The 68,620-nt window shown below is 41.9% G+C and overlaps 1 protein-coding gene and 1 long non-coding RNA gene across 2 annotated transcripts in view; one reads left to right on the forward strand and one right to left on the reverse strand.

Annotated features, from left to right (window-relative positions):
- Window positions 1–14,091: 14,091 nt before the first annotated feature.
- LOC112477888 lies at window positions 14,092–38,180 on the reverse strand. The gene is made up of 5 exons (XR_003045615.1): window positions 37,945–38,180; window positions 23,772–23,989; window positions 19,803–19,920; window positions 16,123–16,254; window positions 14,092–14,598 (listed from the first exon to the last, which is right to left on the reverse strand). It is a non-coding gene; the product is annotated as an uncharacterized LOC112477888 (long non-coding RNA).
- A 3,399-nt stretch (window positions 38,181–41,579) lies between these two features.
- Window positions 41,580–68,620, forward strand: part of SPRED2 (sprouty related EVH1 domain containing 2) — a 105,820-nt gene continuing 78,779 nt past the window's right edge. Inside the window, exons 1-2 of the mRNA XM_025045122.1 lie at window positions 41,580–41,783; window positions 42,239–42,361. Coding sequence (XP_024900890.1) covers window positions 42,336–42,361 — 26 coding nt within the window. The 5' untranslated portion in view covers window positions 41,580–41,783; window positions 42,239–42,335. The remainder of the gene's footprint in view (window positions 41,784–42,238; window positions 42,362–68,620) is intronic.

Consider the following 68,620-nt stretch of genomic DNA (forward strand, 5'->3'; position numbering starts at 1 on the left):
TATGTGGAATATAAACCTAAAAGCAACAAATGAACAGAACAAACAGAGACTCAGGGACATGGACAATGGACTAATGGTTACCAGAGGGTAGGGGGTGGGGAGGAAGGGAGAGGTAGACGGGGTAAAGGGAGTCAGATATTGGGGGGTAGAGGGAGAGTGAAGTGGGTAAAGGGGATCAAATATATGGTAGCTGAAGGAAACTGGACTTTGGGTGGTAATCACACAATAGAATATAGAGATGTCAAATTATAATGTACACCTGAAAATTATATAACTGTATTAACCAGTTACCTCAATAAACTTAACTTAAAATTTTTTTAAAAATGAAAAGTAAAAAATAAAAATAAATAAAAAAGAACACACACACACACACACACAAAGATTTCAGGGCTTTGGTTTCCTCATCTGTACACGAGGGTGTAATAGTTTCCACTTCACAGGATGGTTATGAGAATTCAGTGAGTAATGCTGAGTGATGCACACTCAGCATCAGATCTCATTACGACCACCTAGCCAGGAATCACAGCATGAAGTCCCTCCCCAAGTGGTCTCGATATCTGTCTGCCTTGCACTCTCACACCCCAGGCCTCCTGCCACCTGCCCTCTACCCAGCCTGGATTTCTCTGGAAAAATTTATGCCATCCCCTGAGAACTCTAGGAAGCAGTCTGGGCTGGATTAGACTCGGTGTCCCTGAAACCTGGCTTTGGATCCCAACAAATAAGCTATTGTTTCTGGGTTGTTGTTTTTTTTTTAATTATTAAAGTAAAATTGGCATACGACATTATATTAGATTCAGGTATTCAACATTTTATATACCTTGCAATGTGATCATGATAAATCTAGTAACCATCTGGGGGTTTTTTAATCTCTCCCGCAGCCACCAGCTGTGTCCCTCCGTGGAGCCAGGAAGCTCATAAATGTCATGACAGGTGAAAGAACATGATTGCTCACTCTCTCCTGCTCCTGTAGGGCTGATTTATTCATTATTTCCTGGCATATATTAGATGTGAGATAAATGAATAGGATATACCATCCCACGGCAACAAGCTTCTAGGCATTTCTATTGCTAAACATTGTTTGAATGCAGGTTTTAATACTTTTCTTTCTTTAGTTGCGTGTTTCTCCTAGCTCTTTCTCTTGCACACGAATGAAAACCTACTGCGCAACTAAACTGTCTTAAAGGTCCCAAGCGGACTTTTCTATAGTTAAGAAGTATTGTGAAACATTCCATTCATTATATTAAGTAACAAGATGAACCCCCTCCTAACAGATTTTTATTGATTAAGATGAAGTTCAGGGCACAAACCATATGTGCACTGTGGGCAGGATTTTACTGCTCATTTGTTCATCAACAGAGGCACTCATGCAATGAGCGTTTACAGAGAACCTTCTTAGTGCTAGGGTCTGTGCCAGGGATGCTGGGGTTCTAGGGACAGTCACACTGCCCCTTCCCAGTTTCTGCACCTCTATGTGCACACTGTCAACATACAGACACCTAGCTTCTTGGAGTCTTGGTTTTCTCAACTGGAATCGTTAAGACCATTCCAGACCCATTCCAGAACCATACTGCAATCTGTGGTGAATAGGGGACCTTTTTTTAATCAGAAATGGTGATGATGGTGCTAGCGAAGATGACGACATCCGAAGAAGTTAAAGGAATGTTTTTATGGTAGTAGCAAATTTACAAATCTCCCTGGCTCTTGCTGCTTCGAAGCTACTTATGATAGACTGGAAAGATACACAGCCCCTCTGATGGGTAGGGAAGTGGGGAGAGAGCATGAGAGAGATCTTAATACTATTTATGATGCTTTATTCCTTAAATTCAACAAAAAAAGGATTTCAATAGGGCTAAATGTTAAATCTGGATGTTAGGAGTTCACACCCTCGTCAGTGAGTTCAAATAATGTATGCGGCACTTTTTTGCGTTAGAAATACTTCTTGACGATTTCTTTAAAGACACATTTCTTTTTTAAGCAACAAAAACTGTGGTGGGAGCATTTTTCAACATAGGAAAATTACTTCTGTGTTTACCTGAGTAATCCGTATTTCCTTGGACTAACGCTTTGCTGCCAGTCCTCCCTCTTTCTCCCCTCTCCTCTCTCAATGTTCTACGGAATCCTGCCCATGCTGCTTGAACAAATGGACCTCGGAGTTAAATCATGAGAGCCAGAAGCACCGGCACTTCAGTTCCTCTAAACCCTTCCTACTGGCAGGTCAGCGGCAACTGCGGGACCGTGGCCCCGATGTCTTAAGGATGGAGCACCTCTGAGCTCGCTTTGCTCCAGGACGTAGGAGAGAACTCGGCTCCCTAGCCCGGCTGGGAAAAGGACTCCGCATTTCAAAGGAAGGGGTGAGGGGAGGGGCGCATCAGCCTCGCCTCAAGGCTAAAAATAATCCTGCTTTGTAGACTTCTTCCTCCAACTAGTCCGGCCGGAAAAGGGGAGGGGGAGGAGAGGGAGTGATCCTTGCATTGGTCCTGACTGTAAGGTTTGTGCTGGTCAGAAAAGAGTTAAACTGGGAGCCACCATCCCAGGCTTTCTCTCGAGTCAACTTCTTATAACTAGAATTCATCACTCATCTCTTTGATAATAACTGTGATTGGAACCAGGTGGGGTTCTGCCCGCTCTGTCCCACTGTTTAGAGGAAAGCGGTGGTTGTCTGGGATGCAAGGCGGCCTCCCTGAGCCGGTATCCTCAGCGCACCCGAGTGTGAGCGCTTGGCCTCTCCGGGTAGAGGCCCATCTCTGTAAAGTCTTCCCCGGCTGACTGCTGACAGAAAAACCTCCCTCTTCCCCTAGATGGTTTTATAACAAAGGAGAAAATGAAAAGGAAGTGCTTTTAGCCTCTTTGAGGAAACCCAAGTTATGTTCCAGACGCCTCGTGGTCAGATGCAAGCTGACCCCTACTTCAGAGATGGATTTTTTTCTTCACTGGGTTTTCTTTACTCCTGGCCTGCCAATTCTCAGTAAGACAAGGACTCCTTATTGCACAGGATGCTCCTCTTCCCCTACCCAAATCCGGGTGTTCGTAAACCTGTCCTAAGTTTTTTCCAGACCAATGACTTCCTTTGCAGACAAAGACTAGAGGCATCCAGGAAGCCCATCAGCTGGCCAGCACTGGGGAATGTCAGAGCTACGGCCTTGACAAAGATTCTTTGCTTGAGCAAACTTTAGTCAGTTTAGTCAGTTTTCTGAACCTTTTCCTAGGCCAGTCTGTGTACTTCCTTGTAAAATCCACTTTTAACCAGAACCCTGACCCTTGATATCTGCTCGCCCTGGATATCTGATTGGGTTCCTCATCCTCCACTGTTGTTTCTCCAGGTGATGTCTCTGCTCACTCTGGCCTGCCTTCAGCAAGAACTCTGTTAGGTTGGTTTGGCCAGACCCGCCTCTGGCTCACTGCTGATGTTTCTTCTTAGTAATATTCCATCCACTGACCCCCACCCTGTTTCTTGCCCACTGTGTTTGGAATTCAGCCCGGTCTCTCTCCACCACTGTGACATCCCACTGTAGTGGCCCCTATACCTATCACACTGGTCCTGAATAACGGCTGCCTTACCATCTTTAACAACCCTCCTTTTTTTCTCTTTAACAACCTCCTCCCAGGTCCCTGGGCTGGGCATCCTTTCCAAGAGCGGTAAGCAAGGATCGAGGTTCTGCTCCTTTAAATCCACCAAGTAAAACCTTTTTCCTATAAACTAATTCTTCGGTGCGTGACCTGCGTGTGGAATCTTACACCAGCATTGGCTCCAGTAATTCACCCTTTAAGGTGGAAATCTCACTCAGCAGGGCACAAAGCCAATTGCCAAATTGCCACACAGCCAAGTTCCCTTTTCTTGCTGAATATGCCACCTCCACTGGTTTTAAAGGGATATCAAGGACTCCAGTTTCCTCAGCCCAGGTATTATTGCTAAGCATTCACCAGGACCTCTTATGCTGCAGAAACGCTTCCACTTTATTTTACACAGGGATAGTTCTGAATAAGGATGGTTCTGTGCAGCTTCCCATCGAGGCAAGAAGGCCATCACTGCCTGGATGTGGACCTGAAAAATGGTCAGTTTCCACCCCCTTAAATCCTCAAACGCACTTCTTAGAATTACTTTTAAGAAAGAATATGAATAGCTAACATCTTCTGAGGTCTTACTCTCTACCAGGCCTTGTGCTCGGTCTTTGAAGCTTTAACGAGGTCATGAAATGTTCCAGTCACACAATCAGTAAGAGGTAGAGCTGGGATTTGAACTCTGATCTGTTTAGCTCTACATCCAGAGTTCCCAGTTATGATTTCCAGAAGGGCCCTTGTTGAGATGCAAGTGGTCTAATATGGCGAGTATACAAGAAGAGATATTGAAAGATGTGTGTTTGAACCTCCAGGTCACACCCTAACTTTCTGTATGATTGTGAGGGATGGCAGAGACTCTGGGCCTCAGAATTGCAAAAGGAAATAATGGTATTAGGTCCATCTCCTTCACAAGAGGGGTCAGATGGGCTTTACTGCAAATCTCTATACAGAGACAGAAAGTAGATAAGCAAACACAGAAGAGGAAGTTACTAACATTCCTCAGTCTGGTCACTCTTATAAAGTATCCCTCACACCGATGGTATCTAAAAGACAGACCCTCCCCCACAGCTTTCTCCAGTTTCAGTAGATACAAGGGAGTGGCGGAGGAGGGGGGAACAAACTTGAAATGGGGCCACTTTGGGTGCCTAATTCTCAAAGGCTTCATTTACATTTCAAGAGAAGTCACACTGGCCCCTTTTCCGAGTGCTAGAGGCTTTTAACAGACAGGAAAAGACTTTAGAGCCTGGTAATTTAGCCATTTGCATCAAAATCTTCTCCCCAAATAGGAGAAAGATAGATGTCTCTTCAGTATGCCTTGAAGAGGCCACAAAACAGGCATCAAATTTCTTTGAAGTTTGATGTATACCTTTTAAAATATATGCAAAGTTTTCAATCTAGTCATATCCATGCCCATCTATTTTAATAACAGAATACTTTTGATTACTTAGGCAAATTACTTATCTTTCCCCCTAAATCTTTGAGTAATCAATTATGGTTACGCGTTGAGCACAGTGCTAAAAGCTTTGCAGGCCTTATATTGCTTACTCTTCACAATATCCCTATAGGGTAGGTGCTATCCTCCTCCTTATAGATAGGGAAGCTATTCTCCATTCCACTGCTGCAGACAACATGGAGATATTTAGGGTGGCTTCTCCCCCTTTGGACACTATGGGTGAGTGTCCTCCCTTAATTAAGGTTGTATAACAAGTCTTTACTGTTGTCCTTTAAGATATAAAAGACATAACAAATATTATGGTAAACATAATTTCCTCATATTACATGCTTTTCTAAGACTGAGAAGCCCCTCCCACCATTCCGAGAATGCCTGAACCAGGAGTTTATTTGCTTTGGATGTTGCATTATTTCAGGTAAAGACCCATTTTAAGTGGTGATTAAGCAGCTTGGACTCAAAGCCTGGGCTCCGCAGTTACATATCTCCATAAGCCACTTCCCCCTTGTGTGATCCCGGGCTGATCATTTGCTCTCTCAGCCTCAGTTACTCACCCGTAAATTGGGGATAATACAGGCATACCTCGTTTTATTGTGCTTTGCTTTATTGCACTTCACAGATGTCGCATTTTTTACAAATTGAAGGCAAGACCCTCTACCAGCAATAAGATTACAGCTTGCTTTATTGCGGTGGTCTGGAACCGAACCCACAGTATTTCCTTGGTATGCCTGTAAGAAGACCTACGCATTGAGTTGTTGGGAGCAGTAAATGAGCTAATGCATATACAGCACCTGTCGAAAGTGATCAATAAATGTCAACTGTTTTTCTTCTTAAAGAGATTTTGGTTGGAGATTGTTTTAAACAAGACCGTTTAGGCAACAATGCCTAAAACCACACTTCCACGGTTGGAAAAAATATTGCCATTGATTTCAAATTCATCTTCAGATATCAGACCAGGTATATTGATATTTGGCTGTGAATATGTGAACCCTGAAGTGGTGTCTTGGATTCTGAGCATGGGATGGGTATGAGATAAAGTCTATTGATTCCTGCAATACAGCTGAATGTAGGAAATTGACAGCCATTTGCAGGGAAGAATGAATTCATAAAGGGACCAGTTCACTACTAGAGGTGATCCCTCTGAGACCATGTCAGCACTGAGCCTTGCTGGCTGCGGATATAATGAGATCACAGCTGCCCAGCTCCAGGAGGCAGCCCTAATCATCTCCAACCTCTACTGAGCTAACCCTGGGCTCCCCCTCCCTTCCAGTCCCCACATGCTCATCTCTCTGCTGGACTGAGAACTTACAGAGGTGGAGCCATGCAAGCTTCCTATCTGTACACTCACCGCTGGAATACAGTACATGTCCTGTAAACCTTTCCAGAATGAATTCAGGGGAGGCTGTAAAATTCTGTCCTCTCTTTCTAGAGTGTATCTATGTATCCAGTGCCAGGCCTGTGGCCTGCATATATGGGTCAAAACAAGTGCCTTCCAGCCCTTGCAACCCTCTTTTCCCAGACCTGGTGCATATGGCTGCCCTTTAGCTAAGTGTCACCTCAAAGAGCCAGGTCATTCATTTCAGGCACAATCTTTATGCTCTTTAAACTTAATTGCATATGTACCTTGGTCTTTCTGGCATCATCTTTACAAATATTTCTTAAGCTGGACTACTTAAGTTTTTAATACATGTGCATGGGGAATTCATATAAGTATGAAAGAGCTAATTTATTTTATGTTGATTCCATTAGGTTTAATGTCTTGACCTAGTTTCTAAATGGGAAGAAAGATGGTGAAGGAGGCATCTTTCCATAGCCTCCTAGACCCTGCCTAAGGACAGAACCTGGGGCTGTGACTCCTCTTGCACACTCTCATTTGAGTGTGTCTTTGTCTACTCACTCCAATCCTGTAGATGACTGAAGAGAATCAAAGTTTTGCCACCTTGAAGCTGCTTTTGGGGATATTGATTTTAAACTGTTTATTGAGAAACAAGACTCAGAAAGAACATTTGACCCTCCCCCTCTTTCCTGCCCAAGAGACTCAGAAAACCTTGCTTTAGGAAGGGAGCCGGGGCTTAATCACCTTAAGAACCTTCACCTGGCATTAGTCAGGGAGACTCCAAGCCTGTTAGCTAGATTCCCCCCGCTTCCCTCGCCCGCCCATGCCATTGTTTCTGAGTTGCCCAGCGAGACTTTGCCTGCGTGTGTATTTTGTTCTTCCTCAACTACCTATACATCATCCATTCTCAATTCTGAAATCTAATACCCCTTCCCTGTCCTCTTTTGTCCAAAAATGTCATTTATATCCAATGGTGCCTCACTTTTCTGGAATTTTCATACTTATATGAATTCCCCATGCACATGTATTAAAAACTTGATTTTCTCCTGTTAATCTGTCTGTTAATTTGATCATTAGCCCAATTAGTAGAACTTAGAAGGTAGGAGGAAAAGTATTAATTTTTTTTAGCCCCTACATTACGATAGAGAAGTAACATACTTGGATAAACTTTATAAAACCTTCTCTCCATAGACCTCATGGAGCCTAGATCTCCTATCCATAAATATATTCTCCTGGTATTCTGCCGAGGACCCTGGATTGGTAATCTTTAGCCCTGTCTCTTTCTGACTGTGATATTTTGGATAACCACTTAACCTCTCTTGACCTCAATTCTTCATTTATAAAAACAGGAGCGACCTAGGACTTTGTAATATTCTCTGTAACACTGAAGACTACACGGCACTGTACAAACATGAGGAATGATTACTTTCCCTGGAAAAATGCCTCCCTTTCCCCCAACATGAGCTGGTCCCTAGGGAAAGTGAAAAGGTTCCAGCAGATCACAGGTCACATTCAGAACAAAAGAGAGGCAGCAGAACTCCTCAGACATATCTGATTTAAGCAGAATATTCCCCAGAATCTTTGTAGAGACATAAGAATCTCTGAAAGTTACCTTCCTGTGGGAATAAATATAAGCATCAATTGTCTTGTGGTCATATCAATGGAAACCTTTGGCTTGAACTAGAAGTTCCTAATATATTAACTGACGTAATTATTGGCCCTTTTAGAGGTCAGAATATGTCGGGGTTGCCTAAAGAACTAATAATGTGATCTGTGCTCTATTGTCTAAGGCTTTTTTGGGTCTCATAAACCATAAGTGCAATTAAAAAAAAAAATCAATGCTTTCAATAACTGAAAGTCAATTGAGTTACTTAAGCTTTCCCCCAACATGTATAGCCATTGCCTTTTCGGGAGTCTGGCTATAGCGTTTGGGCCTTGTGCAGATACCAAACTACGTAGCCAGAAAAGAAAAATTATAGGGAAGTCCAAACATCCAATCAAGAAACTATTAAAATATGAGTCATAAATCTCTGGTTTTGTCATAGTTCACCATAGTTCGGCAACCTTCCAGGCTTGCCGAGCGGCAACTCCATAGAGTTGGGATGGCTGAGGGGCCCGTTTGCTCCTCCTCTTTCTCTTAGTTGTATCCTTGATTGTGGTGCATAAGTATGGTCTGGGATTTTTTGTTTTGTTTACCAGAGAGTCTGTTTTCTCCAACAGTGACTGAGAGGTTTTTACCAGTTTAGTGCTTCAGCCTCGGCCTTAATCCTGAGAACTTTCCATCTCCAGGCGCTCTCTGAGGTCACCCCCAGAGTCCTATCCCTGCCCTCCAGAGCTGAGTATCAGAAGCTGGAAGAGCAGTGTCTGCCCCTGGATCTGAGATCACTGAAGGTCTGTCCGGTGGCCAGGGCACCGTGGGGGGAAACTGATGGGGTTAGGGGTGGGGGTGAGGGGATTCTTCAGGAAGAGACTGAAAGGTGCTCCAGGTACCTCAGGCCCCACCCTGGCACCGCTAGTGCTGATGGGACAGATAACTCAGTGCATATAACACATTCCAGTACACCAACTAGGGAGCTCTGCTGTATATCCTCTGCCCTCTAAGCCATGGTGTCCTCATCTGCAAAACGAGAAAATAATACCATTTGTACTGGACAGTTGACTCCAGGAGATGATTATGATGACAAAGTGCCCAGTACGATGCCTGGCACATAGCAGATGCTTTTTCCTTTCCTCCACCTCCATTCTGAAGTCCAACTGCTGAGGCTCATAAGAGCCAACTGATTTTCCAACTCTAGAGTGATATAATCTATCAAATTCACCCTGGATAGAGAGCTATGATGAAGAGTTCCTTTCTGCCCTTAGAGCTATGATGAAGAGTTCCTTTCTGCCCTTCTTCTGTTATAAAATATTATCCAATGCCCTTCCAACATTGGACAAGAACTTTTCTAATGTGTCCACCTGAGGGTTATCTGATGCTCTACAAGAGAGGTTCTCAAAGTGTGGCACCAGCAACATCTGCACTTGTTAGACATGCAAATTCTCAGGCCCCACCTCAGACCTATTGGATCAGAAACTCTGGAGTTGGGGCCCTGCAATCTGTTTTAAAAGCTGTCCGAGACTGATACATCACTCAAAGGAAACACAACTTTGTGCTTACAAAAGTGCCTGACACTGAATAAACACTATACAAGTGCTAACGGTTGCCATAAATTAGCATATGTAAATATAAGATTATGATGATATACATATCACATACATGTGCCTTGGAGTAAAAGGCACACGCAGAGGACTAGAGACCTCAGTGGAAGCCTCAGGGCTGACCAATAACAGGAGCTGTCACCAAGCAAGCAGGCAGAGACCAGGAAGGCAGAAGGCAGCACTGGCCATGTGTGGTTGATGAGCATGGGGAAATTAGAGGCAGCGTCAGATGCCACTGAGATGAGTTCTTTTTTTTTTTCTCCCCCTCTTTAATCCCCACCCCCCACTTCCACCCCTGACCTATGGATGTTGCCAGCTCTCCTTAAGAATTGGATCTCTGAAGGCGGGGTGTCTCCTCCCATGCGCTCACGGTGCACACCCGGGGGGCCGGCACACCCGGGGCCCAGGGCACCCAGGGTATGGTCTGTGGCTCCACCTGGGGCGTGAACCCAGGACCTTCTGCATATAAAGTAGATGTGCTAACCACTACACTATGAAGCCACACAGTTGGGATTCTTGTTGAACATAAAGATATGGGTATATATGACCATTTGTAGAAGGATTTCAGAGTCCTTCATAGTTTTCCAAATACTTTTATATAACATTCAAGGAATGTTTGCTATGTGTGAGGTGTTAGGTCTCCAAGGAAGATAGAGGAAGGCCCTCAAGCAGCTCACATTCTAGTTATTAGTAGGTAACATCACCCTTATCTGTCCTATGGAATGAAATGTTTGCTGTGGTCAGTATGATAACATGTTGTAGGTATATTTGTAGTGGAGAAGATTGGAAGATCAGTTTAATTTACCCTTTATAGAGGGAATAACAGGGAGATGTGATTGAAAGCACAAGGTCTGGAATCAAATTACCTGGGTCCAAATTTCAGTTGTATTGCTTGCTAGCTGTATGGTCCTGGGAAAGTAACCTAACCTCTCTGAGCCTCAGTTTCCTCATCTGTAAAATGGGCATAGTAATAGTACCCACCTGAGTGGGCAATTGTAAGGATTAAATGAGTTAGTAATATGTGTAAAGCACTTTGACGAGATCATGGCACATAGTAAGCACTACTTATGTTTCCTATTACTATTTTTAGTTTATTGAAATTTGGAGATCAACTTGAGAGGATATTTCATTCATCCCTAGTTAATGGGACCACAACGTGGTGAGAAAAAGGAGATGGGAAAGAGATAGATTTGCAAGGTTATTTGGGTAATTCATTGCCCTAGAAAAACACAATGGCTTCTTAAGGGATCCTGGGGCACCATTTCTTGCTGAGTCAGAAACTGATCTTGGCTGGCAATATTCACAAGTGTATGTTCTGGCAGGGTGCCCACGTCTTTACCCCTCCATGATGCAACACCCAAGAGAGCAGTGGATGAATGTAATTATTCAGGCCAACCAAACCAGTTAGGAGCCATGTTAGGAAAAATTTTTTAAAAAGAAAGAAAAGAAAAAGAAAAAGAAAAAAAAACCTTGAAGGAGGAGACCTGCAAATGGAACTTTGAACCTTGACAGCCATCCAGTGAGTTCCATGGCTGGGAGCCATCACTCCGCCTGTCTGGCAAGTCATTCAAAAAGGTTTACCATTTTCAGGTCTTTAAAGGTGAATGCCTACCAGCCCTAATGGCCCCAGCTTTGTGCAGAAGCCCCTCATTCCTGACTTTCCTTCTTGGTTCAGATGCCTCTTCTCAAAAGTAATTCAAATCCAAGGAAGTCACTTAGCTACTCAGTTTCCTTATCTATGAAAAAGAGAAACCTTTCAGTGCCTTTTTTTCTACTTATCTCCCTAAAGACTTTATGGTATCTGTGTAACTAAGAATCCTATTTAAATTGTCCAATGTTACAGAGACTAGCAAAATGCCTGATTTGTTCTCTTAGGATTCGCTGATGTTTCAGGAATTTGAATAACCAGATGATGTGAAGGTGGGCATTAGGCCTGGCCCTGTCTTTTGTGTCTCTGGGAATCTGGTGGTTTAAACAAGAAAGATAATAGTGAAATACCCTTTCTAAAAGACATTCTTTTCAAGTATTACTACTGTCTTCTTGTTCATGGATCTATGTATGGCGTATCCTTGCTCACTCATATATTGAAATAATTTCTTTCATCTGCTCTACCCATTATGCACAGTAAGGAATAAGTGATACTGCCACTGAAAGTAGAAACTGGCTTATTGTAAACCAAGTCTTCCAAGTTTTGAAGTCACAAAATGTGTTAAGAGGCACCCGCCCTTGCCTTCTTTACCACTTCAGTTGGAGGAGCTTAGCCAGACTTAGGGAATATAAAGTAATCAAAGAAAGTTAAAGCCAAAGAAGGACACAAATGAGATTATTTCAGTGGTCTGCTTTTTGGCTGTATCTTTTTACTTCCCGTTTTGATCAAATGATGGTCAGGTTGACAGTGATTCTGACTTTGTCAGCCATCAGAGTCACCTGGAGAGCTTGTTAAAACATGGATTGCTGGGCTCACCCTCACCTCCATAATTTTAGATTCAGTAGGACCAAGGAGCAGCCTGAAAATCTGCCTGTTTCCTACAGATGTTTCCCAGGAGATGCTGATGCTAGTGGTCTGGGGATCACACTTTGAGAACTGCTAGGTTGAAAGGAACATTGTTACAGGTGAAAATTGTATGTTCTGTATCTAATTAGGATAACCAGTTGTCTTGATCTTCTCCAGATTAACGGGGTTCCTTGGAGGCAAGAATTTTCAGTGCTAAACCCAGGACAGTCCTGAGCCAGCCATGATGGTTGATCACTCTAAGAGTAGAAGAAATGATGACATCCGTGGTCTTTATAAAATTTGGACTAATTCAACAAGCTACCTAGTTAAGAATTTACTAAATTCCAGAGGCCACATAAAGGAATATTAGACAAATAGAGACAAATTAAAGAGTTCTAGTTCTTATCCTTAAAGAATTTTCAATCTGAGTTAGTCATTTATTCATTTATTGACTCAGCACATTTTTAGTGACTGCCTACTTACACTAGGCATTGGGATGGGGGTATGTCTGTGAATAAGATGGACATGGAAACTGCCCTCACAAGCTCACTGTTATTGGGGAATATATTGAACTTGGGTGAACAAAGGTGAAATGGGAATAATTCTCACCCTGAAGTAGAGTTGTGAGATAATTAATTGAGTTAATGTCTGGAGAGTCTACAAAAGGGAACAGTATGTTACAATTATTATAATCCCATGACCAAAATCTTCTGAAAAGTCTTGATTTATGAGATCACATTTCCCAGTTTTTACATGAGGGGGAAAAAGGCCATGAAGCTGTAGAAGTCAGGAGGAACTGAGGCTTAGTTCTGGTTTGGCTACTAACTTCTGTTTGATCTCGAAGGAGTCATTAATGTATGTCTTTGTTCCTCAGTTTCCTCACAATATCACTGTGAGGGTCTAATGAGATATTATTATGGAAACACTTTCAGGACCAGCAAACCAATTTATTTGGAAGGCAATTTATCTGGGGAGATATCATACGATTCTAACATCACAAATCCCCTACTGCAACCAAAGTGTTCAAATCAGAACAATTTCTGTGACCCGTGCTCCTTTCATGACATTTTTTTAAAAATAAAGAGCCTATGTGAGTACAAGATTTTCATGTTAAAGAAAGGAGCTTCCATAATTTAGGGCGAGAGATTTCTGAGGACAAATGGAAAATTCTTTGAAGACTTGAAATTTAAATTGGCACCATGCTATTTGAATTAGAATTTCTAATGCCAGAGATTCTCACGAATACTTAAGTAGCATTAGGGGAAAAAATGCACATCCATTGTTGCCTCTATCTTGTCATCTTTTTTAAAAAAAAGTCATTTTTGTAAAGTCGAAAGCTATTTAAATACTTTTTTTTTAAGGCTTCCTTTTTGCTTCACTGGATGTGTGTATGTGCAGGCATCCTAGGAACACAAGATGTGTATCCGAATGTGACTTCCCTGCTATCAACAATTGAGTAGTTTCCTATAGCCCTTAGATTAAGGATCAAACAACCTAGGCTAAAGATTCCCAACCTTGGTGCTGCTTTACCTGGGGCTCTTTTAAAAAATACATATGTCTAGTCCTTCTTCCTCCAACTGAATCAGAATCTTTGTGGGTGGACCTGGGTTATAATTTTGTAAAAGCCACGTGGTCTGGCACTGGCCTCTCCAGTCTTGTCACTGCCATCCCCTGCCTGGCTTTGCTAAGCTTCACTGGCCAAGTCCTTGGTACTGAAAACAGTCCAGGGCATTTGCGCATACTGTGCCCACTCTTGGCTTATGCATTCCTTCCCTGACCCCCCTCCCCCAGGCTATTTCAAATTGCTTCAATGCCCACTCTCCTAGCACCAGACCCTGGCCTCTTTAGCACATCTCACAGCTGCATGAATTTGTGAGATCCTTGGATTATCATCCATCTCTCCTCTGGGCCCTGAGTTCCTTGAGATCAGAGGCCAGTTGGTATCTGCTCACTGATGGGTGTTCCCAGCTCCAGAAAAGAGCCTGACAAAAAAGAGGCACTCGATACTTATATCAAATGTGGGAAATGAATGACAAGATGGAAGAAGATCCAGTATTTTGTGTCATGGGTTTTCAAAAACTGTATATTTTTAAAAAGTCATGAGTAAATCTAAGGCAGTCTTGTCACAAAACATTGAACCCCAGTTTATCTTAGTTATAGCTCCCCCAGCCAAGCTTTGAAGACAAGCATCATTTAGAAAATAAAATTACAGAACTAATATAATGAGCCATATCCTGTTGAGAGTTATTTTGGGAGATGCCTACAAAAGGAGGGTTTTATGTTGCCTTTTCAGTGCCTGGATGGGGACCCACTATTGAAGCCTCCCTTCCAGAGAGAGATTTTCTGAAAGAAGAGTTAGGCCAAGGGGTAACTGCACTGAAAAGCCTGGTTTACTCTCATCCTGCTTCCACTGGGGTCCTTCTGTCAGTCAGGCAGTTAGTTTGTAAATAATATCTGTTTTTAAATCCAGAAGTGCAAATCGACCGTGACTTCAGTTCACATATTTGTAGCTTGAAACATCAGAGAGCTTGAGTCTGCCAGAGTCACCTCTTCTTTACGCCTCTGAAAAAAAATCGAAGCTGGTAATCTCAAGCAAAGACATTTCCAGACTAAATTGAAATGCACGGTAGATAAAATTAATTCACAAAGCAAAGAATAGTCTATATAGGGTGTGGTGGGCCTTAGATTTCAGATTCCAGATGCATATAAACTAATGCATTCGGGACATGAGTATTTGAAAGACTGGAGGCAAATAACAAAAGCAATGACAAATTTTAAAGTTATAAATTAGCTCCAGTCCTCTTTTCTCTGTCCTCCATCACTAGAATGTCCTTGCTGGGTGGGTAGAGGATTCAGGTAGCCTGTGCCACTAACTTGAGATTACAAAGCACATTGCCTTATCCTTGTCTTCTATACTGTGGCACAAAAGCCCTTATAGGTGGGGAGGTACTGGCTTGTCCCAATTGTTGTTGCTGAATAAATCCAGCTGTGTTTTCTAGGCCCAGAGCTACACAGAACTAGGATGTTTGACTTTAGTACCCTGCTTCTCCCTTCCAGAAAGCCCTTCTGTCTTAGCCAGCCACAGGTGTCCCAGGGCCTTGTGCAGCCACTGGCAATGCCCAGCGACCAGACTCAACTCCAACCTCTGAGATCCCCATTTCCCTTCATACATAAAAGGAGGATAATTCTTATCCTGCAGGGACATTCGGAGGTTTCTATAAATAACATGTGTCAAATGCCGGCCGAGCTCAGTAAATGTTAAATCCACGTGCAAAATGCTTCCTTCTCAATGTCAAACTGATTTGTGTCTCAAGGATCTGCTCTCAAGTGGACAGGAAATCATCTAAGAATCTGAGTTACATGGCAGTGTGAATGATTGAAAATGGATTTCCAGCTTCTCAGTGGAGGTGGCTGCATTTAAGGAGAAAGAGAAGGAAAAAGAGGAGAAGGAAAAGAGGAAGAAGAAGTAGTGGTAGTAGTAGTAGAAGATGTTTGGAGAATTAAACCTCTGTAGAAGTGTTTAATTACCACGAACACTGTAGTGTCGTCAACCCTGGCCCTGGGCCCTGAGGCTGGCCTGTCTGGGTTCAGATCCTGCTTCTGCCCCTTAGTATCTGTGCGAGACCTTAGACAATTTACCTCACCTTTCTGTACCTAGTTTTCCTATCTCTAAAAAGGGGTTCGATTTTAATAAAACCATATCTCGTAGAGTGATTAGCAGTCTATGAATTAATACATGTGTTCTAATAATACTTAGAACAGTGCCTGGCACAGAGTAAGCACTCAGTAAACATTAGTTATTTCATCGACGATGGCATTTCAAGCACAGGTATAGATAAGGTGGGATTCCTGGGGGGTTACTTGCTTTCCCAAGTCTAAGCCAAGTGCCTACTCACCAGGTGGCCTCATGCTTACAGAGAGGGAGAACAAGCTGCCTTGTTTGTAGTGACAGGAGCCTGGTTCCAAATTGAATTAGAAGGCCCCCTTCCCTTTTAACAAGGAGAAAGTATATACCAAAAGAAAAACATTTTCACTTGTATTATTGCCACCAGAAAAAAAGGAATGGAGGGGGATTACATGACTTACAGATGCCCTTATCTTTCAGTCAAGGCAAATTTGAAAGGTAACGAGGAAGTCATTTCCTGCAGATCAAGCAACACTGATACGTAGCATTTGTATCCCACTTTATACAGAGCAGAGGTCTTCTATATTCTTTACCTGTTTGTTAAGTTAGAGCAGAGGAGAAGCAGTATCACATAAAGGAAAGATCTCTAAAAGGAAATTAGAGGCTGGGGTTCTAGCCCTATTATATTAGCCTTCTCTGGGTTTCATTCCCCTCACCTGTAAAGTGTGGAAGATGGACTAAATACTCCCCAAGATCCCTTCTAAGAACGATAACAATGAAAAATACTCAAAGACGTGAGAAATTTTCAGAAAGGGAAATTAAGGCATAGAGCAATTGAGTGGCTTGTATAGTGTTAAATGACAGAGCCATCACAAACTCAGCCTGTCCAAGACTGAGTACCTTATTGTCCCCCAACCCAAACCTGCTCCAGCCTCAGATTTCCATGTTTCAATCTCTTGCAAATCTATCTTTCTGGTCACTCAGCTTAAAAACCCTGGAGTCATCCCTAATGCCTTTATTTCTCTCATACGTTACATACTATGCATCAGCAAATCCTGTGACTGCCTTCAAAATACTTCTGGAATCTGAACACTTCTCGCCACCTCCACCACTGCCACCATCATTCTACTCCTGTCTGCTAAATCGAGGGGAAGCAGGAACATTGATGCTTCAAACTCTTGGAGCCCCGTTTCCCTCACATATAGAATAAACATAATTATGACCTTGTTTTCTTGTTGGAGTAGCTGTCTTTCCCTCACTGATTTTGCAGGAGTTCATTGTATATTCTAGATATTAATCTCTGGGTTTTTTTAGACATTGCAAAAAGTATCTCCTTCCCTTCTGTTAGCTGTCTGTCAATTTTATCCACGGTGCCCTTCATTGAACAGAAATTCTCTATGTTAAGGTGGTATCATTTATTGGATGTTTTTGTCTTAGATTTGTACTTTTTATGATTTGTTTAATAAGTCTTTCCTTAACTGTAGTTCACAAAATATTCTACTATGCTTTTTTCTATTAACTTTCAAATATTATCATTCAGACTACGGATTTTAATCTCTCTAGAATCCAGTTTGTATATGGGATTAGATAGACATTTAGCTTAATTTTCTTCCATAGGTGAGCCAACCCATCTAGTAAATAATTCGTCCTTTGTCCATTGATTTATGAATCATATTATACAACTAAATTCTCATACGTACATGGGATTATCTCTAAACTGTTTCATTGACCTATTTGCCTGTTCTTGCACCAAAACCACATGTTTTTGTTACTACAGTTTTACTTCCAGCTTTATTGAGGAAAAATTGGCCACAAAGTTCTATTTATCGAAGTGTACAACGTGATTTGTTGTACACAACATTGTGAAATGATTACCATAATCAAGCTAATCAACACATGCATCACTTCATATAGTTAACTTTTTTCTTGTGGTGAAAAGGCTTATGATCTACTCTCAGTAAATTTCAAGTATAAAATACAGTATTATTTATTAACTATTGTTACCATGCTGTACATTAGATCCTTCGAACTTACTCATATAACTGAATGTTTGTCTTTTGACCAACATCTCCCCATCTTCCCACCAGCCCCTGGTGACCACCATTCTACTTATACTGTGTCTTTTTAGTATGGTTTAATATCTAGTAGGGCAAACCCTATCCTTTATTTTTTAAAGGTTTCATATTGTACAATATACAATATAAAATATATTGATTTCAATATAAAGTTGATGTAGATATTCACAGAATTTTATTTCTCCATGTAAATTTTAGAGTTTGTTTGTTTGTTTTAGTTTTTTAGTTTTTCAAAAGATCTAAATGAAATTTTGAATGAGATGGCATAAGATTAAAGATTAATTTGGGGAGAATTGGTATTTCTATAATATTGAGCCATCCAATCTAACAGAGCATGGATATGTATATAGATCATCTTCTGTCCTGTATTAAAGCTTTTCTTTTCCTCTTATAAATTTTGAAATAACCACAAACTTACAAGAAAATGTGAATATAAGAATAAAAAAGGTTTTTTTTTCTGAGTCATTTGAGAGTAAATTTCTGACCTGATTCCCTATCATCATGCCTTGATACGTTAGTGTGTATTTCTTACAAACAAGGACATTCTTCCATATAACCCTACACACCATCAAAATCAGGAAATTTATACTGATATATCTTTATCTTCTAATCCTGGGACTCCAAGTTTCATCAGCCATCCTAATACCATTTTATATAGCAAAAGAATCCCATGCAGAATCGAACATTACATTTAGTTGTCATGTCTCATTCATCTTCTTCAGTCTAGAACAGTTCTTCTGTCTTTCCTTTATTTTTTCTGACCTTAGTTTTTATGACCTTATTTTGTGGAGTGTCCCTCAACTGCCTTTGATATTTTCTTGGGATTAGATTCAGGTTATGAATCAGGCTGTCTAAGGTACAGTAAGCTAGTCTTCTGGGAAGTTACTGCTTCCCGTTTTGGAATCAATGAGAATTTGGGGGGTATTTTTAAACTATATAAATATCCTATTCCTCATCAAATGTTCAATTTATTAACTTATTCACTGATATCTGTATTGAAATATTTTCTGTTTTAGTCAAAGGGTTATAATCCATCATCATCATTATGATGATGATGTTTAAACTGTCCCCACAGCGTCCAGTGGGGATCCATTTGGTGAGAGTCCTCTTGACATGTCCCCAGCATTCTGTGAGCACTTCCTTAATTTCTGGCATGATGAAATATACCAGCACACCTCTCTGGGCAGATATTTTCCTCTTCCCATCTCAGCTGAAATCTGACTGCCATGTTAGCTCACCACCCTTCTTCCCCTACACACACACACACACCCCTTAACCTATATCAGCTCTGACACCTAACACTGTCACTGCCTCCCATGCACCAACCACAGCTCACCTTGCTCTGTCCCACCTAATGGCTAAGCACCAAATTGTGCAGGAAGGGAGGGAAGAGAAGGAAAAAAGGAAAACCTTGCTTAGAGTTTAAAAAATTTTTATCAGCAGAAATTTTGTGTATTCTTGCTGTATTAGTTTGCTAGGGTTGCCATAATAAAGTACCACAGGCTGGGTGGCTTAAACAACAGGGATTCATTTTCTTACAATTGTAGAGTCTAGAAGTCTGAGATCAAGGTGTCTGTAGGATCAGTTTCATTCTGGAGCCTCTCTCCTTGGCTTGTAAATGGCTGCCTTCTCCCTGTGTCTTCACATGTGCATGCCTTGTGTCCTAATTTCCTCTTCTTATAAGGACACCAGTCATATTGGATTAGGGCCCTCCCTAACAACCTCATTTTAACTTAATAACCTCTTTAAAGACTCTATCTCCATCTATAGTCACATTCTGAGGTATTGGGGTTTAGGACTGCGACATATGAATTTTTCGAGGGAATGCAATTCATCCTGAAACATTCGATTAAGCTAATTCCTAGATACTTTATGGTTTTGATGACTACATTGAATGCTCTCTTATATTCTAATTACATTTTAGATAATTATTGCTAGTATAGACAAATGCTATATTTTTATACATTAACTAGGAAACTTCCTGAGTCCACTTATTAAATATAATTCTTTGTTGATTGTTTCCTTCACCATCAATTATACATTTACCTCATTATGTATTCATTTACCTCATTATGTAACATCCTCTTTCTCAAGCAGCTTTATTTCCCAAGGGCCACCATTTCATGTAGGAGTCCTCTCACCTTCTCTAGTTAGATTCTTGTGGACAAATCTGTATGGCAGAATCTAGAGGGAAATAGAAGGTCAAAAATAGGATTTTATTTTAAGATGGAAGAGACTTAAATAGCCACAGGGAAAAAAGCACTTGGTGAGAAAGAAATTGAAGATAGAAGAGAGAAAGGGAATGATTTGGTCCATTGGAAATCTTAAATGGGATTTTAGCAGAGATGGCAGGATTAGCCTTGTACAGAAAAAGAGAAGAAAGCAAAGGTGGGTGGTGATGTGAAAAATGTGGCTGGTAAGGGATGCAGAGATAGGTTACAAGATCTCTTGGATGGCTTCACGCATAAAGTCATCTGTTTTAAGACATGAGGGTGTTGGACGGCATGAGGGAGTTAGGGGTTTGGATGGAGGGCTGAAAGAGAACTGTAAAGGTTTGCTGTAATCACAAGAGTTTTTCTTCATCCTACCATGATGTTATACTATGCAATTTAAGGAATATACCACTCCCTGCTCTTACCCCCATGAAAACTGAGAACAAGTCCCTTCCAGAGAAAGTTCAAGAGGTAAGAGAATGTTCATTAAGAGGTGCATAACTCCTTTCTTATTCCTTGTAGCTTGTGTTGCTTCTGAAAATTTACATTTGTATTTAAGAAAGGAATGTGAGATGTGTGTATATGTGAGATGTGAATGTGAGATGTTTGTATCTAGCAGATCCAAAAATCACCCATTGAAATTGTCAGGAGAGTGACTATACTATAGCTATAGTTTTGAGAAAACCTAAAAGCCAACTCAGCTTAGAGAACCCATGCCTATACCAACACTCATACCCTACACCTTGGGCCCTAGAATGAGACACAGGGAATAGATCACCTGCCCCGGTGTTGAGAAAACCTAAAAGCCAACTCAGCTTAGAGAGCCCATGCCTATACCAACATTCATATCCTACACCTTGGGCCTAGAATGAGACACAGGGAATAGATCACCTGCCCCAAGTAACCACTGGTCCAAGGAGGATGAGAGGCACATGAAACACAATTGAATCCAACCTGCAGTTTGGAGCCCAGAACCCAGGGCTGGCCCAGATCAGACAAGCCAATCTGTAGGTCTATGAGCATGAAAATAAAGGATTGCTGTTTCAAGCAACTGAATAATTTGTTAGATAACATAACTGTAGCAGTAGCTGACTGATACATCACTTTATGTCAGAAGAAGCCAACTCTAGAATAGGGGGAGAAGAGTAGAGGCTGACACTTTTGAGTTAAGCAGAAGGTATCTCTATTTCATCTGGTAAGTTGTATTTATTCACTCATTTTTTTATTCATTCATTCAAGAGATATCTAATGTGCACCTACTATGTTTTAGACACCAGAGACAAAATAGTAAATAAAACATATGGAAATCCCTGATCTATGGAAGTTACATGCCAGTATGTGACAGGCATTTGCTACAGGCTTACAAGAGCAGGGGAAATAGTTTTAGAATGTCTTAACCTTGACGCAGTTCACTCGCTTACGTTTGCCTAGCTCCTACAAACAGGCTGTTAACCATTCATGTAACCCAACTTAGTTCCCTTCTCTACTTCCCTTATGAAAGGGGTGACTTGCCCTGAGTGTCTATATACGACAAGCACTAAAACTACATTTTTAAAAAATCATTACAAAATCTTTAGAGTGGTTAACAGTATTCCCATTGTACATATGAGGAAACAGGTGAGAAAGGTGAATTTGTCCATAGTCACACAGCTGTGACAGACCTGGCCTTTGAACCCAGGTGTACAATTACAAAGCCCAGTTTTGATGAACCATATTGCCTTTCATAAGCTTGGCACTGCTTAACACAAAATATTCTCTAATGTCAGCTGACTTCATGGTGCAATAAAAATGGTATTTTGGCACCCGAAAATTATACAATTGTAGTAACCGATGTTACCCCAATAAACTTAATTTTAAAAAAATGGCGTTTTGGGGGGATAACTGAGGCTTCATCTTTTCATCTTTTCCTACTAAATAAATTAGTTTCTTCTTTTTTTCTAATTCACATCCTGTGAAAACATGTGTTTTAAGCCCACTAGAAATTCTTAAAATGGCTATACTTCTCAGAACATATCAGTTAGCTCTTCCAGTTTCTCGTTCGAAATCTAATTTCAAACCCTATTCAAAACAAAGGGCAGCAGAAAGCAACTGTTTGCCCTGGAATAGTAATCTTAGAAGTAAAATAAATAATCAAAAGATAAAGACATTGGCTCTCCTGGCCAAATTTGGAACGATTTGAGCATTAAAAATAATAATGATAATAAAAGATTACAACATTGAACAAAACAATGAAAAGGATTCTAAGATTTAGAGTTAAACTTTTGAAAAGGTGGGATAGGGCACTTTTTTAATGAATAAATGACAGTTAATAGATGTAGAAGGAGTGATATAATCAGAAAATCACCATGTTGCAAGCATTGATATAATAAAAATCATCAAAAATTATAAAATCATTTAGTATAAGATTGCTGGGTAACACATATTTCCCAGTCTCAAAGTATTACCCCTTTTATTTCTTATTAATTACAAAGGATAAAAAGTATCTTTACAAGAGAGAAATCTGATGGACACCACCTGAACCAAGCAGTCAAACTGAGCTTCACCAATAATGGGACAAATTAACATTATATACCTTCTGATGACTTGCAATGGGAAATACACAAAATGTAATATTCTTGCCCAAAAAATGTTTATTCAGAGTCTGATCACAAGGAAACAATCTGACAAGTCTAGATTGAAGCCATTCTACAGGAAAACAGGCCTGGACTCTTTCAAAATGTCAATGTTGTGAGAGACAAAACAAGATTTAAAAAAAAAAAAAAAAAAACACAGGTGAGGGAATTGTCCTAAATTAAAGGAAACCAAAGGAACATGGCAACCAAATATAAAAATGCAACACTTGATCTTTGATTTCATTAGGGGTGGGGTGGGGGCGGATATTTAAAAGACATTTTTGGAAAACTGGAAAAATTTGGACCATATTTTAGGTTATTTTGTTAATGTTAAATTTTATGGGTGTGATAATGAGATGATGTGTAGGAGAATATCCTTATTCTTAGGAAATGCATAATGAAGTATTTAGAGTGAAGTGTCAAGTTGTTTGCAATTTACTTTCAAAAGGCTCATTGTGTGTGTGTATGTGTGTATATACAGACAGACAGACAAACGGACAGATGGATAGATAGAAAAACTAATCTCGAAAGTGTAAGAGAAAAATAGAGAGATGCAGACAGAAAGCAAATGTTAACAACTGTTAATCTAGTTGAAGAATCCATGGATTTCATTGCTTTTACTTACAACTTTATTGTAAGTTTGAAATATTTCAGAATAAAAATTGAGGGAAGAAAAATAAAGGTGTTGGAATAAATAGTGCCTCAGTTTCTTACCCTGCTGGCATTTGAGAAAAACCAAGATTTGAAAATAGATCATCCTTGGAAGATGCAGTCCTGTATGAAGCCTGGGTCAGGTTAACTGTCCTCACTGCAAACCCACACTGAGTGTCCAGCCTTTAAGTTCAGTACACTCAGGAGCTGACCAAACAGGGCTCCTCCCCTGTCTCTTCCCCCAGCCTGGGACATTAGGGTAATTGTTTGGAGCTGGCTTTGATAGGCAAGAGGATATTAGTGCATTGCTGGGAGAGACTGGGAAGGGTGAGTCAGGAAAAGACTGGGAAGGAGATGAGGGGGCAGAGAGATGGGATGTTTGCAGCCAGAAAACAACTCAGGGAATGTGTAGGAAATGTGGAGGAGGGGAGTCTGGGAAAGGGTGAAAGAGCAGTGGCTTATCTAAAAACACTTTAATACAAAAATAACAGAGGAAGTCTTGTTTGGTCTTATTTACCTACCACAAATTCCTACTGTGAGGCAGGTAGACAGCACTTACCTGTATTTCCTCATCCTGTAAGTGAGCAGGACCTTTCTTTCAAACTCTTTCATCCAATCCCCCTCTCCTTGCAAACAGCTGGTCTTCTTCAAGTTAAGGTGCCCAAGGTAGCAATAAAAATTTTAGAGTTGAATATGTTTGGAGACAGATTGTAGAGGGCAAGGGTACTGATCAGTTTGGAAGCTTTTACAGTCATCACGGTGACCAATAATGGTGGCCTAGACCAGAGAGTTACAGGGGAGAAGCAGTCAGATTGTGGGTGCATTTGAAAGCGGAAGTTAAGAATGTTACATTGCTGCCTTATCTGCATGATTGGTTTCTCAGATTTCTCTTCGGCATTATTAAAAAAAAACATTCCCTATCTCTGTGGTTTATATTCTTCTTTAACTGGAGGCCTCAGTTCCTTAGAGCCACGAGGCAAGTTGGAGCATGGACTGATGAAGGCAAATCCATCCCTGATCCTGGAAACACTATGCAAAGTGCATGCCCTCCTGATAAAGATCAGTCAGCAGTGTCAAAGGAAGTTGGGTCCAGCTCAACATTCCACTTTTCTAGGAAGGCTTACTTCGCACAGTGTGATGTCTGCCTCCTGTGAACTCAAGGACAGTCTCCTCTCTAGTAATAATATCCCACCTGACATGAGTAGAGTACTTCACAATTGTTTGATACCATTTGGAGAGGTCTTTCCTGACCACCAGACTAGATTATGTCCTCTTCTGTATTCTCATGGTAACTTGTTCTTCTCCAATCATAATTCTCACTATATTTTATTATAGATAATTATTTAATTATCTGTCTTTCTGGCTAGTTGGGAAGTTTTATAAAGAAAAAAACAACGTTATACCTCTGGAACCTAATACAGCTCCTGGTTCATAAAGGGTACTCAGTACATTCCTACAGTTAAATTAATATATGATCGAGAACTCTTTTAATTTTCAAAACTATTATTCTAAGGCGCTGTTATTATCTGTACTTCACTGATGAGGGGAAGGGACTGCTGAGAAGAGTGTGGCCACAGTTATTTAGTGGAAGAACAAACTGAAACAGTACCCAGGTCTCAGCTCTTTTTGCTATACTCCGCCTGGAACTTAGATATCATCCGTATATTTGATCAGTCAACAGACACTTATTGATTCTTCCCCACATGTTAGGTTCTACTACACACTCATGGGAAACATTAAAAAAAAAGTAAGATTTGCCTTCAGATGCTGGAAACCAAATACAAATACATAATTGCATTATAGCATGAGTACCACGGGAGCTCCTAGGAGGAATGCCTAACTTTGCCTGGGTGGGAGAAGGATTAAATGGGTCCTTTTGATCTGGGTTTTGGGAAGAAAAAAGTATTTTGCTAAGAACAGAACAGGGAAGGTTGTTAAAAGACAAGGCTGATAGCTGATGCCTACAAAGCTAGGTAACCTCGTTCCCTGTTCTGTTGCTAACTGTCAATCACCCATCCCAACTAAGCCCTGGTTTCAAAAAATAGAGGAATCAGTCCCAGAAACCCAGGCTTGCCTAACTCAAAAGCAGACAATGCAACAAGAGACCCCCAGTGTGGAATCAATATCTCTAGATATTGTTTATAAATATCTCTAGATATTTAACACATATAAACAATGTGTTATAAATATCTCTAGAGCTCACCTACCTGGGCCACCATATACAAACTGAAATATCATCTAAATGAACAGTGTTCGTTGGATTCAAGCAGTGCTCAATCCTCACTAGCGCACAGTGCGGCCACTGCACTTCATTTCCATCAACATATAAAATTTATTTTTGCTTTAAATGAAAGAACACTGCAGGTCATCTTACATGGAATAAAGTGAGGTACAACTTGCTGCAAATAAGAGAACACTGAAAAAAGGAAAGACCGCTAGTAACCACTAGTTCCTAGAACCTGGGAGAAGTTGCCTCTTAAGAATATAACAAACCACCCAAGGCAGTCAACAGTCCTTCTGTTGTAGAGACATGGCACTGAAGCACTGAAGGGCAGCCAAGTGTATTCTGTGGGCATTGTCCTACCACATTAGGAATTGGGGAGGGGAAAAGTTATCACCATAAGCAGTTGAAGCGACAGAAATTTTTTAAGTAGAAAAGTATGGTGATCATATTTACATTTTAGAGATAATCAGCAGCAATATATATTAGGGGAACAGAGGACAGAGACAGGGAGATTGTTTAGGAGGTTAATGAAAAAATACCAGTGAGAGATGGTGAGGCATCTACCCAGATAATGAGAGTGAAGAGGAGGAAATGGATTCAGAAACTATTTAGAAGATAGAATCATCAAGATCTGGATGAGTAATTGCTTGTAGGGGGTGAGAAAGTAGGAAGAGGAGAGGATGACTCCTGAGTTTCTGATTTGGGAAAGTGGTTGGATGGTGGTTGGAAGGAGGGAGAGAGGGAGAGAGAGAGAGAGAGAGAAAGAGAAAGGCAGAGACAGAGATACAGACAGAGACAGAGACAGAGACAGAGAGACAGAGACAGAGAGAACACTAGTGTGTGTGTGTGTGTGTGTGTGTCTTAAAGGAGAGTTCAGCTCTGTAACTGTTGAAGTGACAATGGACTATAGGCACAGGTTTCCAGGAGGGAGCTGGATGTGTGGACTTTAATTCAGGAGAAAATTCTAGGCTAGAGACAGTAATTTAAGTTATCAGAGTTTAAAGGGTAAGTAGGAGTGGATGAGGTAACCCAAGGAGACCTTAGAGAGAGGAAAAGGCTGAGGATCCAAATGTAGGGAACATCAACATTTAAAGGGCATTTGAAAGCAGTTGCCCAGGAAGAAGACTGAGGAGTCGAGCTACACAACTCCAAACCCTAACACCACTGGGAGGCTTAGACACTAGCTCAGCTGGAATTGCATTTGGCTGCATATAACAGAAACCTGAGTACAGTGGATTAATCAACTTACCCAGAGGGCAGTCCAGGCAGAGCTTAATGGAGCCATCAAGACTTCAGTTCCTTTTTTCCTCAAAGTCAAATTTGCCTGCCCCACACCCAGTCATTAAGCCCCCACTCCAAGAAAGAAGAAGGGGAAGGGTAAAGGGCAAAAGGCATTTGCCAAGTATCTCTCATTTTTATCATAAAAAAACAATAGTTTTGAGAAGCCCCATCCATTAGACTAAAACTACAATTCACTGGCCAGGATTAGGGATATGAATATCTCACTGCATGGGTCCCTGGGGGAGATAAGGTTGTTTGTTAACTTATTGTTTTAAAATAGTTTAAAACTGACAGAAAACTTGCCAAAAAATAGTACAAAGAATTCCTGTGTATCCTTTACCCGAAATCTCCAACTATTAACAATTACCATATTTACTTTATCATTTTCTCTATCTCTCTGTCCACATTTCACTCCTATATACTTCGGTGTGTGCTTCCTAAAGTAAGGATGTTGTCTTACGTACCCATAGTACACTGATCAAAATCAGAAAATTAACACAGATACAATACTATTATCTAAACTACAGCTTTTGCTAATTGTCTTACTTTTATCTGGTCCAGTAATCAATCCAGGATCACACAATGCATTTTGTTGTCATGTTGCTTTAGTCTACTTTAATCTAGAAAGTTCCTCAATCCATCTTGATCATGTCATTGACATTTTTTGAAGACCACAGGCCAGTTACTTTGTAGAACATCACTTATTTGGATTTATCTGATGTTTCCTCATACTTTAGGTTATAGGTTTCCAACTGGAACACTGTAGGAATGATGCGGTATCCTCCCCAATGCATCACATCAGGAGGATCCTAATTTTGATTTGTCCTGTTACTAGTGATATTAACTCTGATCACTTGTTTAAAGTGGTAAGGTGGTAGTGGTCAGATTTCCATCCTACAAAGTTACTATTTTACACTTTGAAATTAAGTTAATAGGAATCTGTGGGAAATGCTTTGAGACAATATAAATATGATGTTTTTCACCAAACTTTCACCTACCAGATTTAGCATCCATTGACGTGACGTTTCTTGCCTGAAATAATAACATGGTGATTGTAAATGGTGATTTTATAATTCTGTCGTTCATTCTATAATTTATTAGTTTGCCTTCTACAGCATAAGAGAACTTTTCTTCCTCCTTCATTTATTTCTTTCTTTCAGTATGGATTCACAGATTCTTATTCTATTGAACGGATTATAGTCCACTAATATCAATTTATTTTGGTGCTCAAATTGTCACAGATCGGCCATTAGGAGCCCCTGTAAGCTGGCATCTGTGTCCTTTTGTCCTGTCCCCATCATTCTCTGAGTACTTTTCTTATTTGAGATTATTTTTAATAGGGCATATTACCACCTTGCTAAAATCAGGCTTCTGCTAATAAGGAACGAGAGGAGAAACGGAGATTATATGGGCAACCCGCAGTGTCCACCACACCCAGCTCCTCAACAGCCCAGAGCTGGTGGCTTGAATCCAGGCGGATAGTCTGGCTTTGTTCTAACCAAAAAACTTTGTGCCCACACCACATTCCGAAAAGAGCCCAGAGGCCATGTAATTCCATCCATGCCTCTCTTTACTGTAATCCTTAATCACCATCCAAAATGGGTGCTCCTAAGGCCAGGTCCCCTGAGTTGCACAACTCCAGGGTTTCCATTCATACTGTAGACCATGATGTACTAAAGCAGGGGCTGACAAACTTTTTCTGTAAAGAATCAAATAGTAAATATTTTCAGCTGTGTAGGCCATTTAGTCTTTGTTGTAACTACTCAACTCTGCCACTGTAGTGTGAAAGCTGCCATAGACAATATGTAAATGAATCGGCATGGCTATAAGCCAATAAAACTTTATTTATGGATATTGACATTGATTTCATCTCATTTTCATGTATTGTGAAATATTATTCTCACCTTCAATTAAAAAAAAAAAAAAACATTGAAAATATAAAAACCATTCTTAGCTTGTGGACTTTACCAAAAGGCAGCTGGCTAGATATGACCACAGTTTCCCACACGCTCCCTGCCCTTCTCAGCCTGCATTGTCCTATGTGATGGCCCTGCCTCCAGCCAGGTCTCTTCTCCTTTATAGTAGTCTCCAATCTGCCATTCTGCTCTGGGTTTTCTCTCTATGATTCCCCCTTTTCTTTCCCAGGTCATTCCTCTGTGCCCAGGAACTTCCATTCAATTATAAATAAACTTTCCCCCACTTTTAACCTCCTAGCTCCCTTCCTTGCCTTAACTGCAAAGTGAATGCCTTCTCTAAGAAACGTTCTTCCTTTGCTGAATTCTAGAAAGGGTGCGACTTATTTTCCCATGCCCCCTAACCCACTGACATGGGAAGTGCTGTTGACATTCTCCACATTCCTCAATTCTATTTCCAAACCTTTTCTCTTCCACCCTTTTGCAAAACCCCCTCCTCCTTCGAAACTCTTGTCCTCCCAGTCTTGGAACAAAGAGCTGACAGGCACAGAGGGAAATCCTCACAACCACTAGGAGTTAGGTACCACTATTATCCCCCATTCTGCAGAGACACAAAACGATTAAGGTCACATAGCTAGCAAATGGCAGAGTCAGGATTATAATCCCAGCAGTCCATTTTTACTACCAAAATGGTATGATATCCTTTCTCTATGACTATGTACTGTGTGGATAACTATCCTCCATCCAAGTCTCACTATCCATTATCATTTAGGCACCTGGGCAGAAACAGATGCACAGTCAACCTGAGTCATTTGAAGAGGATTTAATAGAGGAACTATTTGCAAAGGTGTACAGCAGTCTTTCTCAACCCTTTTCCGTTATCATCCATCCTACTAATTAAATTAATTTAACTTAATAAGACATACAGTTCACATCAACCCAATCCATTCTTCTCACTATAAGTGAAAGTTGTCTTTCTAACTGGAAACAGTGGATGCCTCTACAACAGGGAACTAGATGGCTGGAGGCAGGCAGGAGGGAGATCTTCTCAACTTTTGAATGTTCTACCATATGCATATGTCACATAACTTTAATGTCATGCTCAAAACACTTCAGTAGCCCATCTACCATCAAGTTAAAATCCAAATTTGTTTACACGTCACACAAGGCCCCTGGAATAAATACTTCTTTAGCTTCATCTCCACCACTTTCCACCTCAAACCCTGTGTCCAGACATGGGAATTACTGAAAAGTGAAGGCATTTCCTAAGGAACTGTCTTCCTTTGTTGCCAGTTCGCTCATAATGCCATTTTGTATCATGCGTCTGTTTTGATATACTTGAAGTTTTCACCTCCTAGAATGCAAAGCCTTTCCTTCCCCTCTTCTTCCTGGTAAATTCTCCATTCTTCAAGATTCAATGAAAATAACCTCTCTAGACTCCTGTGAGATTAGCTGATGACCTTCTCTGTGCCATCACTGCAGAGGGTGGTAATTAAGAGTGCAGGCTCTGACGCCAGACTCTGTGGGTTTAGGTCCTGGATTTGTCACTTACCAGTTGGTGACCTTGGGCCAGTTACTTAACTTCTGTGCTTCAGTTTCCTTATTTGTAAAATGAAGATAGAATAGTTCTTATTTTCAAAGGAGAGTGCTCATTCACCAAATATTTACTGACTATCACAGACAAAAATTCCTGCCGTGGAGGAACTTTTAGAGCAAGGGTTGGCAAACTACAGCCACAGGGCCAAATTTCGCCACCTGTTTTGTAAAGTTTTATTGGACTATAGCCATACTCATTCATTTATATATTGTCTATGGCCACTTCCATTCTACAGTGGTTGCAATGTAGACCAGAGGGCCTACATAGCCAAAAATATTTACCTTTAAGAAAATATTTACCTTTAAGAAAAAGTTTGCTAGCCTCTGCTCTGGTGAGATTGAGCTCATACATGTAAAGTGTTAAAATTTAAAAACATTGCCTGGTACTTGATAAACACTCAATAGATGCCAGATTTGTTAATATTACTGCATACCCTTACGATAACACTTAACACAGGTACTCAGTGATATTTTGCTGAATAACTGAATAAATAGATAGGTAAAGAGGAACCAGAAGTTAGGGGCATGGAAGCCACTGGAGGAAGTTTCAGAAGGTGGAAGTGGTCAGCTATGTTAAGTGACAAATCAATACTGAAGAAATCAGATTTGGCAATAAGATGAAGTGACCTAACCAAGGAGCTGTGTGTATATGGTGGTGAGGACAAGAGCTAGACTCCAGTGGGTTTAGGAGAGAGTGGAAATGAGGAAGAAGAGACAAAGAAGTAGAGATTATATAGCTGTGTGACAGCCAGCATCAAGATAAAAATGAAAACATTTGGTCTGTTACCTGAATTTTTAAAATCTGTTAACCAAAAATATCTGGTTTATTAAAATATTGAGGTATCTGATGATTTACCATTTATCATTGAGCTGTTTAGTGGTGGGTAAAACTTCAATGATTAGAATTTAAGTCTAGAACTAGCAGACAGAACTTCAGGCAGAACCTTCAAGTCCAGAACCATTAAAAGACTTGTGAAGGTGAATCTGATGATGATAAAGTAATGTTTCTTTGTTTCTTTGGGGATCTTAATCATTGTGTGATCTTAGCTGGTTTGAAATGAGAATTTCAATACAAACATGTGTAAATCTGCCTACAGAATATTTATTGTAATTGCAAAATAAAAACTATACAAACATTTTCTGTTCCTTCCATAAACATTTACTGAGTACTTTGAATGCACTGTGCATTCTGATAGATAGAAATATGTGTAGATAGGACTCAGTTAATTTGGTCTTTGCCTTCCCCATCCCCTCCAGGAATTATGATCTCATTGGTGAAGAAAGCTAATTGAGCAAATAGGTTCAATATTTATCATAGATGTTAAGGTAGAAGTTTAGAAAGGTTATACCAGAGGCCCAAAAGATCAAAATAATTTGTATGAAACTATTTCTCCATGTTTCAATTATTTTCATATCTATGTAAACATACATTAAGACTAAAGAGATTAATATCAACTCTCAGTTGCTTTCTGGAGAACATCGATGAGATCTTAAGGACTCGGAACACAAGCACGTTATTGCTGAGGGTTTTTTAAGGCACTGTAAAAGAGTATCTTTAGTTCGATCCTATTTTACTAAAATATGCACTATATAACATTTTATTAAATGTATACTTTAAATAGAAAAGGTCTATAAAGATACACATTTAAAATATTAACAGGAGTTATATCTGGGTGGTGGGACTGGAGATATTTTCTTCACTATACTTTTTTGCATTTTAAATGTTTGTACAATAAACAGGGCTTACTTTTATAATAACAAATAATAATGGAACAAAACCATTGAGTTTTAACCACAACATGTTATAAGCATACATGTGTGCTCATAAGCATAGAGGCTAGAGGTTTTTTTATGTTTTTGTAGATCGTCCAACGTTTAGTTGTTACATGAATAGCAACAAAAATTTCTCAGCCTACAAATGTCAGCAGCTGACATCTCAAAGAGACGTGTCTAGAGGTTGATTCTAGTGATCCTCTTCTACAAGGGAGAAAATCAACCAGACACCTGCTATTTATTGAAACACTGGAATTTACTTAAAACGGGGAGTGCTGTGCATACAACAAATAAATGTGGTGTAAATCACTTAGTTTGGCCACAAGTAACAGGACACTGGTAAAAAAGCTCTTAAATAATAAATATTTACTATTTCGCATAACACGAAGTCCAGAAGTAGGTGGATTCCAAGTCTCCCAGTCTAGTTCATTCAGTAGCTCAGCAATTCTAAGATTCTGGGTCAGTTTTTCTTTCATTTTCTTGGATTTCCCCTCCTGGTAGCACTGAACATCACTGCCTCGCACAAGAATGTCTAAAGGCAGGAAGGTGGGGGGCATTCCCTCTCACCCCATCTTTTTTTTTCAAGGGTTCAAATTTTTTCCATAACTTCCCGAGCAGACATCTCCCTGCATTTTATTGGCCACACTGTGATGGTATTATTCCAACAAAGATACCTTGGTTATGGAATTTGAACTTTGAGTCTCTGAGTTATGGTTCGGAATGTGACCCTATCTACGTGGTTTAGTTGAGTCACTGGGCTTATCTGGGCCCCAATTACCTCATCTTCAAACAGGCGACTCTTTAATGTTCTTTGAATTCTAGTACTCCATGATTTTATATTACTGTTCAGCTGGTGGACCTTCCCAGCCCTTATCTGACACCAGCAAGCTGGGACAGTGACACACGAGATATCATTCATAAGGGCACATTCTCTGATGCTATGGGGCTAAATGCACTTTTAGAGGGAAAGAAAGAAGGCAAGTCATGATGATTTGCCATTCATTTAGTGAGGAAGTATTACAGGACACCCACTACGCGCCACAGTGACTCTAGATTAAATAACAGAATAAAATGTGGTCCCTATTCTCAGTGAGCTTACAGTCTAGTGGAAAGAGAATACAGATAGGAAGATACGGAATTACAAAAGGTGTAGAGAGGGCAAGGACGGAGGAAGGAGAGAGCGTACATGGAGGGGAGTACCTAGCCCAGCTGAGAAGAGGTGAGAGAAGACTCCTTGGAGGAAGTGACGACCAACGGAGTCCTTAAAGAAAAGTACTTGGGAAAAAAAAAAAAAGAAAGAAGAGTACTTGGTTGCCCCTACTGGCACCATGGAAAATTGCTTGGCCTACAGGGCACCTCTTACACTTTATCCACTTTTCCTCTTATTGTTTTTCTATTCCTTTCTTCAATATATTTGCCCAGCTGTCTGTACAGTCTGGGACCTGGTGAGAGGAAACTCTCAGGGAAACTCTTGCAGCAAACTGGTTTTCTATTTAAGGTCCTTCTACCACCTCCGCCATCATCATTTCTATAACCACCATCGCCACCTCCACCACCACCACTACCACCATCACTTCCACCACCATTGCCACTACCACCACTGCCACCTTCATCACCACCTATCAACACCTCCATCCTCACCACCATCATCATCACGACCTCTCTCAACACCTCTATCATCACTTCCATAAGCACCACCTCTGACACCTACAAAAAGTAAACAAGGAAGTCTTGCTTTAACTAATCCCAAAGCTATGTATAAAATCTTAGTTAATATAATGAACAAATCAAGGGATGTCTATTTGCTTTTCCAAATTATTCAACATACAGCAACCTTAATAGTTAAGTTTCCCTGTTGTTTTTTTATATGTGCTTTGGTTTACAAACATTTTAATTACTCAGATTTCTTTAGGAATATACCTATTTTAAGAAGTCAGGCATATCAAAGACATGATTTTCATACTGAGAAAGATGGGCAAGCATAATAAGAAGCTCATAAGATCTCTTTCTTTATTCATTAAATTAATTGTGAAGAGTTTTACAGCATGCACAAATCTACTAAGCATTAAGCGGTTTGTTACTTGGCCATAAATCAGTGACTATAAAGGTTAAAGTTAATTCTGTCAATATTATCCCCATATGTAAATATATGATACTTATATAAAAATATATGATACATATATTTTATACTTATAGTATATTTCATAAAACATTTATTATGCATTTATATACATACATGTAAAACTTTTTAAATAGACTCGATCAATGTATATTATTACTATAAATATCCTTCTCCAATTGTGAAATTTAGGTTAGAGACTAAGGTAGATTGTAAAAGTGGTCACAAATTCCTCTCATCCTTGTATTGTGCATCCCTTTCCCTATGACTTTGCCACTCATCTCATCAAGGAGGAGAGTCTATTTCACTGCTCCCTTGCTCTTGGCCCTCCTTTGGCCTGTGACCACTTTGGCTAATGGGTATTAACAAATGTGATGCAAGCAGAAGCAGGCACTTTGGGGTTTGCCCTCTTGCTGATCTGGGAACCCTTGCTACAACCAACATGTGATCTAATTTGGGCTGGCCTGCTGGAAGATAACAGATCATGTGGCACAGATGAGTTAGCACAGCTCAGGCCCTACTCTACCAATTAGCCTGCCAATCACCGGATATGTGAGAAACCATCCAGTCCCAGTTGAGCTGCAGAGGCCAGAAGAGCCACCAGACCGACAGACCAGAACTGATGAGAAATGATAAAATGTTTGTTTTAAGCTACAAATTTTATACTTGTTTGTTATACAGCAAAGGCTAACTGATACAGGGAATATATCTTATTGAGTTTTGTTTTCCTCTTTTTTTTTATCTGTTCCAAAAAATCTTGGGTAAAATGTTTGGTTTATTGATGCCACAGTTACCACAAACACATGATCTCTTATTTTCTTCCAAGATAAAATGTTTGTTTTAAGGCTACAAATTTATACTTGTTTGTTATACAGCAAAGGCTAACTGATACAAGGAATATATCTTATTGAGTTTTGTTTTCCTCTTTTTTTTTTATCTGTTCCAAAAAATCTTGGGTAAAATGTTTGGTTTATTGATGCCACAGTTACCACAAACACATGATCTCTTATTTTCTTCCAATTCTTTTTTTTTTCTTCCAATTCGAGAAGCTTTGATTCTCTTATATTATTAAGCTTCTTTTATTAGTGATGTTCTTTACAGAAGAAAGGGGCTGGGGAATAAAGGTAATAAAAATGAGGCATGATGTTAAGAGTGAGAAGGGGGCTAGAACTAAGATGTGAACTAAGATGGTGATTGTGGGATACTGAGGTGAAAGAGACATTGGTATAGCTCATAATGCGTTAAGTAACTTCTTGGGAGAAGTTTGCTCTATTAAATCAGAATCTCTATGAAACTCCCTGGCACTGACCCCAGATGTCCCTTTATTAAATTGCAAACACACATTCTAAAATTCCCCTTATGTTCCATTCCTTAGTTCCTCTCAATCTTTTTCACTATCTAAATGAGGCTTTCTATTTAGATAGAATTATTTCAACTGTAAATGACAAAAGCCCAACCTGATCTTAAAAGTCCAGATCATCCTCACACTTCAGACAAGATTGAATCCAGTTGCTCAAATGATGTCCTCAGGGCACTGTCTCTCCATCTCTATCTCTAGGTTCTGCTTCTCATTTTTGGCTTCCCTAGATTCCTCAATCCCTGACCTATTTTGTGAATCTCAAGAGTTGAGTGGTGGCAACTCTCTATTACGTCTCCCCATCCTGAGTGACCAAGCCCTTTTTCCTCTCCCCACTTACTACCCTATCACGTTAAAGACACTAAGATCCATCCAATTTCCAAAGTCAGACCTCTCCATTAGTCCTCATATCTAATAGATCATAAAACCAAGTCATTTCTACCCCATCTGTGTCTTTGGAATTGGTTTTCCCAATCCATGGCCATTGCCACTGTGCTTTGTCATGCACTGTTATTTCTGTCATGGAAGAAAAAAATTTCTTTCTAACCAATCTTCGCTTTGCTCCCTACAAACCATCCTCCATGCCTGAAGTAATCTATTAAAAATGTTAATCTGAGTCTAGCATTTCTACTTAAAATATTTGGTTATATAACTTGTATAAGCTGCTCCACAAATTTGGGGTACAAACATGATCCTATTTGGTGATTTTTCCAGTTGATTACTTGAACTCCCAGCTGCCCTGTTGGCAGAGAGCCTAGTTATCTTAGGGTGAGTTCCCTAGAAACAGAGACTAAGCTGAGAATAAGTAAGTGTTAGTTGTTATTTTAGGGGCCTCACTGTTCCCTGCTACTGGGCTGTAGCTGAGTCCACTCTAACCCACCCTGCCTGGCGTAACTATAATATAAAATCTTGGGGTAGAAGATTAGAGATTGGTGTCTTTCTAAGAAGCCCAGGGCCCCTCATGCAAGCTGTTGTACCCACGGACAAGCTCTACCTACCTGGGGCTCAGAGTGGGCTCCTGATCCAGTCACAAAAGATTCTTCTATGCCAGAGGTCAAAAACTCAAATGCCTATAGGAGTCAGAAGCCTGACAGACAGGGCAGCTACCATTCAGCAACAATCAACTGTTACCAAGCAGGAGCTTGGCAATCACAGTCACCACATCTTTAGAGCTTTTCAGGAGGAGCCTACGATCTTGATTTTCATATGAAATATTCTGATCTTAAATTGTTAGCTAGATTTTTTTAAAAAAGCGAGCAAAACAAAATTTGTCTTATCTGTCTTAGGGGCTATCAGTTTGTAAATTTGGTTTTGTGCCTTAATCCCAGAACAATGGATGACCATCTGCCCTACATTTGCATAACTATGGGGGCTACTGCATTGAATTGGGACTGGACAAAGATCAACTGTGAACTGGCTACAAAAGGTTCCATAATTTCAAGATAGTCTAATCTCTTTTAGGGTGGCCTGTGTGGTCTCCTTGACCTGGCTCCTACCCTTTTCCATGGCCTTTCTGTTACTCCCCCTCTCCCACAGTTTCACACCTCAAGGCCTTTGTGTTCACTGGGTTATTCCTGAGAACTTCCAGTTATCTATCAGCAGTCTCACCCTCCAAGATTTGGCTCGAACTCTCCTTCCTCTGGGCAGCCATCCTTCTCCTGATCTCTTTGTCTTCTTCTTACCCCATGTTTTAGAGCAGTTATCCCATTGCCCTAACTTTTTCTTTGCAGGCCTGTTGCTCCACCTAACTCAACCCCTAGAAGGCAGAACCCTGGGTTCATTCATCTTTGTTTCCTCATTGCCTCATGGAGTACCTGGCACTTTAAATGCAGATTGACGGAATGGGCATCCAATTTGAAAAAGAATGAGCTTGACCATTGCCTTTCACACACTTTTCATCCATTTGTGAAGAACTGGTCATTTTATTTTGAGATATTAAGTTGAAACTTGGTGTTTAAGAGAAGGAGTAAAAACCCTCTGCATACTTTCATTTTTAAGAGGACCACACATTTGTGAAATACAGTTGGAAAGAATGGGTTTTTAGACTTCCTTTCCTTTGGACAGAGCTGAGGCTTCTAAGAGTTCTAGAACTGGAGAATGCTAAACTGGTCATATTAGCTTTTCTTCCCAACCTTCAAGGTCCCCAGGGCTCTTGGAGTCTAGGACGCTAGCTGCCTTACAGGGAGAAGGAAACCAGCTCCTCTGAATGAAACAGCACTTGCACAGAGGCGGTGGCCCGCAGTGGGAGAGAGCAGCCACAGCCGAAAGCCCCTTTGCATAACCCACTCCTGAACTGAGGCTTGTAGAGTTGCAAACTGAAACTCCAGAGGCAAACCCTAAGCGGTTACATTTTTTCTCGACAAGGTTTCCCAGCCCTGTCAATCATTTCCTGCTCTCTCTCACTCCCCAGCGCGTGCACACACACAAGCTTTGGTGGACCGCTGCCTTGACATCGACCCCCTCTCCTACCTGAAGTGGAGCATCCCAGGAAGCCTCGAGGTTGGCATTTCATTCATAATATATGAACTCAAGGGAGTTGTGAGGCAGGGACAAGAGCCTTTCATCTCCGCTATTTAAAATCCCAGCATTGCGGCTGAAAGAGAAAATGACCTGCGAGTGAACTGCATCGGAGCTGAAGTGTTGCACGATAACGGTACAAGCGAGAGCGTCAGCGGCCCGCCCGCCGGCTATTTATACCACGCAGATTATGCAATCTGGCTACAGCCATTCATGCCCTGACTGGGTAGACGCGCGCCGGTGGTGGTGGTGGTGGTGGTGGGGCACCATTCCCGGGCGCCGGGTCAGTTTCTAAGTTTGCATCATCCCCCTCATTGCAAGAGAGCTTGGGTTTCCATTCCTGCCGGCGGGTCTTGGGGGAGACAGCTGGATTACAAACTCACTGGCACACACTGGCATACACAACTGCTTATTTAAACGTAATAATAAACGCACCAGAGAGCCCGAGGCTCGGCCCAGCAGCGCGCAGGGCTGGGCTCTCGGCAGACCGGAAGGAACTGATAAACCGAGCGCTAATGACAACCGCTCCCTCCCCTGTCGGAAGTGTCCCTCCAGCGCCGGTCATTGAGAAATACCAAAGGGGCAGAATGAGGGTGAGATGAGGACAGGCCCCCGCGCAGCTGCGCGTGCCTCGCGGGGCGGGGAACGGGGACTCCACAGCAGTGGAGGAGCTTCATACACCTTAGGGTACAGTAGAGTCCTCCCCAAATCAGCTCCCCCCGCGTACCCCGGTGGCGGGGCAAAGGTGAGTGATTTGTCGGATCTCACCCGCTGCCCCCACCCAGGGGAGAGCTACACTCCTGGCCCTACCAGACCCCGACGGGAGAGAAGTGGGAGGACGCAGAAGGGGGCGAAGGACACGGAACAGAGAACGGATTGCCGAGAAGGATTAAAAAGTCCGCTTCTCTTGGCCCCCGTGCTGAGTTGGAGGGGGCGGGGGCCGCAGCCCGCTTCGGAGTTAAAGACCTGCGGGTCTACTGAGCATGTCCGTCTCGCGGCCACCGAAGGTCGCTCCGGTTCCGCGCTCCGGGTTTTCCCCGCGGCAGGCGGGAAGGACCCGGGTGGGGATGCTGCCCCACCCGGGGCTCGGGATTGAGAGGCTGGTAGGTAGGGGTCCTGCTGAGAATTGCACTAGGTTTGCGTGAAGTTGTGAGCAAATCGACATTACTTTTGAAGCTCCACGATCTCACTCTGAGTTGACACCCTTGATTTGATCGTGTTCAGAGCTGCCTGCCCTCCGTTTTAGTGGTAGTGAGGGAGAAACAGGGATGTGGATATTTCGCTCTTTCATTAATGTTATTAAATTAAAGCCCCAAATCTGTGATGCTTCGTATTCTGGTAACAATCCAGTGGACTTTGATAAGGCCCTGATATTCATATCAATAAGCATATTTGAGTTATTCGCCCAATATCGCCATTTATTCTGTGGAGCAGTAGAAATACAGTTAGTAAGAGATGCAGAGGACCAAGAGGTGACCTGCTAGGAGCATTTCCGCCAAAAGGCCCCTTTTGGGTAATGAACAAGGCAGAAGATAACTGGAAGGTTTTCCTTAGAGGAACACGAAGGACTAGGAGTGGAGGAGGAAGCATTTGGTAATCCAGCTGGCTAGAGAGAAGAAAAGGTTGACATTAATTTCCTATTTGCTGTGTACTTAACAGAGTATCTTCACTGTACAGCCATTTAACCTTCCCAGCAACCCTATTCGTGTGTATTATCCTGACACTACAGACACTGAACCTGAGGCTCGGAGAACCCCTAAAAACCTGCTGGAGTCGGGCACTCGGGCATCTGAATAGGGACCTGGTGAACCCTGGACCTTAAATGTTTTTGTTGTTGTTGTTCCTCTGACTGCCAGGCCTGAGGGCTGGGCCAGTCATTCACTGCTAGTAGAAGGGAGCTGGATGAATGAGTGGTAAAGACACCAATTCAGCTTGCCTACCTACAGAAATCAATAATCACCTCACCTGCCACCTTGACATTTGGGTGCTCTGAAATTGGAGAATGGAGCCAAAGAGATGTCCATTGGGTGGAAAATTTTTGTATGAACAAATGTCCACCATGTTCCTGGAAGTCCAGGAATGGCCGAGCAGAATCTTTCAGCACTTCCAGGAGAAAAGCAACAATGACTAAAGGTGAGAAGTGAGTAGAAGCCTTAGCTTTATGGGAATTTAGTGAACCATGAGATCCTGCTTTGTTCAGTGCTTTCTCATAGATTTTCAATGGCCTCAAAAAACTGGGAATGAGAACCTTAGCTTCATTATTCTTGTTTTATAAAGAAACTACAAAATTGCTAAAAGCTTCACTTGGGGTTTCCAGGCTGCTCGGAGAAAACTAGCACTCAGCATCAAAGGTGGCTCGGGCCCAATCCATGTCGACAAAGATCGTGGTTTTGTTCAACAGCACAAAACCTAGGGTAAACCACTAGTTTCTTTCTCTTTGACTCAAGGTGAAACTTTTACTAACTTTGGAGCACTTGTGGCTCTCCAAATGCATACACACACATACACACACATAGCATTTAGGTGTACTACATTTGAGGCATATATTTAATCTAATTTTAATTCATTCGATATTTAGTTAAAATCTCTGTGTAGTCTCTTAGCACAGTCAGGAGGATGGAAAAGTCTACTTGTGTTTGGAGAGCAGGAAGGGGTAGGAGCTGTATCTATTGCTCCCTAGCAAGACTCCAGAAGTAAATACCTAACAGCTATGTAATTCATGGGCCCCAATGCAAAGTGAAAAAGTGAAGCCCCTTGTTCAAACACGATAAAGAATTTCAAGACAGCAAGAGCTAAGCATCAAACCAAGAAAAGACCTCTATGCAATTTGCAGGGTGCATGCCTAGGAAGCTAGACCTGCCCATTGCCCAGACAGTGCTGCTTTGAAGAGCATGGGCCCACACAGGCCATGGTCTCAGGCCAAGGCAGAACAAATAATTTAGACAAAGGATAGGGAGAGGGGGACACCCCATTTCACTGGTTCGTCCACTGGGCTGGCAACTTCTGGCCCAGTAACTATGGCCTTCAAGAGCTTGAGATAGGGACATCCTTCACCAACATGAGATTTACTGAATAACTTAAAATATATATATTTGGGCTAACCTTTTAACCCAAGAAATCCCATCATTTCTATTGAATTGGAAATGTTTCTGAGCTGTTGGATTTACTTTTTTTTTTTTTTTAATGTACAAATACCTTAAAAATGCCCGTTCCCCTACCAAGACAAAAAAGATCGCAAGATTCATGTAAAACGGAAAAAGCCTCTACCATTCTGAACCCTGGCAAAGGCACCTGTGCCGCTCCCACCCTCCCAAACCACGGTGGAGGGTAGTTGGTCCTCAGAGCCTGAGCAGCCCTCCGGCTCTCCCCTGAGCTCCCAGTCTCCGCTCTCCCTCTTCCCCTCTGATTTTTTAATCCAGGGGTTTGGTAGGAGGGAGGGAACTAAACGGGAGCCAGATGTGTGCGAGTCCTCGGCTCCCGCCTCCTCCCTCCTCTCGGGCATCTTAAAACCCGGAGCGCTGACAGAAGAGGATCCGGAGCCAGATAGACGCGGCGCAAACAACTCCGTTCCGCGGCTCCCGCGGGAGTGGAAGCCAGCAGGGAGGGAGGGGAAGGAAGCCGGGCATGCTCAGTAGGCGGGGCAAAGTTTTTTTTTTTCTCCTCTCTCTCTCCCTCTCTCTCTCTCTCTTTTTTTTTTCGGTCGCAAGTAGGAAGCTTTTTGCACTCCACCACCTCTGGCCGCTGGGAAGACGTCATCGCTTCCGCCCTACTTCCTCCTCCTGTTGGCGGCGGTGAGAATCCAATATGGAGTAAATCGGTGAAGTCGAGAGATGGGGCTCGGACGGGGCGCCCTGCACCGCCTCTCAGGCGCACCTCCCCCGGCCGCCGACCGCTCCCCGGAACCGTGATTGGCCCGGCCCCCCCGGGGACGACCCCGGACCGAGCCCCAACCCCAGGCCAGCCCTCTTCTCCTCCTCTCAGCATTCCCCGCCGCTCCACGGCGCGCTTGTTTTTCTCCTCTCCCTCACCGCCGTCCCCAGCCCAAACCTCTCCCCATCCGCCCGCTCTCGAGCCCCCGAAGCCCCCACCCGCCTCGCCCCTCGGCGCTGCGGCCCTCCCTTCCTCTGCAGCTTGCCTTTGCACCCTTTCCCCCAAACCACCCCGCGCTCCGGTCGCCCTGCTTCCCCTTCTGCCTTCTGCGGCGCCCCCTTCATCTCTAGCCGTTCCCCCTCCCCAACCAAATCAGGCGATCTCCGGAGATGTGAAGAAGGGGGGTGAGCGGACAGGAAGATGAAGGGAGCAAAGCTGCTCGCCGCGGGACAGGCGTCTAGGTGAACAGGAAAATGACCGAAGAAACACACCCGGACGAGTAAGTTTGGCCGCGGGGTGGGACGAATGCCCCGCGGGGGCAGCGTGAGGTCCGGGGCTGAGGACGCAGGCGGGGACTCTCGGGCAAAATTGGCGTGGGGTGCAGAGACTCGCTGGCCTGTGGGGTTTAGGACGCGAGATTTCCCTTTTTGTTGAAGTGAGGAGGGGGCAAAAACTGCTTTGGGCCGGCGGGGGCGTGCCTGGGGTCGGCGGGCTAGTGGCCGCTGCGGGGGCCAAGGGCGCATGGGTGACCTCGGGGCAGCCTCCGCTCCCTCTCCGGGGAGTTACAACACCCCCACCCCGAAATCCTAGGCAGCCGGAGAGGAAGATTTGACATCCCTCTCTCCGATTTCTTGGGGTCGGTGGGTTTTTGCTTGGTGACTTTGTGACTCTCCCGCTCCACCGCTCGCCCTGCAGTTCCTTCGGAAGCCCTCTGGGGCCCAGGCTCCGCCATTTCGTTTTCTTGAATCGCTCTCATTTGCATACCACATTTTCATTCATAAAAAACAGGGCCGAGCGAGCGAAGGACTGGGCGCCGGCTGCGCGGGGGTCTGCTTGCGCTCAGGTCCCTACGCGAGCCAGCGTGCTGGAGCCGCCTCCGGGTCCCGCGGCGCGTGCAAGTACGTGTGCACGCGCTTGTGGGCCCGGGACAGGCGCCCCGCGGGGTAGAAGCAGCTTGGGGGGCGGATCCGAGGCGTGTGGGGCGCGGGCGGGCGGGAGCGTGCGGGCAGCGCGCTGCGGGCGTGCGTGTGTATGTGTGTGTGTGTGTGTGTGTGTGTGTGTGTGTGTGTGTGTACACGTACGCGCGCGCGCGCGTGCACAAGCATGCGTGCCCAGCTCGCGGGCCTGAGGGGAAACAATGCTTGGGGCTCTCTGGCCGAGGGGCTCCCAGCCAGACCCGCCACCCCCCATGGGACCCGTGCCCTTCTCTATCTTCAGGCTAAGGTGCAGCTCCCACCCGCCTCGCGGTCGGGGAGTTGGGTTTGTTTTTTTCCCACCCCTGCCCTGGGCGGTTTCAACCGCGGGTGCAACGGAGGCTGGGACTCCGGGCCTTTGGGCCCGGCGCCTAAGGTCACATCGGCCTCGGGTCCGAGTGGTCACTGCACAGCGGCCACCTCTGCGGCTCAGCGGCTTTGCCCGCCACCAGCCAAAAAATTTTTTGTGAATTAGACGCTCTCCTTTATTGTCACATGATAGCCCTCCCCTCCTCCCCTGCACATTCATAAATCCGGAGCTTGCCTCGGCTCTTTTCATTCAAAGCTGCCATTAGCAAAGGTAGCAGCGGCGCTGGCTTGGGCGCAAAGAGCCTGTCCGCAGCTGCTAGGACGAGCCTTTGGAGGGGGCCCCGCGAGTGTCTGTGGGGGGGTGGGAACTGCGGGTAGCCAGCTACCGAGGTCTCCATTCTTTTGCCTCCGAGAGCATTGAGACTCGGTGCAGAGAGGGGAAGTGACTCAGGGCTTGGGTGACTGAGAGAGCTTTTTTTGCAGCAGGTGACAGTGCTGTGCTCTACTCTAAGAATCTGCTCACTTCTTTTTTTATTGCCCCTTTATCCTTTGGTGTCTGCTGTTGCCAGGCTGGGCAGGAGCGGGGGTTGGGAAGGCTGGTCTTTGGGAAAGGGAATTTCCTTCCTGTGGGTCCCCAGGGAGCTTTGATTGTAGTAACCCATAGTCTGCCGGTCACCCGTAGCTAGAGAGGATCCCTCCTGGTGTGCATGTCGTGGCCGTCCCACCACATCTGCCAGTCCTATTTTGCTTAGCCTTCATAGACTATCTTGAAATGGGAAAATGAAAAAAAGTTAGCTTCTTCGGCTGAAATATGAGGTGAGGGTGGTATATGCTGCTGGGCCTTGCCCCCTGTAGAACTTGATTAATAACAGTTATTCCTGTGAGCCCTTGTTTGTCGCTGCATGCACAAATCGCAGTAGCAGTAGGGAGGGACACTTGGTATGCTGAGCTTCAGAATCCCAAAGATTGGTTCGACTACCTTACGTTGGCTTCCTTGGTTCCATCCGTTATGAATACTGACCTGGCCTCTTTTCATGGCAGCATGTCAGCTTTGCCTCCTACCTCATCTGGTATCCTAAGTGAAAAGGAGTTGGGGTGGGGCCACCAGCAAGAAATAAATATCTGTATTCCATGCTCTCAGAACAGTTCAGCATGGAACCGGCTTCCCCCAGTGCCGTCAGAAGCCTGTTGAGACAATAGATGTTTGAGGACACATTCTAGTTTCAGTTAGAGAACCAGAAAGTTGTGGCGCCTTTACCCACTGTGGAAATGGCTTTCTCAGGATTACTTTTAATGTAATGACCTTGGCATGAGACATGAAATGCTTGGTAAGAAAGCAGGCTGCATGGGCTCTAAACTGGCATTTTTGGACACTGTCCATTATATTGTTCAACGTTCTTATGTAATGACCCATCTGAAAAATTTCCCTTTAAATGTTGGAGCCAGGAAGGTTTTTCTCTCAGTTACAGAGGTTGCTGTAATTGCTCTTTTTTTTTTTTGCTTCCACTGTCTGAAAGCTCAGAACCAAAATTATTGCTTGATTTCAGTAGCCATATTAGCCTAGATTTTTGAATTTTGATCTTCTATTTTCTAATGGTTTCATGTTTGAGGTCCCACAGATACCTTTTGGAAGTAGGCAAGGTATGTTACGTATAAAGAGAATTGGTGACATCAAACTGGAGACCTAGGGGAGTTATATTTGTGCCTAAGGTAAAATAGATTTTCTTAATAGTCCATATGTATTTAAGGTTTTTATTAAATACCTGTTATATTTCATATCAGAATACAATAAAAGAATCTTGCAACTGGTAAAATCGTGCTTAATTTAAAAAATAAATGTTTTCTTAATTAAAAAAATAAATGTTCTTTTCCATGTCAATTTAAAACTCTTTTCTAATAAATATTTGGTAATTCAGGAAAGCTTGTCCGCTTCTATGTAGAAAATACGTTGATGCTTTGATCTCACTCCAGATAGAATGCATGTTAACATTTATAATTTTACAAACATTTATAATTTAAAAAGTAAAGAGCATCAACAGACTATTCAAGTCTTTCGTACATAGGAGGAAACAGTTTTTTAAAAATCATACTGTATCTTTAAAGCATTTGATCATGGCATTGAGTGGTTTGGAAATTCGCAGACAAAATGAAGAAATCCTCAAGTGAACTATAACCCCGGAGACATAAGGCCTTCATTCAGCTTCTTATTTTGCCCCTCTCAATTCTTCTCTGCAACACATATCTTGCTGAGAGAATGGATTTGCAGCTTCACCTGCAGTCATGTTCCTAATGTTGAAAGGTTTCCAATTTCAAAAAAGTTTAAATATTTTCGTGGAACCATTTCAAAATTAGACATCAGAACTCTTATATCTAAATACTTGAGCTTACTTCCCAAAAGATGAGACTACTCTGATGAAACCACAATACCATCATCACACTTAACAAAATTAGGAATAATTCCCAGATGTTTTTAACATTCAGCCTCAACTATCTGAAAAATGTCTTTTATAACTGGGTTTTTCAGCCAGGGGCCAATCAAAGAGCCCATGTTAAATGCATTTGTAAAATATACTTAAGGTTCAAGGGTTAGCCAGTTGCACACTTTCTGATCTAAGGCAAGTTACTTACGTATCTCACCTAGGTTTTACCTGAGCAAATAAAATGGGAATACATATTACTGATTTCATGGAGTTGCTGTGAGACTTAAATGAGATAGTATACACAAAGCTTCCAGTCCAGCACCAAGCATAAAACAAGTGTCTAGTGTGGCTCTTTCGGGGACACTGCAGTAGGCTCTTTTTACAGCTGATTAATTTTCAAATAACCGTCTTAATTTTCAAATAACCCTGAGGAGGTGTTAACCCATTTAACTGATGGGGAAACTTAAGTAAAGTTGCTTACCTAAGACAGCAAACTTTTTTTTAGCATTTTATTTCATTTAGTCTTCTCAACAATTGTGTGAGGTAGATGGTATTATTACTCTAATTTATAAATAGGGAAACTGAGGTACAGACAGGTTAAGTAATCTGCCCAAGGTCATATCTGTAGTAACTGATGGAGCTGGGATTTGAGCGCCCCAGCAGCCTGGCTCAGGAAGGATTGTGTTTTTAACCACGATGTGGTACTGTCTCAGAAGGGGAGAGGGCAGCCAGCCAACCTTGGTCATTCTGACTTCAGAGCTCACACTGTTTCTGTCAGTCTTGCTGTCCCTAATTCTGAATTGGTGACAATCTGTCACTGCCGTAATTTTTCCCACTTCCCTTATCTTCCCTGAAAATGCAATGAGGGACATACTGAATTAAAGTGAATTTAAATAAACTTGGGTTTGAAAATTCTGCGATACACCTTAAGATAATAGGAAAAGTGTGACTTCAGAGTTAAGTATTACTCTACATTCATTGAAATGACAGTTGTGGAAACTAGACCTTATACAAGTATTGACCTATTTTCTTTCTGTTAGCCTAAAAGGGATGTGTTTCTTCTCTACATGAGTAGATTTCTTAAAAGTTGAAAACATAGAGTTGACTTTGCAGAATTGGAATCTTGGTTCATTTATCATAAAATCTGGAAAGCAGGACAAAAAATATTTGGAAAGACCTTAAAAAGTTTCTAAGCCAGGGCATTGTCAATGTAGTCATTGTAATTACATAAAGTCAAATAAAGTTAAATGCCTTATGCAGGGCCTTACATCTTGTTAGATAGTAGGCCTGAACTAATCTCCATCTGCTGGGTTTGTTTCCATAAGGATATTAGCAGATGTTACCTCCTTTCTTGCTATAACTGATCCCCTCTGCTTTCCAGTTTCTTTAACCAATAAAATATAAAAAGTGAATCAGTATGAATACCAAAGCCATTATGCTTCAACCTGCTTACTTGTGCTCTTTATTTTGGAATTCTTTCTTTTTTCCCTTCTCCAAAAAGTGAAATTCTGCTCTTTCCCCCAACCATCTTGGATCCTCTTGACTTTCCCCTCCCACCATTCTCTAAAGTCATAACTGAGGCGCGCGCGCACACACACACACCCACACACACACACACACACACGCACACGCACACACACTGTATGGCACTTACCACAATTTAGAGTGGGCCTCTACCCAGGGAGTCTCCCAGAACATGAGCTATTGTTCCCCTCCCACCATTCTCTAAAGTCAAAACTGAGGCGCTTGCGTGCACGCGCGCACACTGTATGGCACTTACCACAATTTAGAGTGGGTCTCTACCCAGGGAGTCTCCCAGAACATGAGCTATTGGGATTCAGGGTTACCTCTCAATTACCTAGTTTTCTGGTTGTTCACCCAATACCATTGGGGTTGCCTAATAAATAAATGTCTATTGAATTAAAGACATTTAATTATTTTAAAATGCTGTTCGTCCCTGTTGACTAATGTAATAATTACAGTTGTTGCATTTGGTTAACTTAGAGTGTGTAGAAGCCTCCTTCTGAGAAATTCCCATGTTCACATGAATCCCTTAGAGTAGTTTGTGGAAATTGGATGTGGAACTATCTAGTGGTAGTGATCTGTGATTGACAACTCAGAACCATTTTAATTCCAGTCGCTGTTTTAGGATCTGGGAAGCAGAAGATGCTGAGACAATAGGCCAGGGCCTGTGTTTCTGCTTCTGCAGGAGAATCTCTGCAGAAATCACAATATTAACAATTTGCAGTAGCTACAGGGTTCTGATGGAGTCTTAACACTTGAAGTTGGATACAGCTGTGCTGATGAACTCCAATGTTGGCATAGTTCCTGTGTTACTGGGTTGAACACATACAAACTCTTAGCAGCAAAATCCTCCAAAACTGAACAAGATGATAGTAGAGGCAGAGCAAGAAGTTTTGGTATGTGCGGTTGTGTGTTTTGCTTGTTTTCTTTTAAATTGGGCTGACTTTCTCTTTTTTTAAGGACTCAGTCATATTGATAGACTTGATGATTATTCTTGTAAAGATTTCTTTTTAATCAATGTTTAAGGCTAGAACATTGATGATTTTTTTTAGACATTTTCTAGGGCTTTTAGTCGCAGTAGTAGAAAAAATATTTTGCATTGGTGCATACAGTGCTATGTGGAGCAAAATGCATTTTCTTGTGTTTGCCCTGGGTAGACATGAAGGATGGTTACCGAGCTTGACAAGTATCCTATGCCATGGAGAGGAAGTCAGGCTGGGATCTTAGTAAAGTCCTTGATAGTAATTGGCATGAGTTGGCTAAATTAAGGAACAACTGTCATTTCTCAGGTAATCTTTGTCAACAATATGTTCACATGTGACATGTTGCATATATGATAACAAGTCGTGTTTATGATATTTATGCCTAATTTCTGTTTACTTGCACTTGGAGTGAAGAGATGAAATAATGGATTTTGACTTTAGCATTTAATACTTGTGATTGAAGAGATTGGAACAACCTGTATGGCTTTGGCTCCTCCGTGTACTGAAAGAATGATTTTTCAAATCTGATTGTTTTCATTCTTAGATATAGTACCTATGGTCCACTCATAAATGCTTAAAACTTAATTATCAAGTTAAGTTTTTTTTAATTGTCTTTCCTAGTTAATCTAGTAGTGACATCTTTGTCTTTTATTTTCATTATTCCTCTTATTTCTTTTTCTTCTTATATTGCTTTGGCTTGACTCTGGTGTTGATTTTTCAGATAAACACTGTTTATTTCATCTATGGATCCCACCCTAACTGAACACACAGAGCAGCTTGGCCCGTCTGCCCTTCTAGGTGTAGGAATAATAACTTACTAACCCTTATTACTCATAGCCTGTCAGAGCACTGAGCCCATAGTAGGCTTTCTGCAAATGTTTATTGATTGGTTAAATAGTCATTAATTTAAAAATAATTTTACCTTATATAAAAACTTAATTATTCATATTGTAGTTACATCCAAAAAGACTTTGAGGTTGTTTTTTCAAAATTACCATGAAGGGCAGGCTGCCATGGTGGTAGTGCAAGAAGCATGGAGTTTGAGGTGACACCTGCGCCTACTCTCTACTGAGAGAGCCATTACTTTGATTACTTAATATAATCGAAGTTCATTGCTGCTGCCCACTTCATAGGCTGTTAAAATGTGGAAGTGTAAAGCATTTTAGCATAGTACCTAATGAATTGAGAATTCAGTGGCGCTCATCCGCCTCTGGTAGGTCTCACATCATGTAGCAAGGTATCATTTATTTTCAGAATTTACGAGGCAGAGGATATCCATTAACTATGTTAGCTTCACAGCAACCTTTTGAGGCAGGAAATGAAATTTTCACTTTATGCCTAAGAGAATTGAAGTGACTTGCTCAGGGGCGTTTCTGGGAGAATCAGGGGAGAATCAGAGCTTAGAAGTCTTGTTCTGCTTTTCATTTGGCTTTCCAATGCTGTCCTGGTAGGCCTTTCTAGAATAGAAGCTTAGTTTTTGTACTATAATATCAGTAATGCCCAGTTGACTATTGGCCCCTTTACTTAGTGATCTTAGTTGGCTATGGTTTTTGAGATTTTATGCTTTGGTAGCTTGCCTTCTCTCTGAAATCTCAGTGTACTTACCTATAGTAGCATTCTTGGCTCTCTTTTCATCCCTATCTGTGGTCTAGTAGAGACCAATGGCATTACCAATGGCATTCAGATTGTTTCTGAAACAAAAGTTAATAGTCTTGATGGAGATGGGTAGGGCTGAGAGTTCTCTTAGGAGTACATTGGCTTATGACCTGTTTTGTCTACCTGCATGCTGTGTTGGTGTTTCCATCATATATTTGCAGCCAAGAAATAAAGTGGATATTGGACTAGAGTTTTAATTTAATCATCAACATCCCAATAATTTTAACTCATTTTTACAGACCTTTTAAAGCCACATAAATGTGAGTATAGTCTTAATATAGTAATTAAATCTCTCTCCTTTACTTAATAGGTCAAATCAAATCTGATTTTTCTCAGGCTCAAAATTCTAAAACAGGTCTGCTCTGCCAGGATGGCGTGCACTGGCTCAGTGTTACTGCTGGCCTTGTTGCCTCATTAATCTGTGTGTGTACAAATTTCAGATCAGGAGTCTGCTGTTTGTAAACCAGGTTCACATCCAGTACCATCCATTCTTAGCTGTCTTACACTAAGGAACATTAGGAGATACTAGATTATAGGTATCCATTTGGAGTATGGTAGATTTTGAATCTAAAGAACTTGACTTTAGAACATACTTGGACCTTAACTGCAAAGCCATGTATAATTTATTTTATTAAATAAAACAAATAACAGTTGGGTGTGAGGCTTGAGGAAAGGGAGTGACTAGCTGTTGAGTGCCATTCACTTACTGCACTTAATGTACCAGACACCTAATCTGCCAGACCGTAAGAGAGCTGTGACTCAGAGGGCATCTCTGCCCTCAGGGAGCTTATGCTCAGGGTGCTAGGTATGGTCATGTGCCTTATGGGTATGAAGACAGCCTCTTGATTGATTGTATGATAGACTGCCAGAGTTATTTTCCCTTCCTTCCCTACTTCCTGCAGCGTTCCTCTTAGAGCTGCAAACATTGGGATTCCCAGGTTTAGGGTGGGAGAAACTTTATCCAGAAAGGAGTATGTGCCCTTCCCAGAATCCTTTAAGATGTTCTACAAGTTTTTAGGGTGAGTGTATCTTGTATGGACATGCACTTGCACACTCACACATAAATGGAATGTGGCCAACAGTCAAGCATCCACAAACTACAGGTGAGGAAGATTCAAAGAGGTTAACTATCTCGTCTGAGGTCACAGAGCAGGATTTGTTATTTTTAATGCAGGTCCTTTGACTTTAGATCCCGTGTCTGAAAAACAACATTACATGTCATAACTTCAGAGCTTCAGTTTTCTTGTATTAAAAAAAATTGTGCTGTGCGTACAGCTTGATGTACATTACTGTTGAGTGAATGAAATTAGAACTCACTTAGAATATTGTAAACATCTCAAAACTGAGGTGATATTTCTTCTTTGCATTCTTGTTTAGCTCTGTGGAGCAGGGAACCAGTACCCACTGAGGTGGCCTTTTCTGTATTGATATAAAGAGCAGCTTTACAGATACCTCTTTTAAGGGAACTAGCTACCTTATCCTTGATGGAAAGCATGTTGAGCAGAATGGCTAACGAAGCATAGTATTCTCCTGGACCTGTGTTTTAGCCCAGCTGTTTTAAGAGGAAGATCAAACTTGAATGAAATCACTTGGGAATCTTGTCAGATGAGGATTCTGATTCAGTAAGGCCTGAGATTCTGCATTTTTAACAAACAAACTTCCAGGTTGCTGCCGATCCATGGACCACACTTTGAGTAGTAAGGGCCTATCTGTGGTTGTAGTGATAGTGAGCTCACAGCTGCCAGGTTTGTGTCTTCCAAGGTGACTTTGCATACCTGGCATTTGGAATCTGTTGAGGAGGCTCAATGGACAATAGACAGAGATATTATCATGCTCCTACACTTCCCTATCCCTGGCAGGACTTCCAGCTTTGAAGTATAGCTTGATTTTATGTGAGAATGTACTGGGAGAATTTTTTCTTATGGCTTAAAAAAAGTTCTTGGTGAATGCCAGGAGACCCAAGAGTTCCATCACTTAAAAAGAAATAGGAGTCCCTGCACTTTGTAATGTCTGACAATCAGCTGGCACTCTACCTTCTAGACAAATCTGTTTTGTATGGAAAGCTTGCCGCCCTGGGAAGCAGGCAGACTCAGCCCTAGAAGAAATCACAGGAAGTAATTAAACAGAGAAGGTCAGAGAAAGAGGAAGTGGTTGTGTTGTTTCTGATGCAAATAGCATTGTTGTTCCTAGGAATCAAGATCTTGATGTTTAAGTCTTCTGGAATGTAACTGCTTGGGGATTTGATTGTATTTAAATTGCAGCCCTTGTAGTTTATTCTTTTAGACAGCAATCTAGTTAGGAAATGAATTGCTTTTAGGTCTTATCAGGAATCCCCACGTGCCTAGGCAGAAGTCTTAAGCAGGGAGTTGCTTATAGCTTGGCAAATTACACTTAAATGAAATGAATGTCGAGACTATTAGAGGTTAATTTTAGGTGTCTGGAATTCACTCTAATTCTTCTGATTAAACACTTTAACATAATAGTTTCCTTAATTGGAATAATGATAGAATATTAGCATGCATATTTAAACCATTTACCCAAATTTGAATAGGGTTAAAATGCAAATTATTCATCACTTGTCAGTGCTTACTCTTTAGAGATAATTCCTGGTGAGAGATGGGAAGAGACTGGAATACGAATCGGATTAGGGCATTCTTGAGGCAGCATTGCTAGGAAAGCCAAGAACCGACCGGAGCACTAAAGTGAGAGACCCTTTGTTCCCCCCAAAAAGAGGTACTAAAAATCCCAACGCCTATGTTAGTTATAACTTCAACATAGAGGTAAATGCAATAGGAAATCCGAAATGAGCTAACTGGAGACCCTGTCTGGTTGTATTTTTATTAGCCTGTCATATTTTTTCTTTCAGAGGAAGGTGATAAGAGACTTAAGGCCCCTCCCCAGCATTTAGATAACCCCTCTGAAATCCTGAACTGATGCCATCACCCAGCAGTTTCCAAACAAATAACTAGGAACCCATAAGCACTCCAGGTGTTGTTTGTGAACCGAATGTATAATGTCACGCATATACATATTACTCTCTTTCAATGTGTTTATGGAATAATAAAATATAACCTCATTAAAACATTACTGCATTCACAGTGGATGTTGGTCATATTTTTCTCAACTCACAGTTATTAAAGAGTATGGCTGTAATTCCTGGGGAAGGAGGCTATACCCTGAATTTTCTCCCTTTTAGTATTTATACTTAGGAAGTTGGGAATCATCACTGTGACCCTCATTCAGGATGAGAGGACAGAAGTGTGGTCATTCCATAGGGGAGGCATATGAAGAGGGTGCATTCCTACTCGGGTGGATTAGTGGGAAGGTCTGAAGGAAAGCAGGACAAGTTTAGTTGGAGGTGGATGAAGAGAGTTGAATATATAAGTCAGGACATCTCTCCTGGAGACCTGGCATCAAGCTGAGTCTTATAAAGGAGGAAGAGCTGGGGAGTGAGTCTTCTCTGTCTTCCAGTTCTTCCCCTCTCTCCTCTCACAGTCAGCCTTTATCAAACACCTGTGTTGTGTAGTACACAACTCTATTTATTGTGGAAAAGAAGATACATCCAACATTGGAAGCTCTTGGTGGATACCAAGTAGCAAAGAAGATGGGTACCCAGTTATAATGTGTAGTAAGTTCCAGGAGTTAGGAAACTTAGGGTTCCATCCCTTCTTTGCCACTAACCTGCTGTGGGACCTCAGGCAAGATGCTGAGTTTCTTCTCTGGACTCAGCAAATATTGCAAGTCAGTTTATGTTAATTTTTTTTATTCTTAGTATAATATATATATTTTAAATAGAGACAAATACAAAGAAGAAATTGAAATGCCTCTTGCCATACAAGCCAGGGAAGAGGTAACTTTCAACAAGGCGGGACTTGAGTTTTACAGGACTTAGCTAAGGACGGTGGTATTTTGAGGAAGGGTGGGTCAGGCAAGCTGGGGAGAAGGCATCTTGTGGCCAAAGGTTTCTTCCATAGGCAGGGAAACCCCACTTCTGGGTTTATTGGGGGGATGAGGGGAAGCTCAGAGAAAGAACTGATCCAGTAGGCTGAGGCTAAATTAGTGTGTGCAAGGCTAACAAAATAGGTATTTGGACTTTGGTTCTCTAGATAGAATGGAGCTGTTTAAGGTTTTGAAGCAAAGAAACGATAAAATGATATATATTGGTAAATACAAACTAGTTAGAGGGTAGGGAACAGGTGAGACTGGAGTTAGAGAGGCCACTAATAGCTGTGGCTCCACCATGTCTGGGCAGAACTTTTCTTGCTGGCTTTAGTGAAATGCATTGCTTTAGAAACCTTTGTTCCAAAGAGATTGTCATTATGTTTATATGTTTATTAGAAGATGGCCAAGGGGGCTGTGAAATTCAGAACAAAATCAACCAACTTAACTTTGTGGATGAAATTTGCAGCTTGAAATAACCCAAGTGAGGAATTTTGTTTGTTTTCAATATTGTTACTGCTATAGAACACAGCACTGGTCAATTGCAATTGCCCTTTCTCAATAGAATCAAATGGTTGCAACTTGACTCTAATGTTGTAGAACTGGAGAGAATCTTAGGAAAATATCAGCTCAGCTGCCTTCTTGTACACCTTACAATCCAGAGAGGTTGAATGATAAACTTGGGGTGACACAGTCATTTGGTGTTTTGGGATATGTCAGCAAGCAGATGTCATCTGGCCTTGGTTACAGTACTGTTTGGGGTGCTACGTTAAACATTCATGACAGTTGCTACCCTCGAGTTGTTGAATGCTCAGGAGACAGAAAAAAGATGGTAGAAACATACAATTCAGATAAACGTGGCCCATGTTGATGGTGCACCATCAACATTGAACAGATTGCTAGCCTTGGTTAGCCTCTGTCCAAGGTTGAGATAGATGAGCTTGCCAAACTCTGTCCCTGTGTGTCTCCCCTGCAGATGGCAAGTAAAGGTCCTGAGGTACAGCTTCCACATGTTGTGCTTCAGGGACAGGAGGGTAGGGAGTGGAGGTAGAGGAAGGCCTCCTTCAGCTCACCATCCTGGGAGAGTGGAGATGATGAGCCCTTAGATGAAAGTTGAAATACATGTGACGTTCCCAGGTTTTTGCACCTGGGCACCAGCAAAAAAAGTTCATGAAACATTACCTGTGCATGTTCTTCCTCCCCAGCTTCAGCGCCTTCTGTTCTCCTCATGTGTTTGTTTTTGATGTTAATTGCCAAGGTGGTGTGGTCATAGACAGCAGGAAGTACTATTTGATATGCAGGTCTCCTAGGGTGGAGGTTGGAGGATGCCAGGGTGGGAAGGGTGGTGGTTTTGGCACATTTGTGTGAGGACTCTGTACACTTCTAAGCCAACAGGTGCTACTACAGCAAAGAGAGGAAGGGAAGAGTTGACCAGCTGGTCATATAATGAACATTTATTATAGTAGCTTTTACTTTAAGGTTTTATAAGGCCAATGCCCCGTAGGCTAACTCCAGATAAAGTCTGGATAATTGTACCAAATCACACTAAGTTTTGTGGCCAAAGACGTGTAGAAACCTAGGCTTGAGGAAGAATGACAAAGTTCCCAAACCAAGAGACTTGATCCATTTCCCAATCCTGCTTTAAAACTATAGTTCTCAGTCAGGACTCCTCTTGGGATAACAAGACTCATACTGCTTGTGTAGGACAGGAACGTGTATTTTTAAAAATTTCCTTTTCTTGGGGTTCTGTACTGCTTGCCTTTTGTTTTCCCTTGCGAATTCCTATCAGCTGGGCATCCTTCTTACTCATAGACTAAAAGATGTCTTATGAGCCTAAAGATTCCATTGTGGAGTTTCAGGCCCCTTGTCCTGGTACTTCTGGATCATCCAGATGGTCAGGGTGGTTTGTTTATAAATGGTTTACCTGCAGAGCCCCCTTCCACATCCCTCTTGTTCCACACTGAGCAGTACAGCAGTGACCAGGAAATTAGGTGTGTTCCACCCTGGACCCCTGGCATTCAGCCTGAAATGGAACCCCTCCCTCAACTGTGCTAACAAGGACATTTATCAGTATAACAGGAGTTATACTGTTAAACAGGAGTTATATCCTGGGTTGGTTTGGGATGCTACCTGGGATACCACGCCCTTCCATCTTTCACTCTTCTCTCCATCCCTAGACCAATTGAATTAAAATTTTGCCCCCTGTGTCAGTATTTTAAAAATCCCAGAGATGCCACTCTACCTTAGACTCATCAGGATTTGGAAGAGGGTTGTAACCAATCGAGATGATGTTGACCGGGGAGCATTGACTCTTCTTAAAGGTCCCCCTGGGGGATGGATGTTAACTACACTTATTGTCATTTCATAGTATATACAGATACCGAATCATATTTTACACCTGAAACTGATATAATGTTATATGTTGATCCTGATTAGTCCGTCATATCAGAAGGTGTTCAAAAGGCCACACACATCCATATCCGTGAACAAGGATGTCCTGAGGAGTCTCGGTCCTTCCCTCCCGGTTCCATCTCATTCCAGTTAGAGAACAAATAATCTCTTATGGAGGAAGATAGCAGATTGATGTTAATGTGAAGTGAGATCATAAGAGACAATAAAAATAAATTCGAATTGGTGATCCAAGAGATCTTTTATTTAACAACCAAAAAAAAATTCTAAGGCACACCAAAAAAATCACCTACAGTTATCCAAAATTATGACTTTTTAATTATTTTTAAAAAAGGTTCGGCTGAAACTTCGAACGCCCTATTGTTTTTCAGAAGTTTTCCTTGGTGATGTAACACAGAGGCCTTTAGGATACGGATTTAGCTATTTTAATAGTTAAAGTCATAAATATAAGGATGTTTTTTATTTTGCCCTTTTTTCTTTTTTGGTAGAGTGGGGCCATTTATTTTACAGGGAACAGAATTCTTGCATTTGATTTTTGAAAAACTTTTGTTAACATAAGACTGGTATTTGCTTGAATTTGGAGGAAAACAGTTATAGAATCATATGCTTTTACCTAGAAATGAAAATACATTGACTTAAAACAGATGTCTCTGACAAAAACTGATGCCAGGTTTTAAGATTATTACTTGTCACCCAGAAATGTGGCACTACATGCAAATGTGAGGAAGCCTGGAAAATTGTTTTAAAATCTTGAGAGAAAATGTGAAGGACACAATTAAAACATGGCACAGCCTTGCACAACAATGTGAATGTACTTAATGCCACTTAACCATGTATTTATCAATGGTTACGGTGGTAAATTTTATGTTATGTATATTTTATCATAATTTAAAAAAATCGAGCCAAAGAAATGGGACTCCAGAGTCAATGACTTGATAAGAACTCAGAGACCTCTTTCCAGAAAAGTTGTAGTCTGAACACAACAGTCTGGGCCTATGCACCTCACATGCCAAATCTTCTATTTTACTAAATCATCTATAGATTTCTAGCTTCCTGTCAATCCCTGCCTAGTCTCTTTTGCTCCCTTCTTCTCTCTCTGTTCCCCGCAAACCTCCCTTCACAGAAGTTTGAGGCAGATAGACTTTGAGGTTAGACCAGTAGTGCCCAAAAGTTGTGTATCTCCTAAAGATTCCTGCAGTTGACTGAGTATGTTTGTTTCTTTCTATACTAATGTGTCTTGACAAAAGGTCAGAACCTCGGAGAAAGTCCTAGTGGTCTGAATAGCTTCTCAGTAGAGCTAACAGCAGAACGGGTCTTGGGTGTGGGTGGTGTGGATGCTGGGCCCTTTCCAGACACAGACCAGGGTTGACTCACTGGTGACCAAATGATAAGGCCTTGAGCAAGCACTCATAGCCACAGAGCCTCAGTAATTCTCAAGGAGAGCAAAAATGCAACTTCTGAGGTCTGACAACCATATGGGATCATAATGCAACAAAGTGCACTGCACTCACATGTTAAAAAAAAAACAAAACAAGTGGGCCCTAACTTCCATGAAGAGGATTCATAATCTGACAGATGAAATTAAGAATCATTTAATTCAAACACATGGGAATGAATATGTGCTATAGTGCATGTCTGAGAAAACAACTTGTTCTTTGAAAATGTAGGCCCTGTTTTTTTAAGATTCAAGGTTTCTTTTAGTAGTTTTACTAGTAGCGTGTTGGTGTAAATTGGATTGTTAATGTTTCTGAGGTAGCATACCCCTAGAGTGGGAATATTAGCAGTTTCTTACATAGCTTTTGTGAATTTTTCAATGAAACTATGCACTAACTTACCAACAAGAACTCATTCTTGGTTGTTGAAAATCCATACTCATTCATAAACTGTTTAGTGATTTGACACTTTTTGGCCTTGGGAATACTTAAGTCACTACATTTGATACTTAATTTGGCAATGTCTGTGTCCAGTAGAAAAAACAAATGTTATAATGAACCACTCTGATAAGCTTTGGGGACAGGGTTATTCATGGTCGAGGGCACATTCGTTCATGTGAAAGCACACAGCTCACCCCGTCTTCCACCCTCACGGATGAAACGCAGGATCAGAAGATCTTACCAATTCAGGGAGCTGAGAAGTATGCTCTGTTCTACCATACCAGATGGGCTTTAACTTTCTGTTTGGACACTTCTGCAATAAGGAACCCACGTGCCCAGTGACTAGCCTTTGTGGCTGATTGTCAGAGTTCTGTGGAACCACTGTCCGCGGCAGCGATAACCAGTTAGTTCCATGTTGTTCTGATTGCCCCGCTGATACCCGAAGGCAGTGCTCCCTCTCTTCTCTCCTTCAGGTCAGACATCATCCTGGTCTCCTTATCAGTGTTCACATTCAACCATGTGTCTCTTAAAATGGGGGGCCAGAACTGGTGGTCTTTTTCTAGATGCCACAGATTGATCTTAGATACTGTGGGTATTTGCCTCTCTTTGTGGCATTTAGGGCGGCTTAGGGGCTATGGTTAGTGTAAAGGCCCCAGGTCGTTTGCATGGATAATGTATGCTACTTGTGCCAAGCCCGCTCCCTAAATTTTGCTTTTAATGGATGTATCAGTTACCATCAGCTACTGTGGGCTTTAGAGGAATAGACATCTCTCCCTTTGGAAGGGCAAAAAGAAGGTGCCAGGCTGAGCACTTGGGCGTCCTGTTGCCTCTTGATGTGCTGGGTAAGGATGAGAGAGGGCATTCCTCCTGCTCCAAAGTAATGGTTGGTCCACTTCTAGGTGAAGGACCCCCATTCTTCCTATAGTCTCCGGGTGGTATTCTTTCGTAGGGTTGCAGAAGGCCAGGCGAGAAGGTGAATGAGCTGCTTATAGCAGCACTGAAATCATTGTTTCTTGAAGCTGGTCCTGGGCCACCTACTCAGTAGTCTGGAGGGCTTGTTAAAATATACATGTCTGCCGCCCACCCAGACCTCCTGGATCAGGCTCTCTGGGTGTGCAGCCCAGGGAATCCATTTTTGAAAAGCTCCCCAGGTGATTCCTCGGCCGGCAAGCCAGAGTTTGAGATCTGCTTCCTAAATTGTAATTACCTTTTTGATGTTTCTTTTCTTAAATGTCCAACAACTGAGTACTTAGGAATCTTAAAGGCCACCTTTGTGCCTTACTCCAGCCACCCAGTGCTTTTAATAGTTCCTGAGTATGTGTTTACACAATCTGCATTTTATGAAGTCCATAAAGACATATTTACCCAACAAGTCACCAGCCCTCCAAAGGTCAGCTTTCCTCTATTTGTATGAAAGGCACTTAACTCAAAGTCAATTAACACCAAGATAGAAGCCAATTAAGGCAAGGAAGTGAGCTGTTCATGCCGACATTCCAGCTGTAACTTTTGTCCCCAGTTGTAGCTTAGTTTTACAAGTCCCTTCAAGCCAGTTAATTCACATAACTTATGCCTGTGTGGCCCGTTACAACATGCAGGTAAAAGTGCCATTTGTCATGTCATCATGTGGGAGTGCTGTTTAAAAACATGTAATATAAGTAACTATTAAATGATGCCGTGTTAGCACTTTTGCAACTGACCTAATCCCCTCCTCTCTGCAAGCGTCAGGGGTATCATAGGAATGCTGGGGAAAGGGAGACTCATTCTCCTTCGGCGTTACTTTCAGAGCCTGCTGTTGAATGAGTATTGCCTGGGTCCTGAGTTCTGATTTCCTCATTTGCAGCGAGTAATTCCTCAAAGAATGGCTGGGGATTAAATGAGATAACGTGGGTCACGTGCTCAGCACAGTACCCAGTAGGTAGAAAGCAATTTTAAAAAGGGTGTCTGCTGCAACTGATGATTATTGTAACATAAAATTGAAAACCCTGAGAAAGAACTAACCCATAGGTTGGCAGTTGCTGTAGGTCAAGAGCCTCAGTTGGGTAGGTTTTCCACAGTGAAGGCACCCAGAGCAAACAGCCTCAGGTCTTCCTGCACCAGTCAGGACCCAGCCACGCACCAGCCTAATGCCCTGCACTGAGAACCACTCCTCAAATGAAAGGTATGGCAGTGTAACAGACTCCCTCCCATTTCACTGTAGATCTTGCGCATGACATCTTTCAGCTCAACTTCCTACTATGAACACCTCATTCTCAGGAGAAAAAAAGTGAGGTTCTCTTGATTTAGGAACCATTTTTTAGCTAGTGAGGTTAAGAATTGGGATGGTGAGTACAGGTAGTGATTTAAAAAAAAGACAGCCTGAGAAGATTTAATCAGATGTTATGAATATGCTAAAGATCCGGGCGGAGTGGGCAGGGAAGAGGGATAGCCCTATGTAGGCTACCTGTAGAATCTTTGGCATCAGCACACAAAGTTACACTTTTTCATTTAAAATTATTCTTAAACTACTTTATCGGGAAACGAAATTCTTGTTACCAGAAATGAGGCTGTCAGGGTGGTTTTGTTCTTTTTCAGTGTCAGGTGTAAATTAGGAAGACCTGAGTTATAGGGAGGCAAAGGCCATAGGATTTAGACCAGTGCTGTCTATAGAAATACAAGGCAAGCCACATAAGTAATTTTAAATGTTTTTGTAGCATTGTTTAAAAAAAGTTAATTAGAAACAGGTAAAATATTTTTATTTAATTCAGTATATCCAAAAATTATCATTTCACCATGTAATCAGTATTAAAAATTATTAATGAAATATTCTGCATTATTTTTGTACTACATCTTTGAAATACATCGTTTATTTTACACTTAGGACATCTCATCCAGACCAGTTGTATTTCACATGTTCATTAGCCACATGTGGCTATTTCCTACTGTATTAGCACACCTCTAGACTAAGACAGACCTGGGTATGAACTTCACTCTGCTGCTTATTAGCCGTGTGACCAGGGGTAAATTACCTGAACCTTGCAAAGACTCAGCGACCTCAAACGTTAAAAAGAGAGACTATAATACCGACTTTTCGGGGCTTTCCTAAGTATTAAGTTGGATGATGTATGTACATTAATATATGGACCTATGAAGAGGTGTTTTGCGAATGGCATCCAAGATTTTCAAGATCTCTACTGTTAATTGTGTATAGTATGGATTATGGGATAAGTGTTATGATGAAAGCCAATGTTAGGATGATATTTATGGGCTGAAGAAGAATTTCAAAAACCTGATGATTTCAGGGACTGGAGACTGGGAACTTGTACACAAGCATTGGAGGGGATCTCTGGTTCTGGTTGGAGCAATTTGCTCGGTGCTCTGACCAGTTTGAAGAAGCTGTACGGGAAATTCCTATAGGAATTGCTATGGCTTCATCAAAAGAGTCTCAGAGGCAGGGAAATCTGGTTTCAGATTCAGACTCTGCCCTTTTTATTGCATATTTCTCTTCCTAAACTTCAGTTTTCTTGTCTGTCAAATGGAACCAGTGTGCGACTTATGAGGATTCAATTAGACACAACGTCTGAAAGAGCCTGCTGCGCGTCTGGCACATTTGAGGTGCCTAACATGTGCCAGGTGGTTGTTGTTGGCACCTGGAAAGCAGTTTCATCTTAAAGCCTTGTTGAGGGGGCCTGCGGTCCAGACAGAAGGGAAGGGTTGCTCCTCTGATAAGCAGCTTGAAATGGAACCAGCAAGAAAGGATAGGGGCCCAAGAGACTGGTTTTGTGAGGAACTATCTTTGGAGCTGAAAACAAACTGATAAATCCTGTCTAAGCCAAGTAAAAATGGGCGTGGAGAATCTAGAGCCAGGCACTCATTGTTAATTGAATGCTGGGATTCTCTTAGATTGCACTAAGGATTTGTGACTGTGAAGGGGCCAGAGGGGACTACAGAAAAGTAATAAGGGGAGGAGAGAGGGCATGGCCTGGGTTGGTGGCATATGGCCCTCCACACGAGCTGTGTCCTGAGCATTTTGATAATTCTTTTTCCTGTCCCTTTAGTCCTCTGGCTTCCTTGCCCAGCTTTTGATATTTTGTTGTTTATTCTGAAAAGTAAAATTATTACTAGAGTGCCTTTTACTTTTTTGTGCTAATAGTATTTTAAGACAGTCCCAAGAACCATGGGAGAACTGTCTTCAAAATGGAGTTCTGGGGAGTTCCCAAGGTGAAACATGAATGGATACAATGTCTTCGCAGGTGAAAAGACAAAAGTGATTCAGCTACAGAGAATAAGTCCAAGTTGATATTTTGATTTAAGCAAACCAGACACCAAAATCTAGATTTGCAAAGCATGTGAATGAGGGTGTGTGTAACAGTCACTGTGCATGAAGACTCAGCATAAAATTGCTTAAAGAGTGTCCCCCCACCCCTTGCAGACAGAAACTGCATGCTGCTTACCCAACTCTGATTTACGTGCAGTTAGTTCTTCTGCATCTGTGGCCACATAACAAATTAGAGCCCTCTCAGCTGAATCTTTACTTGATGAGGACGATTTAAATGGCTCTAAAGATTGTCATTTGATGGATTTTCACTGCTTGTGGTGTTTTTCTTGAATTCAGACATAGGTATTCACCACCACCACCACCACCACCACCACCACCAGGCCTTCTTTGCTCTTCTCTCTAGCCACAAAAGGATGTGTCTAAATCCATGACTATTTTGTGTTAGGTCTCATCTCAGTTTGGTCCCTCTGCCTGGCATATGCACATGTATAGCCATCTCAAGTTCCTGTTAAGTTGTGATTTGGGAGTTTTTTCATTGTTGGTTCACATTAGCTCTGAGATTAGAGACTTTCTGTCCAGGGACATTTAGCCACGAATAAAGGAGCTGAATGCCCTATTTGAGAAAGAGACTTAACTTTCCACTGCCCCAAGTAATTAGTGTCCAGTGACTTGGACCAGAAGCCCAGGCTGGTGTCAGTGGATGGCCCTGCCTCACTTGTGGGACTGAGCACTCAGGAAGGGTGGATCTTATCTCTAAGGAAGTGGCAGCTCCCTTTATCAGGCCATTCTAGTGGAACGGGTTCGCTCCCTGCAAAGGAGAACTTGATGTTAACTATTTCTGGCCTGTCTCTCACCTGCAGCAAGGAGGGCTCATTTGCCAAGCAGAAGGAAAGTGAAATAACACATTTTGAAGTGTGTTACTACCTGCCCCTGACATTCCATTCTCCCCTCCCTTAAAAAAATCCTCCCCAGAGATGAAAAGTCAGGCCATCCCAGGAATGGTGTGCAGAGAGTTTAATGACTGACTTCATATCCTCAACCTGTTATGCGCTTGTTACTGTCTCTCTAAAAGCTCCTTGCAATCTTGGAGGAAAACTTGTGTGCACAGACATGAGCTGATAAAATATTGGGGCCCACCTAGCAAAACTGGGGTCTTTGATTTGGAGGAGGGCGGAAGGGGGCAAACCCGGTCTTGCTTTTGTTAACATTTCCATTCATTATTCTTGATCACTGTGAAGAGGGAATTACAAGAAGGAGGTTGGAGGATTAGAAAGTTCGTGGGTGGAGAAGATTAGGAAATCCTGGTTTCTCATTTTCTCTGGGGGGCACAGGCTATGGGATTTTCTGTCTCCGTAGTGGTGTTTGTGGCTCTGACATTTGCCCGGATCCTGTGAGAACCTCCTACCTTGGAGTGAGTGCCTGCTGTTCTGACCTCAAGGCAACAATATCAGCTCCAAGTTGTGTCCACCAACAACTAGGCCACAGAAAAGCACCATTTTACCGGTGAGGACACAGGCCTGGGGAGCCAAACCCAGGCTACATGGTTGGGGAAAGGGAGCACCTGATTGGCCTGGTTGTTTTCCTGCAGGGATCATCCACATGAAGGCCAAGAAGCAGGCAGGGCAGGCTGCCATTGCAGGAGGGCAGGCTTGGAGAATTCATTTGTAATAGCAAAGAGTGCAGAGGAGACAGGCACTCTGTGAAGAGGCCCTGGGTCTCCTCAAACAGAAGTGCTCTGGGTAGGAAGAGGAGGAGGGCAGAGGAGCCTGAGGACTGTGGAGGAGCTCAGATGTAGCTGCTTAAATTAGTTCAAAGTGAGAAATGTAATTACTATACTTGCTCAAACCAAATGTCTGAACATTGTTATAAAATGAGGTGTAATCACAGAAAAGAAGATTGCAGCTCAGTATCACTCCCACAAAATAGCCTTTGTGCTCTCGGGAGCCTGCAGTGCTGATTAATCTTCTGGGGGTGTTGAAGTCCCATTAAGTTCAGGTGTGTGGATTAGACTTAATTGGGGGAGTTTTTGTCCTGCTCATTTGGACAATCATTCACAGCTACTTTGCATTTATAACAAATTTGTGATAAAAGAAAAGAATCACCATTAAACATTTATATAGGAATATTTGGGGTCAGAATAAAATAAGATCTAAGTAAGAGGGAAAACTGAGGATGATTTATGGCAACAGGCCCTTGTTAACTGCTATTTGAATGATAAAAGGAAAGATGAAAAAGATATTTCAGTAACTTCCTGGAAACCGATGTCCTCTGATATTTTTCTGTTGGCTGCTTACTTCTCTCCACCAAGCTGAAAAACGCTATAAGAAAGCAAGTGGAGTTCTGATTCTGCCATTTGTTAGTCATGTGATCTAGAGCAGTTTAAACTCGAAGCCTTAGTTTTCCCTTCCTGGAAAATTGGCTGATGTAGGTACAGTTACATGAGAACACTTGGCATAGAAGAAAGCACACGGTAAGTACTAGCAAGCTGCCATTATCATTATTTCTAATCATGTTTATAGCATCGTACTGCACCAAAGGTAGCCACAAGACAGGAGGGAAAGTGGGAATGAAAGGTCTTTTAGGGAGCGGATATCTGGAGCTAAGTGAGGTTGGTCCAAGAAAGGTTTCCTGGGGAGGTTTCCAGTTGTTGCGGGGGGAGGGATTTGTTTGGCACAAGAGAAAGGATGATGTCCAAGCTGGGATCGTGGTGCATGGGATGATGGAGCTGTGTCTGCATTTATAAGAAATGAACATGCAGTTTTGTAGGTTTACAACCTGTACCTTGTATCCTGTGGTTTCTTCCTGATCTTGTGTCCGAAGCTCAGGGAGGGGTGGGCGTCTCTCAACTCTCAGCTCTCAGAGACCGACCCCCAGGTCTGTGGGCAGTAGGGTTTAGTTAACAGGAAGGCAGAGCATTTGCCTGTTTTGTTCACTGCTGTTTTCTGTGCCTGGCATAATAGAGGCTCAAACAGTATCTGCTGATGAGTGAATAGGGGTACAGTATGAATGAATATCTGCAATAAATTATATGTGTTCCTTGAGAAAACTTGCCAAGAAAACTGCCATTATTGAGACCGTTAGGCCATCCAATAAAGAGGAAAGAGAAACTTTTAAAACAACTTGGTTTGGTAACACAGTTGTTTATACTTGTGCTTATACCTAGTTACCATGAAGTTCATAAATATATTTAATGTATGGGACTAACTTCGTGAGTAAATTATATATATTAACTTTATTTTATATGGTTGCCTTAAAACAATTAAGGGATACATTATTAGCTTGAGCATTCCTTTTTCAAAAACTGATTATGCTACTGATTCTGGAGTAAAGAGTTTATTATATTCACCTAACTGTCCTCTGACTAGTGCAGTACTGAGCAAGTGCCCTGAGATCGAGGCTCCTGGACCAGGACTCTGATGGGCATGTGAACCACCTGGAGTCTTGCTAAACTGTAGGTTCTCATTCAGTAGGTCTTGGGTGGAGGGACTGACAGCATGAATTTCCAAGTTTTCCCATGCTGCTGCTGCTTTTCAGACCACTCTTGGAGTAGCAAGGCTTCAGTTTGTCTTTAGTGTGTGTTCTAAAGATGTCTAGCATGTCTTATTCTAAGTGTAGACTTCTCTTTACTGAGTCTTTTCTGGAAGTGGTTGTTTCCTTGGGAGGGCTGTTGTTCAGTTTGCACATGGTTAATACAGTACTGCCAAATATAGCTGCTCCTGGAAGCTTGGACATTTCAGGATTCAGTATGGACCTTGAGTAAAGTCTGATGCTTTATATTTGGCTTTTGGGAATGTATTTAGGCTTTTGGATGTAAATCAGATGTTACTGGGTTCAGTGTTGGCTAAAAGTATGGATTACGCCAATAAATTCTTTGGCAGAAGTGTAAAGTGCCCCAAACGCGGTAGATTCATTTCTATTACTCAATTTGACCAAATGTGCTCATCACTGTCTAACCCTTTTTTGGTTAATACTAAAGCAAACCTTATGTAGTCTTGCAAAATAGAAACCTTAATATGATTCTTTGCATGTCTCTACAATGCCTATTGATTTCTGAATTGTCAGAATTTTTTCAGCTGCATCTGCTTTGTGGAATTACATTATTGTAATTCAGGCAATAACATAGGTGTGAGTTTAACTTCTAGTTTGTATTAAGGTGCCGTGATTGCATAGTGAACTCTGACAGGAATTACTGTTTGTTCACTAGGGCTTCATCTTCTTAGGTAGTAGAGCACCCCAGGAGTTCAAACCTTCCTCCTTCTTTCTCTCTGTACAGGCCTGCCTGGGTAGCATCTTGTCCCATGGCTTTACACACCATCCACGCTGGCCATTCCCAGAACCTCCAGACTTGTCATCATCGCCACTTGGACGTCTAACATGCATCTAAACTTAAATGTCCAAAACAGAATTTCTGTTCTCCTGAAGTGGGCAGCGCACTTTTCCACCCTTCCCTGTCTTGACATATGACATTACCATTCACGCAGTTGTCCACATCTCACATCTCATGATATCTTTGCTCCCACTCTCCTATACCGCCTGTCCACATCTGATCCATCAATAAGGTGGTCTGTTGTTCCTCCACAAGAAAATGAAATTGCCCTTTATTTTCTTGGCAGTTTCCTCCCTTGATCAGGCTGCTACAGTTTCACCTGAAGCATTGCTATAGCCCTTTGGCACCCTCCCTCACTCTTGCCACTGTATAATACATTTTCTTCAGAGTAGCCAAATGATCTTTACAGAAACCACATTGCTTCATGTCTCTCCTTGCATAAAACTTTCCAGCAGTTTTCTGTTGGAAACTCCTGACCTGGTTTTCCAATCTCTGGATTCTTGCCTTGGCCTGTATCACACATTCTGCTCGCCTGGTACCATTTTCCTACATGCCAGGCAAGCTCTTTCTTGTCTCAGGATCTTTGTATTGGCTATTCTCTCTGACTAAAATTCTCTTCTGCTCTTCCATTATCAAGACTCTTTCTTGATAATGGTACATCAGCTCCTGAGTTGACTTCCCTGACCCTAGTCACCCTCTGTTACATCACCTGACTTTAAATCTGTGTAGGGCTTACCACTGTTGATTTATATGTTCATGGTCTATCTCCCTGTATGTGAACAGGAACCTCATTTGTCTTTTCTATAGTGTTTACTAGTACCTGGAAAGTACCTGAACATAGTAGAATCATAAGTATTTGTTGAATAAATGAATGACTTTATCTGGAATGCAAAAACTGTAGCGTTTTACCAGTGTTGGTATTTATATACTACTATTTGAGCAAAAAGTAAAATAGTAAAATAAACTTATTTCTAAAGGGGTTTTTTTTTTTTACTTTGTTGTATTATAAAGAAGCAATATCCAGAATATGTTGAATTGTGATATCCTGCAACTATAGGCTTGCATAGAGCGCCTGATTCTCCTGGCAATGTTTCAGCTCCTAGGAAACCCATGTGCCTTTAGAATTACCTAAGAACAATTAACAGATGTTCGTATGTTTTAATATTCTGATTGCTTTACATATTATAATCTGAGTGGTCTCAGTGTTAGCATTTAGTTAGTTAAAATATCGACCCACTGTTATTGGCAAATACTTCTTGAGTTCTTAGTGTACTATAAGTCTTTGTACTTGATGCTAGAAGGGAAAAAAATGGTATGAGACATGGTAACTGACCTTGTAATTCTGTTTGTGAACATTCAGTCCTTGACTTCTAGTTAAACATAGTAAACTGGACAAGTGTATATATCTCTGCTTCCTCCTAAAACTCTAATAAAAGGACAGTAAAGAATAAAAACAGTATAAACCCAGAAATCTTATAGAGAGATATCAACCAAATTTTGCAAGATGGGATGCCATTGTGTGAAAGCTGATTTAGCAGAGCAGAGAAAGCTGAAACTAAACTGCCTGCCGGAGTGGGTGGTGCAAAGTTGGGGTTGGATCAATGGAACTTTCTGCTATAGAATCCTAGAGGCTGGAGTTCCAGATGTAGTACTGCACAAAAACAGAGTGAAAGAATGTTTCATCAGGGCAAGGGAGAAAAGAGAGAGAGAACACCTTGAAATCCAGGAAATAGGGTCCAATACAAAACAAATGAAGAGAAAAAGCCCCGGCAATGCAGCCACACATTTAGACCCTGAGAACAGCCAGTCTAGATGGGGATGCAGGATGGATGGTTCTGGAAGGAATGGTACTAAGAGCAAAAAAAAAAA

The sequence above is a fragment of the Pteropus alecto genome, unplaced genomic scaffold (assembly GCF_000325575.1).
Source record: "Pteropus alecto unplaced genomic scaffold, ASM32557v1 scaffold131, whole genome shotgun sequence".
NCBI classification, from domain to species: Eukaryota; Metazoa; Chordata; class Mammalia; order Chiroptera; family Pteropodidae; genus Pteropus; species Pteropus alecto.